We start from the raw sequence: 72,089 nt of genomic DNA, 5'->3' as shown, positions 1-72,089 counted from the left end.
TCTAAAAATGTCTGAGGTAGACAGGTCTGTCTGGGCAACTATTGGGACAGTTCGTTTTTTTTCCGATATTATTGATAATATCGTCTAACAATGTCTAAAATGTCTAAGTTAGACAGGTCTGTCTGGGCAACTATTGGGACAGTTCGTTTTTCTCCGATATTATCGATAATATCCTCTAACAATGTCTAAAAATGTCTGAGGTAGACAGGTCTGTCTGGGCAACTATTGGGACAGTTCGTTTTTCTCCGATAATATCGTCTAACAATGTCTAAAAATGTCTAAGTTAGAAAGGTTTGTTCGGGCAACTATTGGGACAGTTTGTTTTTCTCCGATATTATCGATAATAACGTCTAACAATGTCTAAAAATGTCTAAGTTAGACAGGTCTGTCTGGGCAACTATTGTGAGAGTTCGTTTTTCTCCGATATTATCGATAATATCGTCTAACAATGTCTAAAAATGTCTAAGTTAGAAAGGTTTGTCTGGGCAACTATTGGGAGAGTTTGTTTTTCTCCGATATTATCGATAATATCGTCTAACAATGTCTAAAAATGTCTGAGGTAGACAGGTCTGTCTGGGCAACTATTGGGACCGTTCGTTTTTTTCCGATATTATTGATAATATCGTCTAACAATGTCTAAAATGTCTAAGTTAGACAGGTCTGTCTGGGCAACTATTGGGACAGTTCGTTTTTCTCCGATATTATCGATAATATCCTCTAACAATGTCTAAAAATGTCTAAGTTAGACAGGTCTGTCGGGCAACTATTGGGACAGTTCGTTTTTCTCCGATAATATCCTCTAAAAATGTGTTTATAGTGGCATAAACTACAAAAAAAGGTAATTTACCCGGACAGCGATTTGTCGAGAAATAAATGTTTTATTATAATCATCCAGGGTTTTTTTTTTAGTCGGAAAATTATATTCTCCGTATTAGTACAGAATATTTAACTTAAAGCCGAAACGTTCGTCCACTGATTATAATTTAAAAAAAAATAATGCGTCCAAGCATTACGTTGAAGGTTGAAAACGTTCGAAGGGAATGACTTCATTTTACCTTTCCCACGTTCAGTTAATTTGAATATAAATTACAGAATTAATTAATTATAAACATCAACAAATACTTTATCTTTCTAAGTATAAAAAAATAATCCTTAACAACTGACAGCGTAACAAAATATATTTACTCAAGAACGATCGGATTGCGTACATAACACTGCCACGTATAGTACAAACTAAATGTTTATTTACGTACTTTAATAGATAGATAACCTGTAAAATGTGTTAATGCTACTATTGTCTCGATGAAAACAGAACAAAGAAGTTTAATAGTGCAATTTAGTTCACGACTTGCCGCGTAGAGTATAATTAAAAAGTGTATTTACGTACTTTAATAGATAGATAAAATGTAAAATGTGTTAATGCTACTATTGTCTCCATGAACATAGGAAACTATTTCCATGGCTATTTATTCGTAATGCGGAATGAAGTATAGTTAATTCTTACACGAGTATGTTGGGTTTTTACGTAACGGCCGTAGAGTTGTCTTCCTTCCTTTCGGCTTTAAAGCATTTCCCACCAAAAACACCGAAACACTGGAAACAAGTTAGGTGGACTATTCTAGATTTTGTTTAGAAACTGGTTGAATAGGTAATAGAACACTGTAGGGGCAATAGAAGGTAATGGAACATTCTAGAAATTTGTAGTAAGTTCGAGACTCATTATGTATGCTGATGTAATGGTCTATATATAGACAGTGTAGGTATATATAGGGGAGTTGTTCAGCACTGAGTTCAGATCGGAGATCTCGTTGAATTGTATTGGAGTTTAAGTATCTAGTTATTGGAGTAGTGGAGTTTTACCGCGTTACTGTACTTGATGTTTGCAGAGTATAATAATACCAGTACCAGTTGAAACCTCATCTGTTGGCTCCGTGTTCGTATTTTATCATCGCCGCCAGGGAAGTCTTTCTGTTACTGTTGCCATTTTGGTATTTGAACCATCACACCTGTCCTATACCAATTACGGTAATATTACGTTGCGTGTGACAATAATGAATTACTGAAATAATTTGAGTAAAACCATTCTTTTTACAAAAAATAAATTTTGACACAAGCTCCATGGTATGTAAAGATACCAATTGTGTACTGCATTATCGTTGAAGTCCATGTTAAGGAACAATGTTTTTTTTTAAATGAATGAGAAAATGTGGGTCACTTCACTTTGATAAAACATTGACGATACTTGAAATGTATAAAACATTGCTCTCTTGAAGTAACATTACAATCTTTAGATTCTCAGTTCAAATATAATAAGTTCAGATATTATATAAACCAGTGTACAGTAAGTAGGTCAGAATACACTTTAGCGGCCAGTGTGTGACTATGCTATGGTTTGTTGTATAGCACTAAGAGACGGTGTAATCATTATGATTGTCACTGTAATAATATACTATATCACTAACACGCTCTCAGTAATATGATTCGTTATTTGAAACATGCATAATGCATTTTGAGTGTAATTTAGAATACACATTGCCTCTTTATTAGTTATTGTATTGTAAGGTACAACGTTATGAGTACCTCAGAGCATGTGTAATGTATTAGTATTTCGGTTATGGAGTGAACTAAATACATTTACTCTTTATATATGTTTCCTTTTAGCTACGATGATATTGTTTTGATATAGTTTCCATCCAGGATTACAATTAAAAACGTACTCATCATCAAAAAATGGCATGTCATATATATTTTAACACTAGCCGACCACAACCAATAATAGGCAAGTTTCTTAGGTATAAACAGAGGAATGAAGTTCTACGTGCTGCTGTGAAATTAAAAGGGACAGAATTCCGTATTCGCTAGGACTTCACTCCTAAAATCAGAGATCTACGCCGAAAATTAAGTAAATTTGTGGTGGATGCAAAAGCAGAAGGTAAAACAGTTAAAGTTTTGTACGATAAAATTAAAATCGATGACACTGTGTATATTTATGACGAGGTAATGAAGAACATTAAACCACTGCGTAGCCTGAATTATTCGTCGCCATTGCTACCATAGGAAGGAGCTCAAAGCCCGAGTTTTGACAATGCAGTTGCTAGGTGTGAAACCACAGATTTCAAATTTTTATTTTGGAATATCAATGGTTTATACGGAAAACTATTAGACACTGATTTTTTGAACTATGTTAAGTCTTTTGATTTTGTGTGTCTTCTCGAAACATGGGTTGATTCACAATTTGATTTTCAAATTGAAGGGTTTAAAACCATACATAACGCTGGTGTAAAGAAAAAAAAATTCGGGAGGGCCTCGGGGGGAATATCCATTCTATTTAATCAAAATAATATTGCTCAATTTGATATTGAATATATATATAAGGATAGTTATTCAGTATGGTCTCTAATTAAACATAAGGAAAGCCCAGTGTTAATAGTGACAAGTGTGTATAGGCTCCTGAAGGTTCTAACTTCATAAACCCATATTTCTTTGATCAGTTAGAAAATAATTTGGTTACTTTTCCACTAAATATGATTGTAAGGTAATAATTGGGGGAGATTTTAATGGTCGTACGGGTAATAAAAGTGATAGTTCTGATTGTAATGTGAACCACTTACCTATGGGTGATGTGTTTACTACTATTAATGATATTCCACAAATGGAATCTATAGATAATGAGTGTAATATATATGGTTTAGAGTTATTGGAATTTTGTAAAAGTACCAACTTTAAAATTGTGAATGGAAGACTCTTTAAACAAACAAACAGGGAGTGGAAATTTTACTTATGTTTCAGGTATAGGCACTAGTGTAGTTGATTATATTTTAACAAGCCCAAATAATCTCTCAAATTTTACGGGTTTTTCCATTGGTAATATAATTGCATCAGACCATCTATCACATGAACTTACCATGATGCTGTCTTCCAAGCATGAAAATAGTACTATTGATACTGTCCATCATAATACTGAGAATCTGAACAAACTAAAATGGGACACTAAAAAAGCAAATGTTTATAGAAATAATTTTAATTTAGAGGGCATTAGAAATCTAAGGCATGAGTTTTACGAGAATGTGATAGAAGGAAATATAGATGACACAGCTACTAATTTAACTAATATTATTTATATTTGTGGAAAAGATATGGTGTGCAAGTCAAAACAGTTAAATGAGTGTTTTCGAAATTTTTGGTTTGATAAAGAATGTTTAGTCACCAAACGTGCAGTCAGTAAAGCACTTAATCATTATAGACATACAAAAAGTCAGAACAGTCTTGAATATTACCTTCTATCTAAACAATTTTATCAAAAACTCATTAAAGAGAAAAAAGCAGAATTTCAAAAGCTCAGAAGGAAAGAACTAATTAACCGGTCTAAACAGAAAAACTCTCATAAATTTTGGAAGAAACTTAAGCAACATAAAATTAATGTTTCAGAAAATATTACTATGGAGGAATGGTCACATTATTTCACTAATTTGTTTACCCCGGTTCTTGTGGAAAATGAAAATTACAATGATTTTTATGCTTCAATCGAAGATTATATGACTGATTTAGATATAGAGAATATTGGTATACCTGATGTAGATTTGGAATTAGTAGAATTTAACCAACCAATTAGTATGACAGAGGTGAAGAAAAATTTGGATAAACTGAAGGCTAATAAATCACCTGGCCCAGATGGAATTCCTTCTGAGTTTTGGAAATCTGCACCTTTAGACATCTGTGATCTGTTGTACAGTCTATATAACAAAGTTTTTGATCAAGGGGCGTTTCCTATAGAATGGAGCAGGGGATTAATTTCCCCAGTGTACAAAAAGGGTTGCAGGGATGACCCAGCAAACTATCGAAGTATAATGCTTTTGAATACTATAAGTAAAGTATACACAAGTATTCGCAGTGATAGGTTAAGTAATTGGTTGAATCGATATAATAAAATAATTGAGGAACAAAGTGGATTTCAAAAAGGTAAATCAACTTTGAATAATATTTTTGTACTCTATACCCTTGTAGAAAAATATGTTTATACTCTTGGGGTTAGATTCTATTGTGCCTTTATTGATTATGAAAAGGCATTTGATAGAGTACACCATTGTTTTACTGTTTTGCTTTTACATAAATGACAATAAGAGTGCCCTCCAACAAGTACGGGAATCAGTTGTGTATATAAATACTTTAAAACTTTTTTATTTGTTATATGCGGATGATTTGGTGTTGTTCAGCAGCACACCTGTTGGATTACAAGGATTACTTAATAACTTAGCGGATTATTGTCTAAAATGGAGACTGAATATTAATCTAAAAAAAAGCAAAAATAATTGTTTTCCGAAAAGGGGGTCGTCTGAAAAAATATGAAAAATGGTTTCTGAGGGGTAAAGAAATTGAAATTGTAGCAAAATATAATTATTTAGGCATAGTTTTTTCGAGTTCGGGAAAATTGTTTCAAACACAGAAAGATATCTCGGAGCGAGCTAGAAAAGCAGAAAAGCACTATTTTGTTTGGAAAAACCCATTATTGGGTTGGGGGGACTGCAGCCTGATCTTGCATGCAAAGTATTTGACTGTAAAATATTGCCAATGTTGTTATACGGTAGTTGTGTGTGGGGAATGCGGGGTGTAATAGGTGACATAGAAAAAGTACAAAATAAGTTTTGTAAATTTCTATTGAGAGTTAGTTTCAACGCTTCCAATACTGCAGTAAGGGGTGAATTAGGAAGACACTCAGTTAGAGTTTATGTTAATATTGAAATGGTCAGTTTTTGGCTGAAACCGATTCAAGAGGGCGGCTCAACGATTTTAAAGGAATGTTATAATTATCTATACCATAGAGCAGAAGGGGGGTCTAGGTGTTGGGCTTTAGAGGTAAAAATTATGTTATGTACATCTGGTTATGGACATGTATGGTATGAACAAAGAATTAATAATAGCGAGATGTTCTTCAGTGAATTTAAAAGAAGATGTTTTGATATATCTAGACAGAATTGGTGTGCAAAAATTAATAAAAATGTAAAGCTTCAAACATATTGCATGTTTAAACAAGATTTAATATATGAAAGATATCTTGCTGCTATTTCGTTGGCTACTCCTATATATTCTTGTGATATAAAAACTAGACTTAGAATTTCCTGTCATCCCCTAGAAATTGAAAATGTTAGAACATTGGGTATTCCACGTGACCAAAGATTATGTCCATTTGGTTGCAGAGTCACAGAGGACGAATATCATTTTACTATGGTTTGTCCAAAATATGAAGCACTTAGACAAAAAGTCTTACCAAAATATTATTTTTCACCACCAACCAAGATGAAATTCATTGCATTGCTACAGAGTACTAACTCGTTTATTTTACTAAGTTTGGGTAAATATTTGTTTAAGAGTTTTCATTACAGAGAAACTGAAATGGAAGTATGATTTGAAGTATATGTATCTTGTAATTGTACAGCGACCGTGTGTAATTTAAGTTTTGAAATGTAATAGTACTTTAGGCCGGTGGCCATATAGTGCGGAATAAAGAAATAATAATATTTTAACACTATTATTATGCAGGGAAAGGCATAATCTGGTTAATCTAAAATTTCGGTTATTAGTACTGGATTCGAATTATCCTACGCTATAACATGTCTGAGTGAGTAGGCACAATTCTCCACAAAATTGTCAAATTAATTATATGGTTGAAATGTATTATCTCGGTGCTAAAGTGGATCGGTGGCCATATAGGATTGAAATATTCACAAATGTGGGCGCCATTGCAATACGATATTTCTGTCATACATGTATTGACGTATGTGTTACTAATGTTGCCATCTTAGATATTCAGAAAGAAAAAAATCATCTAAAATGCTTAACATTTTTTTGTTTTCATTCATAGAACTACTTGATCCAATTATCGTGTTTGATTTACGTATCAAATGCGCAAACAAACAATCCGTTCAGTAATACTGACTGTTTAATTTATTGTTATGGTTAGCCTTATGTTGGTATTAACCTAAAAAATGGTCCTCACAGAAACGATTTAATTACATTTTTTAAAGATGAAATTTAATTGTAATTAGGATATAATCACAATAACATGCTATCATTTAGTTTGCAAGCGATGGTTTCTATAGTACCAATGACCTCGAACAGCTTACATACATAATAATTCATATTACGTTATTAAGACAAATCATATAATTATATAAAATAACTTGCTTCTAAAAAAACACAATTTGTGTGAAAATAGTAAAACAATGTGGAAATACTTATATACACGGTGGAAGTACTCAAGACAATTTCAACTTCAATACTAACAAAAAACATTGATAGCAAATGGGAATTTATCATTTGTAACTATATAGTAATAAATATATCATCATAATTATATGTATTGACAAATGAATAATAAAGACAAATTATATAAAATTATATAATTACATAAATATATTGGAATTGATAAATGTCAATAACTTGTATATCAAAATTGGTTCACGTTGCAAACAATTTTCCAGACTGAAGTATGCTAGTGACATTTAACGTTGCGATAGACTTGATTTTCTTGTGTAAATTTCAAAGTTTAAATATCAACAATTATCCAATAAAGTAAGTAATGTATGAATATTCTTGCAATCGAAATTATTTTGGCACATAAGTTATCAGCTATATATAACATATGCTGTATAATTATGACAGCAGGGCATCTTTGAATATGTGAACTCTAAATACCAAAAGACAGAAAATTGTATGATTTTGTGCCATCTTCATCGTCATATACCATACTTTGAAGAAAATAATTATTTTTTTACTTGTATTCGTGAATATAGTGTATTCAACCGTGCATAGCCGAATATATTGTTGCACATCTGAAAACACATGTGAATTTTCTGAAATAACATGCTACTCCTTAGTTTAACGGAAAGGGATTTGTAGAACAATAATCACGTATACACAATTCTATCAAGTAATCTCACTCGAATCGGTTATTCCAGGTTCGATTATTTATACTTCAACGCAAATGCCATGGAGTCACAAAATAGGGAGGCTTAATAATTAAGCTACACCTTCAACACCCAACAAATCACAAGTAGGTTGCGTTTACATTTTGATGACATGTTTTCATATTAAATTCTCATTGGGTCATACTATTCAACAACTAATTATCTAAGCAATGACACAACATTCAATACAGACTATCTTCCACACACCACAAAAAATGCATCCATCATTGAAAAAAACAAGAATGCATCAAATATCAGCCTACATACTGAAATAAAAGATAGCATATTACATTCAGACATTGCAAACATCATCCATGTTTCCCATTACACCCTGCAGCATTATTGGTTCCTGTACTCATTTGAATATATGTACAACATCCTTAACAAATTGATACACGCGACTCGACCGTCAATCTTTTGATCAACCACCCATTTTATTTATTGTTGCGCAATTTACTAATGACAGATAACTTTTCGAGAAAATCAATATTACAGGAAGCGAATACCAAGTTATACCTTGGATTAATGAAACTAAAAAATAACTCTCATGTGCTGAATGTTTTTGGAGGTATAAAGTACAATTAAGAATACTGTATCTACTATATTAAAAGCATATCTTATATACACATTAAAAGCAATGTATTTATTAAATGCAAAATTGTTAAAATATGTCTTATTTTGACCGTATACTTGTCAATGTATTTTATTTTCACAGTAAGCACACATGCTTCCAGTACAACAAATGACAAGGATAGTTTCAAATAGCGTCGGTTTAATAATTATTAATATTCAATGAAATAACGACCAAAGGTGATGACTTAATATTTTGGTCATATAACTTGTCCTACAATAAAGTTAAAACACTTTCTGGATGTCTCTACATGCAACAGTACTTAGTACATTTACAGTTATTCATAGTAAGAAACACACATAAACTATTAACAACTAAATTATCGAGAAGGATTTGATGATATTTTTGAGTTCAGCATTTCCTATATGTTGTCTCTTTCTGAACCGTAATTTAGCGTAACTTTCAAAAGCTTCAATTTAGACGGACAAATTTGCACATACTGGACAGTCGTTATCTACATAACGACCACGTTACCACAAAAATGACGAACCTTGTTAAACTGACTGAATCCGCGATTGCGAGATCACACTGCTGAACTTCTGATGAAATTGTCTTAAGGCATTGGCGTAATCAAGTCTATTGAAATGTCTCCGAAAATGAGAATACCTTTTCTTTCAGTTTCTATGGAGACTTGCTTTTTGTTCGCTAATTATTTCTTACTTGGGACAATACATAATAAATAAAACACTGTAGACTTGCTGTATTATCAAAAACGTACATTATAAATGGCCAAACTTATTAACCACTGATATCACAGTACTGATTGTGTCCGATAACGAATAATTTCAAGCGTGAGCGTTCAAATTGACGAAAACATTTCCCGTACTGCTAGAGCTTTCGGAAAGCTGGCTTCTAGAGTTATGTAAACTCACACTGAGGAATAATCCACTAACAAACATTACTGACACATTGTACACGCTGACTGTTTGCAAACAAGCTAATCCCTCATGTGTCACTGATAAGAGATCTTATATAACTTCATCAATGCCAGATGATGGGTAAGTATCGCTCAGTTACGATTTTCTCTTGGATAGCAGCACAATTACCAAGTTCGTTATGTAACATTAGTATGAAAATACCGTATTTCAATTTAACCTGCACTTTTTGCGACTGTGGTATAACAATGTTACATTTTTTCTTGGTTATTAGCAAGTATAATTTGTTATGACTACGTCCATTACTTTGAACTCCAACCAAAGTGTGAAACAGATCAAACTGTATCTAGGCAACTTTGTTTTTATTAATATTATTTTGTGAGAGAAGAACTAAATATAGTTCACAGAATGTAATCACCGAATATTTACGCCGATATCAAATCAACTACTTCGTATATATTGTGCCTACAGCTGTATCCACGCTATTAAAAGTGAAGACGCTAGTGATTTTAATTTATATTTGCTGCTGCTCGAGATATATGTGAAATTGCATGAAAACAATCTTTAAAATTAAAGGATACTTGTATTCAAGGTTAATGAACTCATGGCATTTTTGACCCAATAAATAAAAACAATGATTGTAAATGGGAATTTATCATTTGTGATTGTTTAACAATAGTTTCAGCCGCAGTTACATTGAAATTGCTGAATTTCATTAATTTATAAATCAAAAAATGTGCATATCCAAAATGCTTAGCGTTAAATGGAGCTCAAACTAACAATTGTTAACATGTGAACTTATTAAGTTATAAATATAATGTTATATAACAAGGAGGGAATCAACCGAGTAGAATAATCTACTTTCTGGTGAGATTTAAAAAGCCTCCATATTGTTGCTGGTTGTAGTTGCTTAGATATATACACTGTAAATCGAGGTGTTTCATAATATGACACATGTTTGTCCCGAATTCAAAATTACTTTAAGTGTTTCATAATTAAACACATTAAGTGTTTTTCAAAATTTTGCAAATGAGTTATTTTACTACATTATTTGTCAAAATAAAACATTTAAATTGTTTTTAAGCTTGTCCCCGCTTTAAAAACACGCGTTTATAATCTGCATAATTGCGAGATGTGTATATTGTGATAACACTTGCTGTTAGTGTTTTTATTGCAACATTTCAGGGAATTTCCAGCAGTAACATGTATAAAAAAATGCTTATTACCACAACACTTTTACTAGACATACATTTTGAAAATTGTTTTTACCAGGATATTTTACATGTATATAAAGTGCTAAATGTCACAACACTTTTGAAACTGGTCACACATGTGTTTATGATCACGACAGGTAGAAAAGGGCTCACGCAAAACACAAACTGAATATTGACAAGTGCTTGTGACAGAGACACATTTTAAAATGTATTTTCACTGGTAACATGTTAGGAAATCATTAACATTATTTTTGGAAAACAAAATTAATCAAATACGGCGTTTTATGAATAAGCACTTTGCCATATTGTACAGTAATTATAACATACGATGAACAAATCACATATTTAAGTATATATTTTTTCCTCAAGATAATCATTAATAAGGAAAGTTCGACTAAAATATTTAAAAAGACAAACATATATAGTTGTTGTAAAAACAAATGAATAACGAATTGAAACAATAACATCTTTATAGGGTATATAACATAAATGAAAGTGTGGCATTTTTGTCCTAAATGACTTCTCTCCGGGCACATCAAATTACTTCGAAAAATATTATGAACAAATACAAAAATATTAATGCTCGAATCTGTATGTCTGCACTAAATTCTTTCGTATTTCACTTTTGTATTCATCAAATGATTTGATTGCTTATTTTCACCACTTTTAAAATCGTCATCTAAAACGTGGAGTATGAGTACTCCTGACGTAGATGACGCGGGCACTGAACAAACAATAACCGATTAAAAAAAAATAGTGAGTGATGTTTGAAAAATTGTCATTATTGTTTCAAACAATGAGATATTCGAATCAGACATATGAGATGTAAAATATTTTTATAATATCGTTATAAACTAACGCACATGTAATGTGAAAACGAAAATATGACAATACATTATTTACACGAATGGAACTGATTTTTTCTGGTATGAATTCTGAAATATTTCTATGATTTTATTTGCTAACTCAGATCATGTCTCAGGGAGATGTCTGCAATAACACCTTCAGATTTAGGATAACTTCTGTTTTACTTCTTTCCTCGGAAAAATCCCAAAAATAGCATCTATTAGTTCTTGTTGCTTCTTTTACGTCTATGCCAACTGACCATACGCTTTCGATAGTATAAATCAATCATTGAATGAGCGTGCGTACAACACAAGTTACCAGTTACTTGAGCACGCAACACATAATAAACACCGTCATTTAAGAAAAGACTCTCAAATTGTTAGCAAAGAAGTAAAAATCTAAATTATAGTTTAATAATTGTTTTTATATTGTATTTATTGTATTAATAACATTTCTAAATAACAATTAATTGGTTATGTATTATTAGAGACTTGGAGGAGCTCGTTTAAAATTGACTCAAATTTCCACAGGTGTGTGGTAATCACTCTATTGGAATTCAAGACCGAGGCTCCGCCAAAAGAATAATGCCTATGAGTATAATGATTCGATCACATAGAACTAATAACCGTCTACCCCTGGGTCATTCAGCTTACTAACTCAAACATTGATAACAACAATGTGCAGATTTAATTGCATCGCTTATTCAACTTGTGCCAGATTGGATTTGTTATGTTGGAAGCGCCAAATGGTCTAGGGAATGATTCTGGATCGACACTTCCTCATGAATTCAAAAATCAATTTCTAATGAGGATATAGGTAGACCTAGGACTAGAAAATTGAGTTTGAAGTTGGGTACCGAAAAAAGAATTGTCAAAAAATGTCAAACTTTTATATTTATGAGCTCTGTCGTCGTGTGTATTAGTAATTTAATAACATATTTCATTGAATTTCATTATCAGCATGTGTTTAGTTGTTTATACTCATGGATTTAGATTTTGAAAATCCAAGCAGGCCGCAATTTTGTACTGATGGGTTGCCAATTTTGTGTCGGTTATCAATACAATTCACTAATAAAACATTCTGAGAAATTGTGAATAGAAATGTTATCTGGTCTGAGGGTTTATTCTATATGGCAATTACCTCAATTAAAAAAATCTTTAGGGAGCATAAAAGCAAGCGTTAGGCAAGGAAATTTAGTGTGAATATCTGTGCTGTTATCGACCGTTGAAATCTGAAATCATCGTATTGTTGCAAGGAGATGTCTCACGATATCTAATAATTATCTATTGACATATTTCAATTGATTCCATTATAGTGACATGATCAGTGATTCATATCTTGAAAATCCAAAGTGATAACGCATTGACTAATGTATGTTTGTTATAAAATCTTGCGATAGCGTTATAAAATGTATATACTGACAAGTTTTCATATGCAAACTTTGACAATATTTTAGCTGAGGATGGCATTATAAAATGTATTTACTGACATATTTTCACATGCAAACTTTATTTGAAAAAGGTTTAGCTGACATATTAATTTTAGACGCATGTTACAATATTGCATACTTTAATTAGCATTAATATTTAAAGTTGCTGTTAAGAAAATTTCACATATTTCGTGCCAAAATTCCTGTGCTCAACCTTCGGACAACTTAGACTTAAGCTAAGGTTTCCGTTCATGGAGCACCATTGGATCAACATCACACTAGTATTTCAGAATATATTGTATATCAACCTTTATTAAGGTATATTAGATTTACTAAATGGTAATAATTTACAAATGCAAATGCAATGTACTGAATATTATATTTCTCTTTTCAGGAAGATAACTCATTGTGGTGAGGTATCATTATGTTAGAGAGCAAAATTTCAGAACGAACTGTCAGTACATGTGTTTCAGATTTGGACAGAAACAAATCTTCTGAAAAAATAAAATTGAAGGATGAATCTAGCTGGTGGAAAGTTAAATTGTGTGATGCACACGGAAAAAAAAGCATTGTGGGACATCAAAATATTTGTCCCTGAAACTACCGGAGATGACTGATGATACAATTGGCTACCACACCACTTGCTACAAAAACTACACAGCCCTTATCGTGAACAAGAAAATGATACTGACATTAAAAATATACATTGAGATCGGTCATAGAGGGTACACATCCAAGGCCATCTTGTATCTTTCCATCAGTATGTCTCTTTTGTGGTATAGCTAAAAAGACTAAATGCCGCTATAGCAAGCATATGTTTGGAAACTGTGGAACTACAGGTTCAGCTAAGGCCATATACGATGCGTGAGGGATGCTGAGACAGTGAAGGGTAAAAAAGATACTGCACTCTCATGCTGAATGATGATAAAATGTTAGCCCGAATCAGTGGTGTTGCAAACGCTCGTACCTACATAAGGTAGAAGGTGTTTGTTCTAAATCTGGGAAGATGGATGTTGATCCATCACATCATGAACATGCATTGAACAACCTGACAAATCACATTAGAAACAAAGAAACACTTGTTGATGTCCAGTCTGCTGAATTTCTAACATCGGAGAAATCGGAGAAGAGTCTAGTTATTCTGCAGTCACTCAGAGACAAAATCATCAAGACATTCCCCAAGCTCAAACAGTGTAAATAGAGCTACAAGACTGGCATCATCTTATATAATGCAAATCTTACTCATGAATCAGCCATATAGAGAGCCAATTTTGACCAAAGCTGATTCTACTTGAGAACTTGTTAAAAACATTGAGAGAAACCTGGACGAATTACCTGAAAGCTTATCTGTTGAGGCCCTTGCTAAATTGCTAAAAGTCAATCAGAACCGCCAGATGAGTTGGTGAAGTTCTTCCATGAATTGTACACTGGCTGCTCAGGTATCGTAGATTAAAGATGTGTGATATATGTTGTTTGATGTCATGTTTAAAGCACGTTGTTTTGTCAATTTTCTATTTAAAACTACATTACTGTGAATTCTGTATACTTACTGAGAAATTACAGATCCAGTATATGCGATAAATTCATACTTAAATATTTCTGAATGTGCTCTATTTTGCAGATGAGGAAACCAGTGCGAAAGTAACACATTTGACCAACTCCCACTGCTGTGATGTTCTATTTGCTGCCATTCGAGGAGTAATCAAACCTAGAAAACATTTGACGATGGGTCTTGGCATGAAAAGCATCACGGGCTCCCGCAAGGTTAGTGATGTCTTAAATCACATTGGGCACAGTACCAGTTACCAGATAACAGAAGAGATGGACACACGACTTGCTACAGATATTAGTGAGCAAAGATTGCAACGTCTAATGGTTTGCTACGACTGTCTAGTCTGGCAACGGCTTTGGCTTGGGATAACATTGATCAGAACACAGAAACTGTTTTTGGCAAAAGAACAGTTCATGACACGGTTGGCATTTGCTACCAGAATATACCTACAAGCACCATCACTGAAATAAACAATGCGAAAATCTTCAGTGCTCCTCAAAACAAAACAGAATCAAGAGTATTTGCTGGTCTCAAAAATATTTATAACCTTATCACAGAAGCCACAAATGTCCAAATTTGATATTGAGGAATCCAGCACTATATAGATCTGATGGTCAAATATGAAGCATATTGTGATGAGACCTTGAGTGGGCAAACGCTTCACTGCTACCGATGGCGAAGTCAGCAGAGTTACTGTTCCAGCACTAAGGTCCTTCCACGAAGAATCTGACATCAGAACGGTGTTTCACCTTGACTTCATAGCTCAAGTGCAAGATGCAGTCAACATATAAATTAGGAGTAATAATACAGATGTATTGATCATACCGCTAAACTACATTGACAATACTGACACTGCCATCAATGTATTAGATGCAGGACTCAATACTAACAACACCAGATAAATCATCAGTGTCAACAATCGTGTGGATAATCTTTCAAAGAAAGTTACACGTGCCTTGCCTGATTACATGCACTGACAGGTGTGATTATATAACATCCTTTCTAGATTCCATCAAAGGTGTTAATCCAAGTTATATACCTCTATGTTTTCAAGTCCTGCTGAAGCAGTTGGTGAGGGCAAACTATGTTTCATTAATGTAGAAAAAGGCTGTGATCATTCACCTGATGGGCATTGTTGGCGCCTGGTTGATGGTGTGTATCAAATCCAATGATATGATAGAGATCAGATGCCAACTGATATCTAAAGAGCTCTCAATCTGTCAAATGAAACATCAATCGCAGATGAACAGAAAGATGAAGATGTCACTTATGGTGATAACTTGTATGGAGCTGATGATATGGACATGGATGAAGATGTTGTTTAGCATGAATTGTCTAACATTCTTGCTATAAATGGTTCAACTTGACAAACAGTGAACTGTATTCAGTTTTAGATTTTTGTTGAATCATGTGATAACAATTTATTCATACTGATCTATATAAAGTATGGTATGGACTCAATGCCTTAACTGTTGATGTAATTTATAGACATGCAGAATAATGACAGAAATTATTTTGTATGTTATGGTAACGAATCTGAATGGAAATTAAATTATTTAGTTTGCCACACATAATGTGATTATAATTTCTTATCTTGTTTTATGGCCAATAATAGCATAGTTATTGAAGAACAAATCATATCAACTACTAGTTGTGTCACTAAGCTAATTTCACCCGAATTTACAATGTTTATAAAGAATATTTTGATTGCATATATGATATGTAAATGTCAGTCAATGTGGCATCCATTTTGGATTGTAAACATCTGAACGAGAGACATTGAACATACATGTATCTTCATAATGAAATTAAATTAAATAATAAGATTTAATGATCTATACAAACTATGATATAACTGATTTTGGTATATGATTGGTGATGACACCCAACTTCAAGTTATGTTTTCAAGACATAGGTCTACCTATATGCTTCTCAGAGATAAATTTCGGAATTGCTGTGTAAATTACCAAATAGAATAAGCACTCAGACCTTTGGACAGATCTATTCATCAATTATATTCATAACCGACACAAAATAGGCAACCCATTAGTAAAAAAATGGACGCCATCTTGGATTTTGAGGGCAACCCGTTAGTAAAAATGGAGGTCATCTTGGATTTTCAAAATCTCTATGCATCAATACAACTAACACATGCTGATAATGAAATTCAATGAAATATGTTATTAAATTACTAATACATTCAACGACAAAGCTCTTAATGACAATAAAGACAATATAACAATCTTACGTTTTTTTGTCATTTTTATAAATGGTTCCCAACAAGTTCAATTTTCTAATATACTTATATCCTCATCAGAAATTGATTTTTGAATTCCTGTGGAAATTTCGGTCTCATTCCTCAGACCGTTTTTCGCTTCCAAAAAAAATAAATGTTATCTGGCTCTTAGACTAACAGGTTCATTGCAGATACACTTTCAAAATATGTGAATGTATAATATATTGTTTATTACTGAAAATACTAAAATCAATAAATTCATCTTAGCATGCACAGTATGTCTGCCGACAATGGTGAAGTGTGTGGGCATTGTTTTGATAAATATGCTGCATACAGTCGACAATATGTATTGTGTCTACCATAGATGCATACCATAGAAGGCATACAAAGTGTCCTGTATATGAACACATATATAATCAAATGTTTTAGGTTGAATTTGTTTTAGAGGTGCTTCAAATTGAAACGGTTTGGAAGGAAAGTGTTGTCGTTACTCTTATGAACTTTTGTACGTGTCATATACATAAACACTTATAAAACATGCATAGTAGGGTGTGGTACCGTAATGCATTATGTGCGTGTTAGTTTTTTGATGTACTTCAAAATACATCAGTTTGGAAGAGATGTGTTTTAGTTGTTCTTATGAACTTGTGTACATGTCATACACATAAACACTTATAAAACATGCATAGTCGGATATTTTATCTTGAAACATTGAATGTGTGTTTGTTTTAGGAAGTGTTCAAAATAAAGCAATTTAGAAGAAAAGTGTTGCACTCATGAACACTTTGCAAAACATTTATAGCCTGGTTTTGGATTGTTGATCGTTGGTGATTTTGCTTTCTGAACTGTTTCAAACAGATTTCGAGGAAAATGTTTAAATCACATATGAAAGTGCTCAGATGTGATTTGAAATACACTAGCCTTTATATCACATACTTAATTTACCGCGAGTCTCGATTTATAGTTGTACTCAGGTTAGTAAAATCATTTAAGCGTACATACAATTAATTCTTCCACAACCTGGTGCTCGACATAAAATTCTTTTCTGAAGGTAATGACTCATCTTAGTATGCGTTGAATTACGTCACCTTCGATGAATGTTTATTTGGCATATATACCACAATGTTTACTTACGAGTCTCCAGACTTTTCACTAAGTTTTTTTAATACTGCTTGCATAAATTTGGACGCACTAGTTCATAAATGTTCTATCAATAAACACTTCAATGACACATTTATGTCCCTGTGTTTTATTTGGAGTGTACATTTGGGTGTTTACAATGTGCTTAATTTCCATCAAAGAGTATTTTAATAACTCCCCAAAAGACCTTTCTAAAAACACTAAAACATTATTTTTGATATAAAATACAGATGTTTTATTATATTTTAATTGCAACAGTGAACTTTCAAGTAGTCGGTAGAGTGGTCCCAAGTCAACCCATTTTGCACATTGCCAACAGAGAGAAATTGTAGGGAGCGAACATGTTCGATGCATAAAAGTATTCAGTTGCACCAGTTTGCATCAGAAAGCATGAAATCTCTGAACCCATCTGAATACACTGTACGCTGATTTTGTGCCAAATGTCGGACAGTGTGCGTGATGGGCTTAACGGACGCGCATTCAGTATGTTTATTGGGTGATACAACATAGTTTACTCGTGTGCGCGTGCGAATACGGGTTTATGCACTTTTATGTCGTGCAGTGTGTGGGGAGGGGGGCTTAATGGATACACATTTAGTACGTTTATTGGGTGATACAACATTATGGCTAATTTGTATATGTATGTTCACAATTTAACTACCAAAAAATAGACATTGTCACCAAACCTTGACACACATGTTCCGATTTTGACCCAATTAATTGCATTTGAAGTTTAAACGTCAAGATATTTAGGTTTATAAAGCAAACATTTGTGTTGATATGAATACTGACAAAATTTAACGAAAGTTGGAAACTCCTCAACTCCTAGTTGTGAGTCTTATTTATTTTCCTTTGGAAAAACACTAGAATTGCCGACAACTGATATGTAAATAATATAAGATTTTAATTTTAAAATTGTTTGGGAATTTTTTGCCAACTAATAAAGTATATAGTGGCACGAAATAAATTCTGTTGAAATGAAATTTAAAAAAAAATAAGACATTCTAAGTTACATTGTACCACAAATAAGGATATCCCAAACGCCATTAAATTACTATGCAAATTAGTCACGTGTTCATTTAGTAATTATATGATCTAGGATGTACATTACGCCATATGTCATATTGGATTAATTCTGGACTGTACCTGTATGTGGTTGTATTTTACATATAGCTTGGAAAACACATTTATGATAAATATTGTAAGACTTGAACTGAAAAAAAGTGGCTTTAGTGACATGATTGAGATTCAAGTATGACATCGGCATCTGCATCATGTTTTATAAAGACTTTTAATATTTAGTAATCTATAAAATAATTATAGAAGCATAATGTAGTTATCACCAATCTTAAACTAAACAATGTAAACATATATGTTTACATATGAACGACTTATTCAATTTTACATTTTATATAACAAGGAATGCTTATTCCGTTCAATTCTGTCAAGTAAACTCACTCCAATCGGTGACTACATCTATTCTTACTCATTCTGCAATTCAAATTCTATTTTTGCTTAGTAATAGATTGATTAAGGCCATTTTAACTCATTCAACTTTCAAACGTGATGTAGTTTTGATTTTGGCAATGGGTATTTTATAAAATTTTTGCAGTTATTATTTGTTTTTTTACAAATTATGCATATTATATTTACAGGAATGATGAATATCAGTTGTTACACGTATCACGTACACGTATGTCACATATTGTGTTACTATTGAATGTTACTATGGTATCGCTGACCTATCAGCTTTCACTTGATTCTAATAAGCTATTTCTGGTACACATTTTTGTAAATTCAAATTTATGTTGAATGTGTATGTGTTTAAATGAATCATAGCATGTGTGAATATTTTTCTTTTCATATTTGGAATCTACTTTAGAAGCTTATTATTAACCGACATTCTGTTTCTATTTGTGCTCAGTTTAACACTTTATATACATATGTATGATATAAACGAATGAATCATATTTAGTTTCGCAAGCAGACATGAGTAATGTAATTATAAAATATATTGTAATTCCAATAGTATTTGTTAAAGAAAACATAAAAAAAGGAACATTGAATATTATTATAGATAATACCATGTTAATAATATTTTAACTTTCACAAATTGTGTATATTGCTAACATTTTCAAATCTAATAAAGTTGTCATGGCAATGATGCTTTTATGAACTTGAAATAATTCATTTAGCAATAGCATGAGTAGTTTTAATTAAATAATAATTACTTTCAATTGATAACACAAGCTGTTACCATATTTCGTTACAATAAACAACACAAGGGACATCAAAAACACCATACTATAATGTACTTTTGTTTTCATGAATTTCAAATAAGATCTTGAGATATAATAACAAATATCTCAGGATGTCATACCAATCTGGTAATTTAACTGAACCAAAATATAAGCATATATTTATACCGTGAATATATAATTTGTCCTTTATCGTGTTGTAATTGATTTATATTCAGTATATTGACTTTTTCACGTTGTTGGACAGACGTGTAATTGTTTACTCAATATGTAAATAACCAAACTTGTAAATGTTGTAACCCATTTTCTCTGAACTGCACTTATCCATCGGGAAGTACAGATGGTACTCCTAAATGTGATTCCAACTCATTGCTCCATAGAACATTTGTAAAATTCCCACTACGCCTTGCTTGGATAGATTTGTTTTGCTTGGTAATTTTAGAATCAATACTGCAAACAGACCCTTAATATAGCGTGATATACATTTTTAAACATGCATTGCATGCTTTAATGATGGAAGTATACACTATATTACTCTTCATTTTGAGTCAAATGAACGGAGTTGTATTGAATGCATGTCTAGTTAAATAACTGACCAATAAGACATTGCGATAATGCGACAGAAAGAAAAGAATGCACCAAACCACATCATTTTACACCTCTGATTTCTTTCATTTATTGTATATACCCCATGTGAGTAGCAACCTTTTCTTTTCATTGATTAAAAAGATAGAAACCAAATATATTGTGTTATTGTGTACAGTACTTAGCATCTGACAATGGCAGAGCTCAACTGAAAACTTTTAAAATACGCATGTAAGAAGAGAAGATTTTAATTAGTTTTGTACTGAATCTAGTCGCACAGCTCTCATATACAGAAGGACAACACATGCCTCTGGTATATTCAAATAGACGTTAGTATCCATAACGAAATAAATTTAGCGTGTTATTATGTACCAGCGATGTGTTCCATCCATGTATGAAAGCTCATAGAGGTCTATAGTACTATGGAAACACTCGATGCTTACAAAATCTATGACAATCAGTTTTTAGTTTTGATACAATAAACATAAATATACGGTTCAGTATCCAAAGACTGTTTTGATATTTTCATCACATTGATAATTAATAAAAATTAATATTTATCATTTCATTAACCACATTTTTTTTCTATTTTAAATAATATTATAACAAATGAAAAAGTAGAATAATAATACAAAACAAAATACGACAATCACTAAAATAATCTCGAAATTCTGTGTTTCCTTATCCTTTAAATTGAAGAATAACAATTACTAGAAAATATATTCAGAATATGAGTAGTGTGATGTACACATGTAAATTTTAAAAAAGTAAACATTGTAAGTTGAACTGAGCAGTAACCCTTTATTATAAAAACTGAATGGTACCCATAGTGCAGGCCGCTACCAGGAGTTAATAATGAATAAATTAAATCATTTGAGTAAAATCTTTCTTTCTAAAAAAAAATAAATAATGATACAATCTCCTTGACATGTAAAGTTTTGTGTACGGCTTTATCGTTGGAGTTCAAAATTATAATTACTGTACCACATTAAGGAACAATGTTTCTTAAATAAATGAGGAAATGTGGATCAGTGTAAATCACTGCTGTTCTTGGAGTAACATTGTAAAATCTTTAGATAATAAGTTCAGATATATAAAGTTCAGATATCATATAATCCAGTGTACAGTAAGTAGGTCAGAATACAAGTGTGGGGTGATGCTATGGTTTGTTGTATAGCATTAAAAGACGTTGTACACATTGTGAGTTTCAATGTAATATTATACTATATCACTTAACAAACTCTCAGTATTATGATTCATTATTTGAAATATGCAGAATGCATTTTCAGTGTAATTTAGAATACACGTTATCCCTTCATTAGTTGTATTGCATTATAATTATTAATAAATCTGCAATATGCTGTAATTGTCAATTTCATTCATCATATTTTTTTTTCAGTTATCCACAATAACCATTTGTATTTATAGTTGTTGAAAATTATCTCTGTCGTAAACAGCTGTTTAAATTACACTGTGCCTCAATGATTTATAATTTTCATTCACACAAGTTCATGCACAGGCAATGTAATGTACTCAAGCATGTAAATTGATCGAGGTCAGTGGTACTATAGAAACGGACGATGCCAACACAAAATTTGAACATTACAGTCGCATTTAATTCTCATATATAAACACATGTTCTATCATTTATATCACTTCGTCATATATTTAATGAAATACAGAATATTATAAGTGCTGTATGATTAATGCATGACATAGAATGTTGTCCCGGCTTATGAATTATTAAAATTCATCAAAATACAACTTAGTACTTTGAAAACATAAGTATTTATTAAGGTACAACCTTAGAGGTAATTCAGAGCATGTGAAACGTATTAGTATTTCTGCTGGGATAGTCAGAGCCGAGTTAACTGTGACCAAATATTGTTTGAAGACACCAAATAATTTAGTATATTAACTCACCACGTGTGACGACTGTCCTGTACCCACCATATGACCAAGACCTGGTAAAAAAAAACATAGCATTTCAATGTTTTAGTCATTAAACATGTTACATGAAGTGATTCAGTCTGTAATTTAATTTCTTCTTGGTTAGAGTGAGACTCAGCATCGAAGATTGTGATCTCATTTAGCTTTTGGCAACTCATACAACATTGGAGACTTTTTCAAGGCTTCCTAATAAGATCATTATGTGACCAATAAGATGAGTCTGACCATTGCCAGCTAAACCATATCGCGTACTTTTTAATATAGGATTACGTGTTGAAATGGGAATATCGTATTATTTAGAATGAATGGCATCTTCTGTGGTCAGTTGTATGTAACGGAAACCAGTGTTCATTCTGAATGGCTAAATTGTACAAACTCGGCCAGGATTCAAACTGCTTAGGATTTTAAAAAAAATATATAATAACTGTGTTAAATTAAAAAAAACAACTAAGTGAACTACATACATTTACTCTGTATATACGTTTCCTTTTAGCTACGATGATAGGGAAAATCTAACGCTGTGGCCATATAGGATTGAAATATTCACAAATGTGGGCGCCTTTGTAATATGACATTACTACGATACATGTAATAACATATGTGCAACCAATGTTACATAGAACAACTTGATTCAACGATCATGTTTGATTTTTGTATCAAATTTACAAACAAATCATCCATTCAGGAATACAGACTGTTTAATTTATTATTATAGTTAGCATTGTGTGTGTTGGTTTTAACCTGAAATAGAAAACATTCTTCATAGGAACGATTTAATTACATTTTTATTAAAGTTGAAGGTGAATTGTAAATTATTATGTTATCCTTTACTAGAATATAATAACAATAAAATGGTCTCATTTTGTTTGCCAATGATGGTGTCAATTGTACCATGTACTCTATAAGGTAATCTCACTCGAATAGGTGATTCCAGGTTCGATTATTTATACTTAAATACAAATGACGAAGAGTCACTAAATATGGAGGCCTAATAATAAAGCTGAACCTCCTACACCCCAAAAAATGGCGAATCGTGTCTACTCTATCCTGGCTGTGGCAAGTTTATATTATTTCTATAAAATCATTATTTTTACAAAGTAAGTTTACGATAGGGTCAACTATTTGATTGTGTAAATTGTAATCTTTTACAAAGTTTAAATTAGCAGTACAGGATATGTGGATATTCTTCTCATATTTGACACATATAACCATCATTATAGTGTACGTACTATTCTAGACTGATATCAATATTCACCAATTCGAAATGAAAGTATAGTTTTGTAATTGCACATTCCTAATTCATAACTTATAACGAGATAATAGTACATATTAGAAAAGAAATGAAAACAAATGCAGGGAAAAATAATATACATAATATCATTTTCAAAAAATATATAATGTATCAGACAAAATAATCAAAAAAATATTAATTAGTCAACTTGGTATAATACCCACATTTTACAAACTTTTATTGTGTAGAAATTTTATTAAATTGTCATGGTTACGATGACCTTAATGCTATCCTAAGTTTCAATAATCCACTTAGCATATGCAAGTTTATTTCCATCGATAAAATAATATGCTATTACAGTACTATACCACAACAACACAGCACACTCTATCCCTATTGGATAGAAAATACAGAGATTTGCATATAATCTATTATATATCTGTGTTGCAATTTATTTACGTTCAATGAATCCCTCAGAAGCGATCATGAATACAATTTAGAGTTGCATTACAATGAATTTACTGTTTAACATAGATATGGAGTTTATGCAATCCCATTCCGGTAAGTGTTCTAAAAATAGTAGTAAGTAATGAAAAACCTACATTATGTATTCGAGTTATATATTATCGTAGACGTGTTGAATGTGTACAGGCACTAAATATACTGTTTTATGCAAATAACGTTGATTATATTTTGTTTTGTCTGAGCCACATTCATATATCCCAAAGTAAACAAGGTATGTTCTCCAAAATGTGACGTATATAATTCATCATATATTGCTGTGATTGATTTATGATAGTGTATTATTCTGAAGCCATCATGAATATCCAAGCTGTGCAAGTATTCAAGTTGTTCACGAAGATACAGTGTACATTCAATCATAATCTGTTTAATGATATATCGTGTATTGGTCTTGTATACTATAACCAATGTAAATTATGTCTGGTTTAACTAATATTATTTCAACAGCATCTATGTCCAAATATTCACATCATCTATATTTGTCATACAAGAAGGGTGCTATGCTAGATGCTACATATCTTTTTTATCGTTGACAGACGTGTATTTTTTTCATCAAGATGTAGATAACCAAACTGGTTTGTAATGTAATTCACGTTCTCTGAACTCACTTATCCATTGCGAAACAAATATAGTATATTTGCTTTGTTGACCATTTGTAGAAATTTCCACTATGTCATGCGTAGGTAGATTTCCTTTATGTGGTACGAGTCATTTATAATGTCATTTTAATATTGATATACATAATTATGTTGCATCTGTATCTTGTAGTATTTTACAACACTGCCTGGTAATATTCGTATGATTCCCTAGTTTTGTTACGGGCGTTGCAGCTGTATGGTGGCTTTTATAGCTATGTCTGTTCTATTAATGCAGAAGAACCTTCCTAAAATAAAAGAAATTTTAATATTTGAAAAAATAACAGTTAGTCACTGAACCATGTACATTCTCATTCAAGCAAGAGAAGAGACATATGTGACATGTTTGTGATCTAGCTTTGCACTCCCAGTGTTTTATTGTTTTCACCAGTTGTCACAAATAAAAAATGAAAAATGAAAAAAAGAAAAACTGCAGACCTCACATCATTTATGCCAAGTCTTACACATACAACATTACAGATGTAATTAAGTCATAAATTCACCAATGTGCATATTGGCATTAAGTAAGGTGTAGTAGACCAGTAACAGTAGTAGAAAAACATTGTTTCAATACACTTGCATAAACTCTGGTTCTGAAAATTGAAAATGAACAAAGTACCGCAAAATACATTACAATGCACCATCTCAAAAAGCTCTCGCTATTAAATTAAATGTCCTACCCCAAGTAATATCGTGAGTGTCAATAATACTTGACTGTTGCCATATACTAATTAATTTGGCAATATTTCATCTTCTGATTCTACAATCCAATTTTCATATTTGAATCTGTTTCAAAACATTTTGTTTATTTTAGAAGCACAACAACACGTCGACTAGATTTGCCAATTCATATTGAAACATTGCCAGCAATAATTAATAAATCTTGTTCAGTATATCCTTTATATCCCGACAACATATTCGATTGCTAGTTCTCATGATCTACAACAGAAAATATTTTAATGCCAAGTTTTCATATTAAATTTTGATTGGAACCATACCACTAAAGCTACAGATTGTCTAAACAATTACACAACATCCAATCAAGATATTTTCCACCCACCACAAGATTGTATTCAAAATTGAACAACAACGAAAGCAACAAATACCAGGCTGCATCCTGAAAAAAACAAACAAGATAGCATATTACATTCAGACATTGCAAACACCTACACCCCTCTCAATAAACTGTACAGCATTAATGGTTCCTGTGCTCATTTGAATGTATGTACAATATGATTAGCAATTATATACACACGACTCATCAAGCTTTTGACCAACCAATTATATTATAAATTGTTGAGTGAGGGCGCCATTCACTATTGAAAGGGTCTTTTTGAAGAAATTAAACTTATTTAATATACAGGAAGTGCATATCAGTAAGTATTGTTGCTTAGTAATATAGATTGCCGATCTAACAAATCTGGCCTGTATTGTGAGGGGGCTTACAATGATGACAAGTCTGTTGTGATTTCGCGGTAGCACGACTTTCGCGTTCACCGCTCGTTTACGCAATTTATATTTATTTTTCAAGATTTTTTCAGACTGCATGCAAGTCTATACTGGTCTTGGCTATTCAATTTAATGATATTTTGCAGTTATATTCTCTTTACAAAGTATTCAAATTGTGTTTCCTGCAATGATCTATATCATGACTATGTGTTACGCGTATCATGTCACATATTTTGTTACTATCGAATGTTTCCTGGTATCGCTGAACTCTATCAGCTTTCACATAAATCTAATACGCTATTACTGGTACACATTTTTGTAAATTCAAAATTATGTTAGATGTTTATGAGTTCAAGGGAATCATAGCATGTGTGAATATTTTCTTTCCATACTAGGAATCAATTTTAAACACTTATTATCTAGTAGGAACTGTACTTGACATGTATAATAACTACAATGACAGGCATACCATATTTGCCCAAGACAATTGTTGTAATATGGTGATTGAAAAGCAGGTAACGAAACATTATTACAAATGCATGACATAACCGTCATTTTGTTCCTATTTGTGCTCAGTGTAGCAATTTATATATCATAGGTGTTATATATACGAAATAATGACATTTAGTTTTGTAAGTTGGCATGAGTAATTTAATTAAAACAGATATTGTAATCCCAATAGTGTTTGTTAGAAATTGTATATTGCTAACATTTTGAAATCTAATACAATTGCTATGACAATGATGATATTCTAAACTTGAAATCATTTATTTAGCATTATATATGTGTAATTTTAATTAAAATAATAATTGTTTTAAATTGATAACTCAAGATGTTACTATATTGCTTTACAATAAACAACACGATAGAAATCTAAAACATCATGATATAATATACTGCACAGCGTTCATGCTGATATTGCCATTATTTATGTGGGCTTCAACACTTTTATTCAAGAATGTCATGTCAAAAAGTAATGAAACTGAAAAAAAGATGAACATATATGTTATACTCTAGCCTGAATGAATAGAGAATATAGGGATTTGCATATAATCCATTGTATATCTGCGTTATAATTGATGTATGTTCAGTGTATTTTTTAGAAGTAACAATGAATATTATTTAGAGTACAGTTCACGAATCATCTGATATGTTCAGTTTATGATTTTGAATACCTTATTTACATTACACCATACCTGAACACGTTTTAGGTTTCATTTGTTAAGTGCATCGATAATTCATGTTAAGAACCTGAATAATGATGTATATGAACAATATGATTTAAATCTGGACTGTAACTGAATATGGTTGTATTTTCCAGCTTTATTGAAAAGTATTTCAATTGAAAAATAGTTTACATTGTGAGGTTAAGTGTCATATTGTCACGTGCTACATATAGCTTAATAGCTTGGAACACACACTTATAATAATAATGTAATCACAGAAAAATATTATTTAGACATATATTATTTTATATGTTATTGAGGTGTATACTGAATTATTTTTATCGTTTTTAAAATTTACATGTGAAATCTGCTATTTGATTACGCTTTTAGTCAAGAAACAAGGACAGATTTGAACTGCAAAATATTGGCATTTGTGACATAATGAATATTTTAGAATTCTATCGGCGTTTTTTTAGGAGCCAATATATTTCCTCGTGTTTTCAAATGTATTCATTTAAAAATTTTGTTGCTATTATGTAATCTGTAAAACAAATATACAAGCATAATGTAGTAATCCCCAGTCTTCAAATAAACAATGTAAACATATATTTTTACATATTAACGATTTATTCAATTTTACAATTTATATTAACAAGCGAAAATTCACCTAGATTCTCGTGGTTCTAATAGATAAAACGTACACACATTCATATTATGGTTAGGCTTAAATTATTTGTGTGTGTTAGATTATCACCAATGTAGACTATGTTCAGTCTGGTTTAACTAATATTTTTTAACAGCATCCATGTATATATAAACTGCGTCTATGTATTGTTTGTCATACAAGCACTTTGTACAAATTTATGCAAATGATTCATATTATTTTTTAAAAGTACACCTGAGTAATTTAAATATAAAAAAAACCGTAATATTATTGTATCGAACAAAATAATATAATAATCAAGTTCTTTAGTCATTAACGTATCTATCAACATTTCTGCATATTAACATTCAACATTGATAACTAATTTGGTATTGATCACTTTCTAAACATGAACTATTTTCCATTTAGCATTTACATGGATAGTTTTAAATAAAATAATAATTGCTTTCAATTGATAACACGAGTTGTTATCATACAAACAACAAGCAACTGTGAAAATTTATTCTTGTAATTGTAATACAAAAATGTAATCTTGTTCTTGATAACTCAAAATAGAGAAAAATTCGAAACTGCGTGTTATTAATATATTAAATAGCTTACATGTTGTTGTCGAAGTCATACTAGAAGTTTTTTTATGAATTTCAAATAAGAATTATGTTGCTATTTTGTTCATCCAAAATAAATTTATTGTACAATATCATGCTAATAATGTGAACGAAATATTTTGTCTATAGTCTAAAGCGAGGCATGATGGCTTATATTGGTTGATATCAACTGAGACGAGATGTTACTTTGTGATTGAGATTGCATAACAGAAGGCACGGGTTTGATGTGTTATGACATTCAAACTCGCACTTATCGTTCAAAAGGTAATAACAGTGCGAACAATGTCTGGTTTTTTTAAGAGGATGCTTTGTCTCCAAATAATAATATGTTGAAGTTGTCAAGCATGAAATAATTAGGGGACAAAAACAAAGCTACGTAACAATTAGAAAAATATATCTTTGATTGCTGGGGACACATATCAATGCTCTTATTTCATTATGGACAGTTCATGGCGTAAATTGCAGCCGGAAATTCCACAGTGTGCTATCGCAATTGCGGATTTAGTCATTTTTACAAGGTTCGCCATGTTTGTTGTCACGTGGTACTTATGCAAATAATGACTGTCCAGTTTGAACAAACTTGTCCCTCTGTACTTAGGCTTTTGGATCATATACGGTAAATTACGGTTCTGAATGAAACAATAGAAAGAGAATGCTTTATTCAATCAAGTCATCAAACCCTTTTCGCTACCTTAAGAGAATCAAAGCATGTGTGAATATTTTCTTTCCATAATCGGAATCTACTTTAAAAACTTATTATTAACCTTCATTCTGTTCCTATTGGTGCTCAGTTTAATCATATTTAGTTTTGCAAATAGACATGAGTAATTCAATTATAAATGATATTGTATAATAGTATTTGTTAAAGAAAAACGAAATAATGAACAGTGAATATTAATAGAGATAATACCATGTTAATAATTAGGTTCATTATCCAATTTTTTTTCTTTAACAAATTGTGCATATTGTTAACATTTGGAAATATAATACAATTGTCATGGCAATGATGATTTTATTAACTTGAAATAATTGATTTAGCATGTGCATGAGTAGTTTTAATTAAAATAATAATTAATTTCAATTGATAACACAAGATGTTACCATGATTCGTTACACTAAATAACACGAGGGAAATCGGAAACACAGAGATATAATATGCTTTTGTTTACATTAATTTCAAATAAGATCTTGATGCAATTTTGTTTATTCAAAACAAATATTCGAGAATGTCATACCAATCAGGTAATTCAACTAAACCAAAATGTGAGCATATATTTTTATCGTGAATCTATAATTTGTTAATATCGTGTTGTGATTGATTTATATTCAGTGTATTATATACCTTTTTCCTATATTTCACATTCAACTCGTCAGAAATCAGTGAAAAAAATCCATACAAAATACTCAAAAACACTTTTCAGCAAAAATTAATTCCAGCTAAAATAATGTATTTCACAGTACATCAACGTTCATTGTCGATCCTGTTGTAATGTGTTGGCAGTAACTTAAAAATTGCATTATCTAAACACATGTTTTCTGTGATAATGTCTGCCGGGATCTTGCTCTGCCGGAGTCCAGTAAATCTCAAATTCAGGTTAACCTCAAAACATATTTCGTGCTCGTAGGATTATCGAAGGTGCGGGTTAAACCTATACCTTATCCATGGAAGGTCCAATCCCAATTCACAAAATGTCAATAGTCGCTAAAGTGTTAATTCCATAGACAAACATACACTATTTTCAGAGGGCGCACAACCATAGCGTAAGCCATGATAAGGAGCCTTTTTGCTTCGCATGAATTGTAAAGTTCAACTGGATTTGAGATCGGCGAGGGCGCAATAACAGTATTATTATTATTAGTCACTACGGACGTCTCGGTCTTTGGTTCTCTTCTGTAAAATAAACGATCTTCAATATTTGAAATTCGCACCTATCTTTATATGTGTAGGTATCAGTTACTAGTGTTTCAAACAATAAGTATGATTTTTGGCCATTGAGAAAATGGTATATGCTTGTATTTTGTGCATGTATTTATGACCAATTTCAAGAATAAGAGTCATAACTTTCGTAGGTACAAGTATCATACATTTCACTTACGTTCATTACACTTGAATGAAGTCGCCGCTTGATAAGACTGCTATTTACGAAGTTTAAAATAGCCAAGCCTTCCGGATTCGAGCCTCTTGGTTGATTCGACAACGGTAGCTATCATTTATTCTAAAAAGTTGAAGATCGGTGAACATAAAACTAATCTAAAATATGTCCTGCTTTTCACGTGCGACATGTTTATTAAAAAACAGAGTTAAGCGAATTTATTTAGAAATTAATGCGTGAAATCTGGAGGTCATTGTCCATTGCCGCACTTAAGGTAGAGATGCAGTTTATTTGATAATTTCAATCAAAAATAGATTTTTTTTCGTTTTTATATAGATTTTTATCAAAGGAACATTCTGTGAAAATTTGACCAATGAATTCTTTTTTGAACACCGTTAAAATTGCTGTTTATTTTCTGGTTAAAAATAAAAAAACACTCACACGTGGCAATGTTTATGTCCAATTGCCTAATTTGCATGAGTAATCAAATAACAGGACCTTTGATTGACAATATGCAAATCGAGATTGTACGGGTCATAGTTCATTCAATTCACGCGCATGTGCAATTATTCTCAAATCAGTTATCGCTCGCTAGCAAACCAAACATTATATTTCCTCAGTGTTTTTTCCTAATTTTTATCAGTACATTATGCGTGGTGTGAAAAGAAAGAGAGGTAGAAAGAAGATTCAGATGATCTCTGTGTCGGAAGAGGCAAAAGCTACACTGAAGGCATCAGCCCACCAAACGAAAAACAAAATCGATGTGAGCGTTCAAACGTGACTTTCCCCGAAGGCGTGAATCCGAGTTTCTGATTGACTGAGAGATTTTATTTTTAAATCAATGTTCTCAAAAAATAAACTGAGCATGTGAAGAATAATTTAACATTGTTTACAGTGATAACTGCTCATTGTCGAAACGAAGCTTACCCATTCACGCTAGTCACAATAAACATGATCATACTCTTGAATAGGCGTCAATGACTACGGTAAAACTTACTCTATTTTAGGCATCAGGAATGATTTAAATGTCCGACGAAATGACGCCAAAATACACCTTAAAAGTCCCATTTTATTTTTTTCTAAATCCCATCTCGAATTTACGGCAGAATCTGGTCCCTCAAATAAGGAACACATGAGCTTTAATTCTGCACTGGGTCGGGGAGATACAAACTTTCGTGTATCTTTTGTCCAATGGATACCTGTACTTCGATCATTCGCAAGTTTTGCTATGTGGTGCGAGACAGCTTTGTTTGCAACCGGACGAACTCCGTTTAATTCAATGAAGCAAACAACTGACAATGCTAAAATAAATTGCAGAGGTACGCTAAAATTAATTGAAAACAAGCAAATAATTTCAATGAAAAATAAATCACAGAGAGAGGTAACTTGATACATTAACAACTCTTTTGACGCGCTGACCGCTTCTCCGCGTCTGGTGTTTTGTTTTCCTTGTCATAATACTTACTGATTGATAATTTTGTTTTGATTTTTGAGTTTTTTAGCCTGCAACTCGGTCACGACCTTTGCTTTTTCCGTGAAAAATTGGGAAGTTTACGTCAATTTGATGGACATTCAATTTTTTTAAACTAACGAAGCACACTGTTTAGCACTCCTATTTTTTTCATTTGCCGATTTCTATTCAGAAAAATTCGCCTGCTCGAAAATGCACCTTAACTTTGCACTCTTAAAACATGTCAGATTTACAACACAAATTATTTAAAACCGGTCGAAATTTTAAAACACGTTGTAATAGAGTTCATATTCATATTCACTCCATTTCAAATAAACTAATTCACCATTGGAACATCGCCCAACAAAGATGTCGCTGATCACTCAGTTGTCGCAAGGTGTGTTGTACCATGATACACCCTGTTTCGACTTTTGTAAAATGCGATAGTAAAAATATACGTTTCACTTGGTATCACCATGGAGGTAAAAAAAGATTTTTACCAACATGGTATCAAATTAGGCTAAAGCTTTGGCGTGGGGCGCTAAACGGCGGGATATTCGATACCCTTGAACATGCAATAGAAATTACGTGTATACAGTACATTCTAATTATTCTTCGCAAATAAAACAACAATACAAATAAGAACTTTTCGTTATCTAATTTACATAATACTGAATATAATAATGACCGCGAAGACTGGTTGTTACAGCTGTTTACAGAAATATTTAATACTTAGTCTATTACATCATATAAGTGATCAGTTGTTCACAGAAATATTTAATACGTAGTCTATTACGTGATATCGGTGATCAGTTGTTCACAGAAATGATGTCGTCATTCAGTTTACAAAAATATTAAAACATACTAGTAGTCTATTTCGTTATTTCGGCGTACATGTTTAGTTGTTTACATGTTTAGTGTTTAGTACATGTTTAGTGTATAACGACTTTTTTGAAAAGTTATTTTCCAAACTAAAAAACGCCAACGTCCTTTAAAATAGTATGATACAGGTAAAAATATGAAGGGCGCTGGTCGTTGCGCAGGGCGTTTTCGTACTTCGTGTAATGAAGCAATGTTTACACGTGTTGTATACGTCACTATGAGTCCCCTATCCAACAGGACGCGATGACACCGCTCTTTGAACAAAAGATTTTTTTATTTTATATGCTGACCAAAAAATATCAGAATAACAATGTTTTAAACGTTTGTAAAACCATAGACCTTAGAAAGACAAAATAAAAACACTTGTTGTTTGCATTATCGTATTTTCACTTAAATCATACTATTTTCAATGATACTCGCGTATTTTAGTTTCGCTAGTCTATATTTTAAAATCGTAATTCTGAAATTTCCGAACTGTCTGAAAGGCCGTCTGGACAGACAGGACTCGTCCAGATTGTTTTTAGATCACTGTATTTTCGCCCAATTTCTCAAAAATAAAAAGTATATTGTTCCAATTTTTTGCGGTTTTTACCTGAGTCCTGCCATTTTCGAAGTAATTAGGGTATTTTATTTTGATAACTTGCTATACAAAACTTCGAAATTTCGATTTTTCTAAACTGTTTGAAACCGTGAAAGTCAGCAGCTTACACCGGAAATGGCTGACCCGGTTTGTTTTAGATCGCTGTATTTTCACCCGACTTGTCAAAAATAAAACATCTGTTGTTCAAATCGTTGCATTTTTTTACTTGAGTCGACCAATTTTCGAAGTAATTAGGGTGTTTTAATTTGATGACTTTCGTTACAAAAGTCGAAATTCTGAATTTCCCAAACTGCTTGTAAACGTGTGACATTCATCTGACAACGAAAATGGCTGACCCGATCTTTTTTTGATTGTTTATTTTCGCCCGATTTCTCAAAAATAAAACATCTATTGTTCAAATTGTTGCATTTTTTACTTGAGTCATGCCATTTTCGAAGTAATTGGCGTTTTTATTTCGATAACTTGCTATACAAACGTCGAAATTACGAATTTTCCAAACTGTTTGAAATCGTGAAAGTCATCAGCTTACACCGGAATTGGCTGAGTCAGACCCGGTCTGTTTTAGATCGCTGTATTTTCGCCCGATTTCTCAAAATAAAAACATCTGTTGTTCAAATTGTTGCGTTTACTAAATAATTTGGATATTTTAATTTGATTACTGGCTTTCAAAAAGTCAAAAATCTGAATTTTCTAAACTATTTGGAAACGTGTGACACTGAGTGGAAAACTCATTAACATACAATTAGCATATTCATGACCTTCTCTTCAGTAGTCACGCAGGAAAACTCACGCGTTTTGCGCGATTTCACGAGTGCTGCCGACAGTAAAAATAAACAGATGGTTGTTTATTCGTTAATAAGATTGTGGGATTATTTGCAGGATTATAACCCAGGTTAAAACAAAAGAAACACTGTAGTTGCCTGTCCCTCTCATTCTAAGGTCTATGATATTACATGAACACATTCTGCACGCTCTAAATCAGGGAGCTGTTTAATTCAGTGATTTTCTGAGAAGAGTATCAGAATCTGACTACACTAACATGATTTTGTATATTTCTAAGATATAAATCAACGGTTCTTCAAAATTTTAGGCATCAATATAAACAAAAAAACACTTCGAACAGTCGTTTTCTTCGAACGATACTCGACGACCATCTTGGTTCGTGGGCGGATACAAGTATCTACGGGGGCAAAACTAACGGTAAAATAATCGACTGAAATGAACCCTTTAATACTGCTTCTACACAAAATAATCTATATTGGGGAACAATTAAAATATTGAACAAAAATATGACGACTGTGATCGTTTTAGATATTGGGACGCATTTTCACAGGGTGGAAACTTTTTGTACAGCGTCACCATAACAAGTCACCCTGCAATGAATAGTGTTGGCTGTTATAGTCTGAAATTCTTGATTTTTTTTATCTCAATTAAATGAACATATCTTTTAAATCACACGTGCCTTATCAGGAAGTTTTTACGAACACAAATTACACACGCAACTCGGAATAATAAGCTGTATAAAATGACAAAGATTCAAAGGCGCAGAGCGGAAGACAGTGTAAATCTAGGAAGATCCAAAGATGCTATGACGTCACCGGTTTCACTCCACAAGCATAACGCACACTATCACTGTTAACATCTTAGAACAAAGGCGTTTCCCAACCGGGTGTTGAGGGACTGTGGTAGAAATAAGTACAGTCTCTTTAGAGTGTGAGTGAGTGTGTAGAGAGAAAAAGGAGTGCATTTTTTAAATAATTTCACTCGAGCGACGTCACAACTTTCGGTCAGTTTTTATCGCTCATTGTCGCAGTTGTAGGGGTTGTTTTAGAGTTCCGGTCTGTTTATAAATATTCATGAAGCAATCGCAGCTGTTCTGGGTTAGGGTTAGGACAGTCAGTTAACATTATATCTTGGAACTTTGCAAAACACATGAGTCTTTTCCAATCTAGTCTTGATGGCGCCGTTGTGTTGGCACGCCCACAATTGCGTCTGTGCAATGAACTTGATTACGGGAAATGCATGGAGCAAATTTCAAGCGGAAATCCCGCTGTGTGTTCTGGCAATCGCGGATTTAGTCATGTTTACAAGGTTCGCCATTTTGTTTGTCACGTGATAATTGTGTGAACAATGACTGTCCGGTTAGTGCGAACTTGTCCCTCTTTATTTAGGCATTTGAATCATAAATTCTAGAGTATGGTTCTGAATGAAACAACAGGCAGAGAACATATTATTCAAAAACGTCGTCAAACCCTTCTCACTACCTTAACGTGACCATGAAAGGTACTCCTTCCATGTCGTGACAATAGCATCACCCCAGACTATAATATTACGAGTCTGATGCATAACGGTCCAGTGGCCGACATCCTGTGTATATTGCAAACAAATAGCATAGCGCCGGTCGGCATTTTTTTATTCTTGTCGGAAATTCTGAATGGCGGATTCTAGCAGCGAGCGTGGGCAGATTTTTGAAAAAATAACGAACGAAGAAATCGACAGGTGAAAAAGTGTTTGAGTAATATTCTCAAACATAAAACGCAACTAGATGAGTTTTCAGTAGACCAATACACTCACGTGACACTACTTTCCCGAATTAGGTTCGTGCAGGGAGCTGGTTCGTGTAAAGTACTTCCTTGAGGAATCCCATTGTTGCGGGCGCTACCCTTAATTCTTTACTCAGAATGATAATAGCTGTAATTTCGTAGTCTTCACGAACTTTATTTTTGCTGTCTATACCATCCAGGTAAACTACAGTACAAAAGTACATATAAAACTTGAGCAACGTCGTAATGAACATGCACATTTTGAATCATCAAATACAAATCCATAAAATACAAAGAATCAAACACAATTGTAATGTCAACACCAATAGATATTAATCATTTCTATCGCTACTAGAAAAATTAAGTATTCACCTAGATTTCGGGGCAAACTGATGGAGCCCGGTCTTTAAATGGCTGCTATATTTACGTTGACGGCATTTCTACTCCAGTGCATAACAAACAAACAATTGTAATAGAGGGCGCTGTAGAGGAATTCCTAGATTTACCGTACGACGGTAGCAACACTCCTCTCTGCAAATGGGTAATTTATCGTACATTTGCACTCATGCCAAACTTTATAATATCTATATCAAACTATGTCTATAATAATAATTGCTCTTGAAATTCAAGTAAGAGTTCACAAAAAATAACATCAACAAAAAAGGTAACAATTTAACTGTACTCAATGTTATTCATAGTCCCAATTAGTCTTCATCAACAGCAAGGAGCAGTACAAGCTTGTGGATTGGTCTGTCCACTATGGAACTGGCAGTAGTAAGCTGTACTTTGCGTACCAAACCATCTTTCCCAGGATACACTGCTGTCACTCTGCCAAGACGCCAAAAGTTACGTGGTACACTATCTTCCTTGATAATGACTATGTCACCCAATTTCAGATTGTACTGTGATGTGGTCCACTTTGGCCTTTGCTGTAGCGTATGCAGAAATTCTTTTCTCCATCGGTTCCAAAATTCATTGGTTAAGTGCTGTACTCTTCTCCATCTACGTGTTGAGTACATATCAGCCTTCTAGAAGTTGCCTGGTGGGGGAAGAAGTATTCTGGTCTTCATCGTTAACAAATGGTTTGGTGTCAGAGGTTCTGGAGAATCGGATTCACTCAGCTGATTGAGAGTAATTGGTCTTGAATTTACGATGTTCTGCACTTCCGCCATAAATGTGCGAAAGGACTCATCATCCAGCTGTGGACCTGCCTGATAGATGAGGGGTTCCAGAACACTTCGAACAGTCCTTATTTGTCTCTCCCAAATTCCTCCCATGTCACTACTGCTGGGAACATTGAATTTAAATTCAATCCAATCACACCTCTGACCTAGCAAGAAATCAGCCATTTTCTTTTGATCAATCTCTTTCAGGCCCTTAATCATTTCATTGTGTGTTCCAACGATGTTAGTGCCACAATCTGCTCTCAGCTGCCTAATAGGTCCACGGATGCTAACAAATCTTCTCACCGCATTGATGAAAGAATTGGTATCTAGAGTGTTGACAGTCTCCAGATGAATTGCCTTGGATGCCATGCACACAAAAACTACACCATATCTATTCAACTGGCTCCTCCTCTCCTTGATTAAGAATGGTCCAAACAGATCTACACCTGAATATGTGAATGGTGGGGCTTCCTTTATGCGATCACTTGGAAGGTCTCCCATTTTCTGAGTTTGGGGTGCTCTTCTGAACTTCCTACATGTGACACACTGATTGATCAATTTAGACACTGTATATGAGCCACTGATGATCCAATATCCATGCTGTCGGATGTAGTTGTGGTTACAGCCTCTTCCCATATGATTGATTTGTTCATGGAAGTGTCGCACTATTAGTGTTGTTATGTGAATATTCTTGGGTAAGATGACTGGATGTTTAATTTCAAAGGGCTGGCAGGATTTCTGTATTCTACCTCCAACTCTCAGCAAACCCTGGTCATCTATGAATGGATTCAGTTTATATATAGTGCTGGATTTTCTGAACTGTATATTTCGTGCCTTTAGTTGGTTTCTAGATTGTGGGTTACCCACTAGCTTTAATTCCTTCAGTATCTGTATTTCTTTCTGAAAGGCTCTACTTTGGACCTCTCATATTATGGCTTTTTCACCTTCTGCGAGATCCTGTACAGTTAAGGGTGTATTAGTTTCTGACATGACATCTGTGAGATCTAACTTTCTATTTATGGTTTTGGTGGCTCTCAACATTTTTGCCTTAAGACGTAGACAATTAGCGGCTGCTCGTTTAGATGCGTCCCATGATGAGTACTGATCAAAGCGGTTGATCAATTGACCATCTGAACAGGCTGTGAGTGAATTAGTCTTCAATACCGTGGAAGTTCTCTTCATTTCTCTCCTCATCTCTTCTTCTGTGTCACTGGTACACTCATATCGAAATTCTGTTGCAGATAGGGACTTATCATTCCATAGAAAATCTGGTCCAGTTAACCAGTTAGAATCTTCGATAAGTTGCCTGGCAGTTATCCCTCTGCTAGTGTCATCACTTGGGTTTGAGGCAGTGTTAACATACTTCCATGCATCTGGAGAAGTCAACTCTCGTATCTGCTGGACCCTGTTGGCGACATAGGTGTGAAAACGTTTGGATTCATTATTTATGTATCCAAGAACAACTTTACTATCTATCCAAAAATACTCTTTCACATCTTTATACTGTAGTGCTGTGGTGATGTAGTGACTCATTCTTGCAGATAAAACTGCTGCTGTCAGCTCAAGGCGAGGGATGGTGATTTGTTTGTTGAGTGGTGTGACTCTGGCCTTTCCTATGACGAAAGAACAGTATACTTCGTCATCCTGGTTGATTTGTCTCAAATATGTGCTCTGTCCATAACCTGTTTTACTGGTATCAGAGAAGTAATGAAGCTCTATTCTCTTGACTTCACCAAAGTTGTTAGGTTTATAGCAACGGTTTACCTTCAAACTCTGTAACTCAAGAATGTCAGTTCTCCACTGTATCCATTTCATTCTGAGGTCTTCAGTGATGGGATCATCCCAATCAACATTATTTCTACATAATTCTTGCAAGATGATCTTTCTAGTTAGGATTACTGGGGCTGCAAAACCTAAATGATCATACACTGAGCAGATGGTAGCAAGAATACCTCTGCGAGTAAGTGGTATGTCGCGCAATAATATTCTAAATTGGAAAAAGTCACCCTCCACGACCCATGTCACTCCTAATGCTCTTTCTACAGGTAAGAGGTCTGTTTGAAGGTTTACTTCCATCAAACTCGACGCTCGAGCTTCAGGAGGTATTGCATCCAGCACTTCTCTCTTGTTTGAGATCCACTTGTGCAGTTTCAACCCAGCTTTAGCACAAATATCAATACTATTGTTAACAAGGGTGATGGCTTTGCTTACATCTGAAACTGACATTAACCCATCGTCTACATAAAAGTCATCTCTGATAAAACTAGCTGCTTCTTCACCAAATTACTCCTCTCCATCATCTGCTGCTCTCTTCAGACCAAAGTTGACACATCCTGGTGAACTTGCTGCACCAAATAAGTGTACAGTCATTCTGTACTGAGACAATTCCTTGTCCAAGTCACCATCTTTCCACCATAAGAAGCGTAACAGATCCCTATCATTTGGAGTGACATGAAACTGGTGGAACATACCCTGGATGTCCGCCATCACTGCCACCTCTTCTTTTCTGAAGCGACTTAAGACCCCAACTAGACCATTGGTAAGATCAGGTCCTTGGAGGAGACAGTCATTAAGAGATATGCCCTCATATCTTGCAGAGCAATCAAAAACCACAGGGATCTTATCAGGTTTTTTGGGGTGATACACACCTGTATGTGGTACATAATTCACCCTGCCATCTACATTCTGTTGATCTTGTGGAACTTCTTCAGCACAGTTGGTTAGGATATCTTCCATAAATGTGAAGTAATCTTTCTTGTATTTCTGATTTCTTTGCAATCGTCTTTTTAGTTGTAATGTTCTTTTTACAGCTAATGGTTTGTTGTTTGGAAGTCGAAGATTATTGTACTTCAGTGGAAGGGGCATCTCATAGTGACCATCCTCTCTCTTGATGATATTGTCAGAGAGGCACCTGATGAACTTATGATCATTAACTGACAGAGATTCTTGTTTGTGTTTATGTTCAATAAAGTCCCGTTCAAACATCTGTTGAACCTGTTGTGTACTCACTATTTCCTTTGAGGTTGACTGAACTACCAATCTGTTAACTAATTTCGGCTTATTTGCAGGCATGGCTGTAAGCTGACTCGCTGCATTTGTTTCTGTGGTCACAATGCGGTTTGACACAACATTGTTTTCTGAATTTGAACAAATTGTTCCAACTATTCCCCATCCTAGTAGAGACCTTTGGCCATATGGATGATCTGCATCGCCAGCTATGATATCTCTAGGTCTTACAGCCGATGGAACATTGTTACCTATTAATATTCCAACCTTAACTTGAGGCATGATTGGAGGTATCTTATCAGCAATTCTTTGTAGATGGTTCCACTTCATTGCCACCTCTGAACTTGGGATTTGGTGTCTCTCTGTTGGAACATGGTCTCTGGTGTAGGATGTTGGCACTGGTATTACAACTTTTCTGTCATAACTAAGAATCTATAAATCCCTTATCCTCTTAGCTGAAACAACTGCACCGTTCATTTGCATTGTTGACAGTGTCAGTTCAGTATCATGCCCTATGATTCTAAGTTGTTTCTGAAGTTCTTTTGATGTGAAACAGGTATTGCTCTGCGGATCTAGAACACAATATTGTAAGATTTCTCTGTTGGGATTAACTTTGCTTCGTACCCATACAGGTACAATCATGGAGTTGTCAGTTGTCTGTCCTTCTCTGTTACATACAGAAATGCAATGACTTACACTGGTAGTACGGTTTTCATCATAGTGGAGAGCTGTCAAATGTTTTTTTGAACATTTCTTACAATCAACTCTGGATGTACATGCTCTCCCATTGTGTTCTTTAGTCATCCCACAAGCATAGCACAGACCTTCTGTTTTGAAGAATTGCTTCCGTTCTCTTCTGTGAAGATTCATCAGTTTGTCACAGTCATCAATATGGTGCTGTTCTTTGCAAAAAGGGCACTTCAGATCTTCATTACCACTGATTACATTTGTGGTAAATGTTCTAGCTTTCACTTGGTTCCCTCCCCTGCTGGTGTTTTGCTTTCTCTATTGAAAACAGAAGATTCCTTCCAGTCTTTCACTTCAGGTTCAAAAGCAGGTATGTTTGCTTCTTTTGCCTTTTCTTTCACAAATAATGCAAACCGCTCAAAGGTTGGAAAACATCCACTGCTAACACTGGCATGTGTAATACGTCTCCATTGGTTTTCTATATAAGTTGGAATTTTAGCTACCAGCTTTGCATTTTCTTGTGGGTAATCCAAGACACCAAGATCATGTATTGTTCGCTTTGCTGCAACAACTTCATTTAACATATCAGAAAATCTTCGGAGTCCAATGGAGTCACGTGGTTGGATCCTTGGTGATGATGCAAGCTTATCTATGAATGCCTTGGCAATCACTGTATTGTTACCATACCTGTCCTTCAACTCAGCTTTGGCTTGTACAAATGCCTCTTCAGTTTGGAGCAAGAGGTAGCTATTAACCATTGCTTTGGGCTCACGAGACAGATGTTGGCTCAACAAATTTAATCTTTCAACCACTGAGGGGGCCTTTGACTCAATCAGAGACTTGAAAGAGGACTCCCATGAGGGAAACTGGAGTGGGTTTCCACTGAAAATTTCTAATTTGACTTGAGGAAGCCTAAATGAGTCCACCAACTGTTTCATAGCATCAGTGACTTCATTCGCAAGTGGGTTTGGAACACTGCTCACCTTGGCCCTAGCATCCTTGTTTTCAACTTTCTTGTTTACCTTTGCTTCCATTTTTGGTGACAAAATTAATGCACAGTTCTGATCGTGTACTGAAGGAACATGGCTGTAATCAACACTGCTGGCTGTACAACTAGTAGTTTGCATAGCCCTTTGTGCTTCTGTATTATTTGATTGTGAGTGTTGTTCATCCATCTCTGGTTGTGAATTTAAAAATCTGTACATATCTTCATCCTTATTGGCTGGCAGTATGCCACTCAAATTCTGACTTCCTTCATCAGATCTGTCTACTTCATATATCACTTCTTGCTGTGCCTGATTTTCAGTAAGTTTCTTATGTAACTTTAATTCTTCAATCCTCCTTCTATGTTCTAGCTCCTCTCTTTCTAGCTGTTTTTCCTTTTGTGCAAACGCTAGCTGTACTCTCAATGCAGCTTCCTGTTTCTTAAGTTCCAGTTTCATTGACCTGACACTGGAAGTTGTACAGTTGCTATGGCTACTAATTTTGGTTTTCTGTGAACTTGATTTGACTGATTCAGGGTTTAGCATTTCCATATCAATACGATGTTGAATTTCTACTTTTATGTCATCGTCAAATTTATGCCATTCCAAAAAGTCTTGTTGTTTCTGTTTTGTGAATGCAGAATTTCTTCCCGCTTTTCCAACAATTCAGCAAGTTCATCATAAAGTTCACTTATGTCTTGCCATGCTATCTGTGCAACTAACAGCTTTAGTGTAAGTGCTCGGGTATCTTCAAATCCTTTTTGCATAATGGCATTTCTTTTGGCTTTACTAAGTTCAGATTTCTTTGCTTTCAAATCTCTTCTAAGAATGTTGAATCTGAGCTCCTTACCTTTCAGTGTTAAAGTCCGCGTTCGCGTCCCATTGACACTTGCTGCTTGATCTCTGTCTTCATCGACTGGAGATTGACCTTCAAGCTGAAGTTCTGTGTCCTCGGACATTTCTAGTTTACTGTTGCGGGCGCTACCCTTAATTCTTTACTCAGAATGATAATAGCTGTAATTTCGTAGTCTTCACGAACTTTATTTTTGCTGTCTATACCATCCAGGTAAACTACAGAACAAAAGTACATATAAAACTTGAGCAACGTCGTAATGAACATGCACATTTTGAATCATCAAATACAAATCCATAAAATACAAAGAATCAAACACAATTGTAATGTCAACACCAATAGATATTAATCATTTCTATCGCTACTAGAAAATACATTTAAATTAAATATTCACCTAGATTTCGGGGCAAACTGATGGAGCCCGGTCTTTAAATGGCTGCCATATTTATGTTGACGGCATTTCTACTCCAGTGCATAACAAACAAACAATTGTAATAGAGGGCGCTGTAGAGGAATTCCTAGATTTACCGTACGACGGTAGCAACACCCATTTCGTTTTCGCACCTCAGGCCACGACACCAGATCTATTCACACTACCTGCCTAGACTTCGTACTTGATATGGTCGCACATTTGTCGTTATTTTGCGCAAAGTAATGACAAAGGAAACAGCGTTAATTTTTGACATAGAACAAATGGAGATAGAACAGTGGTGGACGGAATCAATCGGAATCAATCCTCGGGTACTGGCATTTTGTGGTTCTTTGCTAAGACCGATATAAAAAATAAATGTAGTAGTCCAGATAATCGCGGTGTCGTAATTATCCAATATATACGTTAAGACAAAACATCCTTTCCCATTTATACTTGACATATATATATATATAATTATATAATATTGTGCGTGGACGTTTTTTGGACGAGGTGAAACTTTACATTCTCATGATTGAATAGTGTAACGAAAGAGACGCTGGAAGCAATGTCAGAGTTGCTTCGTCGAAATGAGTTTGAAGTTTGAGAACCTACAAACCGTTTGGGTCCGCTTCGTCTAATCGTTTAACAGGGGAGAGAATTTACAAAAAAAAGAATAGCAGACTGCATATAAACTTGAAAAAAAAAGATTTTTTTCTCGATGTCAAACCGGGTGCTATGTTGTAATTGTATGGAACAATGTATTCTGGTTGTCCAACTACTGAATGCGGTAAACTTAACGCTTGCTATTGTACACTATTGTCCGAGACTCATTCTCGCCGCCAGAGTTTATTTCCTCTTGGAGACTCGACGGAATAAATCTATGTAGGCTTGGCGTAAAAGAGGCCGGGCCATGGCGTACGACGATGCGGCGACTTGGATTCAGTAATACTCTACTCTTTGGCTCAAGCAAGCCTGTAAGGCTGTATGTTAAACCATTGACTTCCGTGTTTAAACGTACGATGTATAAAACGCGTCGACGTGTTCACAATACTAACTATTATCAGCTCATTACCGACTGTCACCAAACCAATTCTGTCGTCGTATTGCTTATTTGGAATAAAAGACGTGTTTTAAGAGCAGGTCAAAACTTCCACCAGTATTCGACTGAAGTGTGGCTATTGCTTAACTGAAGAATAACACCTATTGGTGTGTGAATTGAGTCTTATCCATTTAACATCAACAAACCACCAACTATTAATTGCAGCGGATTTCTTAATTTGTAATACTACAATAAATGCGGAGCAAAAATGATATTATTTTTGGGAGGGTGCTCAGCACTGCCAATTCACATCATCCTTTTGACGAAATGGTCTCTCGACAAAATATGCATCGGGATAAAGCATTCTGTATGTAGTTTCTACCAACGAACATTTTAATTACAATTTTTCTATTCGTTTTTATCTTCAGACGGAAGTGGAATAGTCTCTCTCTTTCGGTTATAATTTGTGTATTGTATACTATTCTAGGCCAATCAGATCTTGGTTAGACCACACATATTTCATAGCAACAGACGTAGTTGGCACTTGAATGTAGATCCACATCCTCTAATGGACCATTATAGTTTTTATCAATGTATCGGATGATTTTGAGCAGGCACATTACATTGACATTACAACAAATACACATTTTAAATTTCCATAATGTCTCTCACACGGGCATAGCTGTGCCAAGGCAAGTATACAAACCAGTGCCGCTACACATTCATTGTGCATTTAATCAAAATCCCTCTCCACTAGAGTAGTGCACTAGATATGAACTTCGAAAATAATTTATTCCAGGGACGTAGCGACCAACGTATTTTATTTACGAATTGTACAGCTACCAGTCTACAGCCGTTTCAACATCAGCATCCGTTACGTGCACATTGTGGGATCTCGGCACGTGCCGACATTTTAAGCCTTCATGTTTGGGGAGAATTACAGCACTGGGTTTACGTTTGTCCGGACCCACATCGGGACCCACTCGGTTCGTGCAGAAATCACGCTGCCATTCGTCGATCTGTTAGTTGACCCAAACATGGAAAGCGATACACATATGATGAAGACAATAATTGACATATTGAAATTAATTCCTTTTGTTATTATAGTATTTATTAGGAGTTATCGTGCAATGAACGGCTTAGAAGATTCGATTTTTTTGTTTACTAGTACGTCATGTAGCATTGCAAGAAAATACCGGTTGCAGCACATGAATATTTGTCGCCGACGACAGTTTGCATTCATTTCATACATTACTACTGTATCCGATCATATATATAGCTATGTGTTCTCTGAAAAAGCACTACTGATTTCGGTTCGTGCCGAGCGTTCAAGTAGATCTCTAATGTGAGCGCCACTAATGTGTACTCGAAAGTGACTTGGCTGAGAAATGATTACGTACTACAATATACTAACACTGACACTCTTTTTCTAACTTTTTAAAGTAATGGTTTTAATAAACATTCATTGTGTTTTTTAATCATAGGTTAATCATCAGTATGTTTATAAGTTCAGTTACATCATACAAAACAAATGTCACTTTATGCCACAGTGGTAACACCTCTTTTGTTGTAGAAGTAACACACGTGATTATAAACAATGTATTTACAAACAAGTGTGAGCTGTCTTGGCTGAGTTCAAGTGCAGCCCCTTACACGTTTTTTTTTCCAAAACTTAAAATATGACGGAACTTCGTTCTATCATAGCCCAACTATACTTTTCTTTAGATTTTTGAAATGTCATAAAATTGAACTAATAAAGACGTACAAGAAGCGTGATGTATTGGAGCTAAGCACGTCTGGGGGTACATCAATCTTCAAGCCACGACTGTGTTTGTCGTTGATGGCGGGATCATGACGCGGGAGTAATTGTACTTAACGAGCAATTTAAAAACAAGCTGTACGAGGGCGCTATATACAAATATGGAATAATTTTATTTTATTAGCTAATGCACATTTAAATTGTAAACGGTTATACACACCATGTAAGGATAAATATTATAAAGTAGTTCCCGGAAAACGTCAAAATAAATGTAATTTACAATGGGCGTACTCTGCGTACATGACGTGGAAGAACACAAGAATACGCCGGAAACCGTTAACGTAATGATCGGTTACCCAGCTGTATATTTTGTTTCAGTTTCAATGTAAATTGGCGTGTATTTTTGCATTTACGTTTCTTCAGTCCAACTTAATCAGCGGTTATTTAAAAGTATACGTTATAAACGTTGAACGGAAATCTGCGTTTTTTTTCAGAAATTACCGTTGATTTACGTTGGACTGAATGGACGGCAAACGTAGCATTTCCGGCTGACGGTTACGCGACGGATATGCCACCCCCATAGTCCGACGGTTACGCGACGGTTACGCGGCGGTTTTACTGAATAACCGCCATGTAACCGTTGTGTAACCGTAACGGAAACACGCGATTTCATGCCGTGTATTGATCACTTTCTGAACATGAACTATTTTCCATTTAGCATTTACATGGATAGTTTTAAATAAAATAATAATTGCTTTCAATTGATAACACGAGTTGTTATCATACTTCATACAAACAACAAGCAACTGTGAAAATTTATTCTTGTAATTGTAATACAAAAATGTAATCTTGTTTTTGATAACTCAAAATTGAGAACAATTCGAAACTGTATGTTATTAATATATTAAATAGCTTACATGTTGTTGTCAAAGTCATACTAAAAGTTTTTTTATGAATTTCAAATAAGAATTATGATGCTATTTTGTTCATCCAAAAAAATGTATTGTACAATATCATGCTAATAATGTGAACGAAATATTTTGTCTATAGTCTAAAGTCGAGGCATGATGGCTTATATTGGTTGATATCAACTGAGACGCGATGTTACTTTGTGATTGAGGTTGCATAACAGAAGGCACGGGTTTGATGTGTTATGACATTCAAACTCGCACTTATCGTTCAAAAGGTAATTACAGTGCGAACAATGTCTAGGTTTTTTAAGAGGATGCTTTGTCTCCAAATAATAGTCTGTTGAAGGTGTCAAGCATGAAATAATTAGGGGACAAAAACAAAGCTATGTAACAATCAGAAAAATAGATCTTGGATTGCTGGGGCACATGTCAATGCTCTTATTTCATTATGGACAGTTCATGACGTAAATTTCAGCCGGAAATTCCACAGTGTGCTATCGCAATTGCGGATTTAGTCATTTTGTGGTAACGTGGTCGTTATGTAGATAATGACTGTCCAGTATGTGCAAATGTGTCCGTCTAAATTGAAGCTTTTGAAAGTTACGCTAAATTACGGTTCAGAAAGAGACAACATATAGGAAATGCTGAACTCAAAAATATCATCAAATCCTTCTCGATAATTTAGTTGTTAATAGTTTATGTGTGTTTCTTACTATGAATAACTGTAAATGTACTAAGTACTGTTGCATGTAGAGACATCCAGAAAGTGTTTTAACTTTATTGTAGGACAAGTTATATGACCAAAATATTAAGTCATCACCTTGGGTCGTTATTTCATTGAATATTAATAATTATTAAACCGACGCTATTTGAAACTATCCTTGTCATTTGTTGTACTGGAAGCATGTGTGCTTACTGTGAAAATAAAATACACTGACAAGTATACGGTCAAAATAAGACATATTTTAACAATTTTGCATTTAATAAATACATTGCTTTTTATGTGTATTTAAGATATGTTTTTAATATAGTAGATACAGTATTCTTAGTTGTACTTTATACCTCCAAAAACATTCAGCACACGAGAGTTATTTTTTAGTTTCATTAATCCAAGGTATAACTTGGTATTCGCTTCATGTAATATTGATTTCCTCGAAAAGTTTTCTGTCATTAGTAAATTGCGCAACAATAAATAAAACGGGTAGTTGATCAAAAGATTGACGGTCAAGTCGCGTGTATCTATTTGTTAAGGATGTTGTACATATATTCAAATGAGTACCGGAACCAATAATGCTGCAGGGTGTAATGGGAGAGATGGATGATGTTTGCAATGTCTGAATGTAATATGCTATCTTTTATTTCAGGATGTAGGCTGATATTTGATGCATTCTTGTTTTTTTCAGTGATGGATGCAATTTGTGTGGTGTGTGGAAGATAGTCTTTATTGAATGTTGTGTCATTGTTTAGATAATTAGTTGTTGAATAGTATGACCCAATGAGAATTTAATATGAAAACATGTCATCAAAATGTTTTCTGTTTATTTATTAGTGTTGTAGATCCTGAGAACTAGCCAATGAGTATGTTGTCGGGAATAAATGGTACACTGAACAAGATTTATTAATTATTTCTAACAATATTTTAATTTGAATTTGAAACAAACAGTGACACTCTATCTAGTAGTTGTTTTGTTTTGCACCAACAACATTTTTAGAATATCTTGAAACAGATTTAAATATAAAATATGGATTGTAAAATGAGAAAATGAATTATTGTCCAACAAATTAATTTGTATATGTCAAGTCAAATCAGTCAAGTTAGTCAAATACTATTGACACTCACGATATCACTTGGGGTAGAGCAGTTTTTTCTTTTTTTTCTTTTTTTATTTGTGAGAACGGCAAATAAAAAGACACTGAGAATGGAAGGCTAGATCACAAACATCTCACAAATGTATCTTCTCATGCTAAGTGTGATAGTATATGGTTCAGTGACTAACTATTATTTTTTTCAAATATTATATCTTTTTTTTATTTGGAAAGGTTCTTCTGCATTAATAGAATATATACTTACCTATATAAGCCACCATATACATGCAACGGCCGTAACAAAATAGCGATACGTATGAATAATGCAATGCAGTTCTGCAAAATACTAAAAGATACAGTTACTATTCATGATGTAGTCAGGTTGTGCATGTTGATTCTATGAAATTAACGACTATTGCCAAATAGATGAAATCTATCTAAGCAAGGCGGAGTGGAAATTTCTACACAGAAAATACTTGAATCACATTTACGATGACTATATGTACTTCCCAAGTACGTGAGTTCAGGGAAAGTAAATTACATTACAAATCAGTTTAATTATCTACCTCTTGATGAACAAATTGCACGTCTGTTCTACAACGATGTAAAATATATGTAGCATCTACCATAGCACAGTTCTTGTTCGACAAAAAAATACATGAATGCAGTTAATATACAGACATGGCTGCTGTTGTAATTAAACCGGACTTGTCATAGTTTGCATTAGTTATAGTATACAAGACCAATACACAATATATCATTAAACATTACCAGAAAATGATTGAATGTACACTGTATCTTTGTGAACAACTTGGATACTTGCACAGCTGGGATTTGCATGGTGGCTTCAGAATATTAGCAATCACAGAAATGTATGATGAATTATATTCAAACGCAAGTACTTCACATTTGGGAGAACGTGCCGTGGCTACCTGGAGATATATGAATGTTATTGTATAAAATCAACATTATTTGCATATTGAAGACAATATGAATCAAATTGCATAAAACTGTAGTATCTGTACACATTGAACACATCAACGATAATATTTATAATTCGAATATATAATGTAGATTTGTTATTGCTACTAACTTACTATTGTTTCTAGAACACTTACCGGAATGGAATTGCATACATTCCATATCTATGTTAAACAGTATTCACGGTCGCTTCTGAAGGATACACTAAACGTAAACAAATTGCAACACATATATATAATGGATTATATGCAAATCCCTATATTTTCTATCCAATTGGGATACAGTGTGCAGTGTTGTTATGGTATTGTACTATAATAGCATATTATTTTACCGATGGAAATTAACAAGTACATGCTAAGTGGATTATTTCATCTTTAGAATAGCATATTGCATTAAGGTCATCGTTACCATGGCAGTTTTACAAAATTTCTGCACAATAAAAGTATGTAAAATTTGTGTTTGATACAAGGTTGACTAAATAATTAATTGATTGTTATTTTGCCTGATACATTATATATTTATGAAAATGATATTATGAATAGTATTATTCGCTGCATTTTGCCGTTTCTTTTCTAAGATGTACTATTCTGATTATTCCGTTATGAATTAAAATGTGTAATTACAAACTATGCTGTTATTTCGATTTTGTAAATATTGATAGCTGCCTTGAATAGTACGTACAATATAATAAGGTTTTATTGTTGATGCAAAATATAGGAAGAATATCCACACATCCTATATTACTAATTTAAACTTCATACAAGTTTATAGTTGGCCCTACCGTAAACGTCTTTTTAAAAATAAGAATTATGAAAATAATATAAACTTGCTATAACTAATATAGAGTAAACGCAACCTACTTGTGATTTTTTGGGTGTTGAAGGTGTAGCTTAATTATTAAGCCTCTCTATTTTGTGACTCCATGGCATTTGCGTTGAAGTATAAATAATCAAACCTGGAATAACCGATTCGAGTGAGATTACTTGATAGAGTTATGTATACGTGATTATTGTTCTACAAATCCCTTTCCGTTAAACTAAGGAGTAGCATGTTATTTCAGAAAATTCACATGTGTTTTTAGATGTGCAACAATATATTCGGCTATGCACGGTTGAATACACTATATTCACGAATACAAGTAAAAAAAATAATTATTTTCTTCAAAGTATATGACGATGAAGATGGCACAAAATCATACAATTTTCAGTCTTTCGGTATTTAGAGTTCACATATTCAAAGATGCCCTGCTTCATAATTATACAGTATATGTTATATATAGCTGATAACTTAAGTGCCAAAATAATTTCGATTGCAAGAATATTCATAATTTACTTACCTTATTGGATAATTGTTGATATTTAAACTTTGAAATTTACACAAGAATATCAAGTCTATCGCAACGTTAAATGTCACTAGCATACTTCAGTCTGGAAAATTGTTTGCAACGTGAACCAATTTTGATATACAAGTTATTGACATTTATCAATTCCAATATATTTATGTAAATGTAATTGTATTTGTTATTCTCCATAAGTGTCTTTATTATTCATTTGTCAATACATACAATTACGATGATATATTTATTACTATATAGTTACAAATGATAAATTCCCATTTGCTATCATTGTTTTTTTGTTAGTATTGAAGTTGAAATTGTCTTGAGTACTTTCACCGTGTATATAAGTATTTCCACATTGTTTTACTATTATCACACAAATTATGTTTTTTTAGAAGCAAGTTATTTTATATAACTATATGATTTGTCTTAATAACGTAATATGAATTATTATGTATGTAAGCTGTTCGAGGTCATTGGTACTATAGAAACCATCGCTTGCAAACTAAATGATAGCATGTTATTGTGATTATATCCTAATTACAATTCACTTTCATCTTTAAAAAATGTAATTAAATCGTTTCTGTGAGGACCATTTTTAGGTTAATACCAATATAAGGCTAACCATAATAATAAATTAAACAGTCAGTATTACTGAACGGATTGTTTGTTTGCGCATTTGATACGTAAATCAAACAAGATAATTGGATCAAGTAGTTCTATGAAAGAACAGAAAACAACTTGTTGAGCATTTTAGATGATTTTTTTCTTTCTGAATATCTAAGATGGCAACATTAGTAGCACATACGTCAATACATGTTTGACAGAAATATCGTATTGCAATGGCGCCCACATTTGTGAATATTTCAATCCTATATGGCCACCGATCCACTTTAGCCTCAAGATAATACATTTCAACTATATAATTAATTTGACAATTTTGTGGAGAATTGTGCCTACTCACTCAGACATTTTATAGCGTAGGATAATTCGAATCCAGGACTAATATCCGAAATTTTAGATTAACCAGATTATGCATTTCCCTGCAAAATAATAGTGTTAAAAGATATATGATATGCTATTTTTTGATGATGAGTACGTTTTTATTTGTATTCCTGGATGGAAACTATAACAAAACAATATCATCGTAGCTAAAAGGAAACATATATAAAGAGTAAATGTATTTAGTTCACTCCATAACCGAAATACTAATACATTACACATGCTCTGAGGTACTCATAACGTTGTACCTTAATAAATACTGTTGCATTCAAAGTTGTATTTTGATGCATAATCCCTGTGTCGTAAACATAGTAATAATGTCTCATATTTTTAGTGATTCACCAACCGGGACAACATCCTCTGTCATGCATTAATCAGACAGCATTTATAATATTCTGTATTTCATTAAATATATGTCGAAGGGAAATGATAGTTATAGGAATAATGTAGACAATTGTGTTTATATATGAGAATTAAATGCGACTGTAATATTTACATTTTGAGTTGGCATCGTCCGTTTCTATAGTACCACTGACCTCGATCAATTTACATGCTTCAGTACATTACATTGCTTGTGCATGGTTTTGTGAGAATGACAATTATAAATCACTGAGACAGCAGTGTTATTTAAACAACTGTTTATGACAGAGATAATTTTCAACAAATATAAATACAAATGGCTATTGTGAATAAACTGGAAAAACATATTTATTGTGAATGAAATTGACAATGAAAGTATGTTCATATCTATCAATTATTCTAATACAATACAATAACTAATAAAGAGGCAATGTGTATTCTAAATTACACTCAAAATGCATTATGGATGTTTCAAATAACGAATCATATTACTGAGAGCGTATTAGTGATATAGTATATTATTACAGTGATAATCATAATGATTACACCGTCTCTTCGTGCTATACAACAAAGTATAGCATAGTCACACACTGGCCGCTAAAGTGTATTCTGACCTACTTACTGTACACTGGTTTATATAATATCTGAACTTATTATATCTGAACTGAGAATCTAAACATTGTACCTCTCACAATGCTACTCTTGGAACAACAATGCTTTTCCCTCTTCAAGCCTTAATGTTTTAACAACGCGAACTGACCCACATTTCCCCATTCATTTAAGAAACATTGTCCCTTACCGTAGTACATCATCCCTATTTTTGAACTCCAACGATAATGCAGTACATACACCGGTCTCTTTACATGCCATGGAGCTTGTCTCAATATTTATTTTTGATAAAAAGAATGTTTTTCCTCAAATGATTTTATTTATTCATTATCAACTGCTGGTTTTTAAAAAATAAAGGCTTCCGCTCAGTTCAACTTACAATGTTTACTTCTTAGGAATTTACATGTGTACATCACACTACTCACGTTCGGAATAATTTTTCTACATATTGTTATTCTTCAATTTAAAGTAGAGATGGATGTTCGTGGGCACTTGGGAGTGATTTTTTTTTGTTTGCTTTTTATTATTCAAACAGTCATGGCTATAAAATTAAAATAATAACAAAATTTTAAAATTCACACGATAAGCTTTTCGAAAGTATATAGTTTTGTGGACAAATGAGGTCATCTTGGTTTCCTAATTAACTAATTAAAATACCTGTCTGGTAAACTGCATCTCTACCTTAAATTATATTGAAACACTAAATTTATTATTTTGTTTTGTATTATTATTCTACTTTTTCATCTTGTTATAATATTATTTAAAATAGCAAAACATTTGGTTAATGAAAGGATAAATATTATTTTTTTATTAAGTATCAATATTATTGATATTTTAAAATATCAAAACAGTCTTTGGGTACTGAACCGTTAATTTATCTTCATTGTATCAAACTAAAAATTGATCGTCATCGTTTTGTAAGCTGACCTCTGAGAGCATTCATACATAGATAGAACACACTGGTGGTACATAATTTTGTATATGCTAAATTTATTTTGTTATGGACACGAACGTCTCCTTCTTAATACGGGAAGCATGTGGTGTCCCAGTGTATATGAGAGCTGTGAGATTAGAGTCAGTACAAAACTAATAACAATCTTTTCTGATTGCATGCAAATTTTAAAAGTTTTCAGTTGAGCTCTGCTATTGTCAGAGGCTAAGACAGTTTAGTGAAATTATATCTTGACAATAACACATAAAATGTTTATATCTTTTTAATCAATGAAAAGAAAATTGTGCTACCATATAGGAAAGAATTCAAAATTATAAAAAAGATTTTGATTGCTGCTTTCCCTTCTTTCTGTAGCATTATCACAATGTCTCAGTGGTAGGTTATTTAACCAGAAATGCATTTAACACAACTCTGTTTCTGTGACTCGAAATAAAGATAAATATAGTATATTCTTCCACCATTAAAGCAGGCAGTACATGTTTAAAAAATATGTCACGCAATATTAAGGATCTGTTTGCAGTACAAACTCTTTTGATTTGATTTGATTAGTACCATACAGTGCTGCAAAATACTCTCAGATATAGTTATTTTTGCAGCATATTGATTCTAAAATGACAACATAAACGAAAAAAGAAAAACAAATCTATGGGAATTTCTGCAAATGGTCCTTAGATCAAATACTTGGAATAACATTTAGGATTACAATCTGTACTTCCAATGGATAAGTGCGGTTTGGAGAAAATGGGTTACAACATATACCAGTTTAGTTATTTTCATATTGAGGAACAAAATACACGTCTGTCCAATATCATCTCGTATAGCACTGTGCTGGTACGACAAAAATACATAAACGCATGCTGTTGACGTAATATTAATTAAACCAGACTTGACTCTAACACACAAGAACTATTTTAACCTTATCAGAATATGAACGGATGTACACTTCATTTATGTGAACTACCTGAATACTTGCACAACTGGGATATTCATGGTGGCTTCCGAATAATACGCTGAATATAAATCAATCACAACACGATATATGACAAATTATAGATTTACGATATAAATATATGCTCACATTTTGGTTCAGTTAAATAACCTGATTGGTATGACATTCTCGAATATTTGTTTTGAATAAACAAAATTGCATCAAGTTCTTATTTGGAATTAATGAAATGTCGTGTTAGAATGGCTGAACACGAGTCAATACTAAACAGATAACTGGACGAACAATATTTATTATAAGTCAGACGCCAAATTAAAAGTATCAGAACTGAGCATGCTCAAAGCAATGCCTTATGTGACAACTATAGGGCTTACACCACAGAAAACAAAAGCACATTGTAGCACGGTGTTTCCGATTTCCCTCGTGTTATTTAGTGTTAACATCTTGTGTTATCAATTAAAAGTAATTATTATTTAAATTAAAACTACTCATGCATATGCTAAATCAATTGTTTCAAGTTAATAAATTCATCATTGCCATGACAATTTCATTAGATTTCCAAATGTTAACAATATCCACAATTTGTGAAGGATAATATTTTGGATAATGAATCTAATTATTAACATGATATTATCTCTATTAATATTCACTGTTCATTATTTCGTTTTTCTTTAACAAATACTATTAAAATTACAATATCATTTATAATAAAATTACTCTTGTCTATTTGCGAAACTAAATATAATTGCAAAACTAAATATGATTAAACTGAGATCCAATAGGAACAGAATGACGGTAATAATCAGTAGATTCCGATTATGGAAAGAAAACGTTTACACATGCTCTGATTTCTTAAGGTAGCGAAAAGGGTTTGATGACGTGTTTGAATAAAGCATTCTCTTTCTGTTGTTTCATTTAGAACCGTAATTTAGCGTATATGATCCAAAAGCCTAAGTACAGAGGGATAAGTTTGTTCACACTGGACAGTCATTATTTGCATAAGTACCACATGACAACAACAATGGCGAACCTTGAAAAAATGGCTAAATCCGCGATTGCGATAGCACACTGTGGAATTTCATCTGAAATTGACGTCATGTACTCTCCCTAATGAATTAAGTCCATTGATATGTGTCCTCGGCAATCAAAGATCATTTTTTTTCTGATTTCTACGTGGCTTTGTTTTTGTCCCCTAATTATTTCATGTTTGAAATCTTCAACACACTATTATTTGGAGACAAAGCATCCTCTTAAAAAAACTGTCATTACCTTTTGAACGTTAAGTGCGAGTTTGAATGTCATAGCACATCAAACCCGTACCAAACATCAATACAGCCATCCATACCTTCTGTTATGCAACCTCAATCACAAAGTAACATCGCGTCCCATTTGATATCAACCAATATAAGCTATCATGGCTCGCCCTTGAGTTCACAATCAAACCGATATTTGGATGCCCCATCTCCTGTGGAATATTTAATGTACACGTACATTACAAAATTGCCAACAACGATAGGTCGACAATTTCACCAAAAAGACGTCAGATACGTTTGACCCCATTAACCATGGACGTCATGGAGTTAGGGGGAAACCTCCGATAAATACTTATAGTTCCTAAAGATTTTTAGCGTATTTACTAGTTTTTACTGCTTTCGTTTTTTGCTTTACGTGTTTAAGTTAAAAAAAATGAAAGTTGTTAATTTGTATTCTAACTAGTTTGGCGTTTGGACTTCTCTTAAAAGTTCTTTTTGATCGCTTGAATTTTTGTCTTATTAATGACTCTCCGCTTTTACTTGTTCGACCGAATCAATGCGCCAAGTGTTTGCGTTGTCGATGTCGGCTGCCGGCGACTGTGGAAATATTTGGGTTTGAATTACAACAAAATTACGCTAAAGGCTTAGAACATATGAAAATAATTACACTCGTTATTACACGGTCACTCATTAGATATCCTCTATGTATGTGAACAACTTTGTTACTTGCACTACAACTAGGTTATTCATAGTGGCGCCAGAATAATGCATTTAATATAAATCATTATCATATACCTCGTATTGCTCGGCATCGTAACGCTATGGGAATCCCGATGCGCGAGCCGTGCACTAATTTCCATATCACGCCCGGGCCCTGTTTACCATTTTTGGTAAACGCGTCTATTTCCTGGAACTACTTTCTGTTTACAAACAACGCGCGTAATTTGAGTCTGCGCTTCGATAATGGCTGACGTTATTATTCTGTGGATGGGAAATATACCGAAAAACCCGTTGAACTCATTATTACCCTGACGAAAGCCGGCATTCCACCACAACCAATCAATATATATAACTGGTCACAAAAACGTGTCAAGTTTACAGCACTACGATACTCACATTCAGCTAGCATCGGTGATGTTGGATACACCCAGCGTCACCGATGCCAGCTGACTGTGACTATACTTTCTCTTAACGGAAGAACATCAGCGCATTTAAGATATTTTTAGTTGAGCTACGCCAGAATCTGGAACGGTAAACCAAACTGCTTCTTGTCCAGTTTCTAGTTCACCGACTACGGTTTTTAACAGCTGTGAAATCAACGTGTCTCTACCTATGGCTACAACATCAGCTGCAAGAAAACTTCCGTTGTATGACGGTCAGTAAATGACCAACTTAGCTGGACTGTAGTGTCCATTCTTAAGAAAGAAAGTTTATAATGTGTTCGTATATGTTACCGTTAAAATATTGTTATAAATTTACGTTCATTTGCTGTTTCATTAAAACGTAATTTGTGGATATATTTGATGATTTTCGTTTGTCTATTGTGTGAGAGCTGTTGACGCGTTTACGTAGTTTAGAATCCTCCGTATAAATCCGCGCCAGTAAAAAGGCCGGTATCGAAACCCGGATGAAATCGAATATAGGTTTTCTATTAGGCCACACGAGCGAAAAATAACACAACTAAAGACCTTTTTTTATATAAGGTATATGATACAACCTTTATGGACTGGATACTGCTTTTGCTGCCCTCGATCGTACGGCTTACGCGCCCTTGCATGTTTGTTTATATGCAAATTCCTTATTTTCTATAGACAAAATATTTCGTTCACATTATTAGCATGAATTTATTCATACTGATATAATTTACATTTTGTTATTCACCACTTTTATTAGTTTTGTATTACTTTATTTTCACAGTCATGTATGTGGGCTTCAAAACTGTTATTCAAGTATATCATGTCAATCAAGTAATTAAACTGAACAAAAAGGTGAACATATATGTTATACTGTTGCCTGAATGACTAGCAAATATAGATATTTGTATATAATCCATTGTATATCTGTATTGTAATTGATTCATGTTCAGTGTATTTTTTAGAAGTAATAATGAATCAGTGAATATCATTTAGAGTGCAGTTCCACGAACAGTAGTGTTTTAGTATTTTTAGAAAAGTGCTTTAGAGAGTTATTAAAGCACTTTTTAATGAAAATTAAGCACATTGTAAACACACAAAAATACGCTTTTCGGAAATAAAACACTAGGTGTTTTACGGTGACATAAATATGCAATTAATGTGTTTATTTGTAGAACATTTAATGACTAATGCATCCACCATTATACAAAATTGAGTGAAAAGTCTCGGGACTCGTGTGTAAACATTATGGTATATATGCAAACTAGACAATAACCGAAAGTGACGTAATTCAACGCATAATGAGATAGGTCATGCCATTACCTCCAGAAAATAATGTTATGTCACACACCAACCTATTATATGGGCTTACCAAAGTACACCTAGAAATCGAGACACATGGTGAATCAAGGTAGAGATGCAGGTCTGTGGGCACTTGGGAGTGAATTTTTTTTTGCTTTTTGTTATCCAAATAGTCTTGGCTATGGACTGTCAAAATGTTGTAGAATTGTGAATAGTGGAACATACTCAAAAAACGATTTTAAAATATAGATAACAGGTGCAAACATTCTCTCTTTTGAATGCTTAGCAAGATTTAGCAAGGCAGTACACAAATAATAAAAAAGAAACATGCTGAAAAAAAGAAATTACGGGATCTCCATTATATGCACCATATTTAACTTTTAACAAAACGATAATACATTTAAATTTAGAACAGTTACAGCCATTTTAATTATGAGCATTAGCAAACTTCTTACTGAGTGAATTGTTATGCAAATTAGCAATTATTTCAGCTTCTTTTTAGTGCACATCCCAGGACTTTTAAAAAAATAGCTCCTAGATGCTTTGTTTCAAAATTTTCACAAATGATTGACAATGTGTATCTTCAAAACTCCATCGGGGCATTGCTTTGGGTTGAACAGTGTTACAACAATCGTACAGACGACTAGCCTGGGTGTTAATTTATGCATAAACTTAAAGCAGTAAAATTTGAGCTGCCGCCCTCCAAAATTGACAACTGATAGACAGTTTTCAAGACGGCACTTTCTTCATAGTAAACAGATGTACCCATAAACCAATTTTGACAGGAAACAGAAGCATGGTTTAGAAGCTATTTTTTTTAAAATCACTTTTGACCAAAAAAGCACATTTTTGTGCATATTTCAAACTACAGTGTCCATAAAATAAATACTAACAAAATTTTAAAATTCATACAATAAGCTTTCAGAAAATATATAGTTTTGTGGACAAGGGAGGTCATCTTGGTTTCCTAATTAACTAATTAAAATACCTGTCGGGTAAACTGCATCTCTACCTTAAGTACCTCGTGGCCTAACAGATTTTATTAATCCGCATTTGGTGAACGGTAGTTGTAGTTCCAATCACATCTGAGCATTCTCACATGTGATTTTTCTCGAAAAATGCTCAACCAACGATGTTTCAAACCGAAACACCAAACTCTAAATGTTCTGCACAGTGTTAATGTATAATACACATTTGTGTTCATTAGAGTAAAACACTAAAACACTTTTCATCCAAATTGTTAAACTGTTTTATCATGTAGCACTCTCTAAAACAAACACACATGTAATGTTTCAAGGTAAAACACTCGACTATGCAAGTTTCATAAGTGTTTATGTACACGACATGTACACAATATTATCTGTGTAACTAAAACACTTTTCTTACAAATTGTTTTGTCTTGACGCATTTTCTAAAACAAACACACATGTAATGTTTCAGGTAAAACACTCGACTATGCATGTTTCATAAGTGTTTATGCACAAGACATGTGCACAATTTTATCAGTGTAACTAACACTGTTTTCTTACAAATTGTTTTGTCTTGAAGCATTTTCTAAAAAAAAAACACATGTAATGTTTCAAGGTAAAACACCTGACTATGCAAGTTTCACTTCAGCAAACAAACACACATGCAATGTTTCAACATAAAAAAAACAATTATATACAGGACACTTTTGTATGCCGTCAACGGTATGCATCTATGATAGACACAATACTTATTATCGACTGTATGCAGCATATTTATTGGAAAAAAATGCTCACACACGTCAAATTTGTCAGCAAGTCATACTGTGCATGTAGCGACAAATTTACCGATTTTAGTATTTAGCGAGCGTGCATACCATGTACCTGTCACAAGTGTAATAACCGATGGAATGAAATATGCATGGTGTTGTTATCAATGTTCGAGTTAGTAAGCTGGACGACGCCGCGCTAAACAGGATCAATTCTCTGTGATCTAATCATTAGATTCAATTTCTTTACAGCTCTTATTTTATTGGCGGAGCCTCGGTGTTGAATTCCAATATGGTGATTACCACGCACCTGTGCAAATTTGCGCCTAATTTAAACGAGCTCCTCTAAGCCTCTAATGATACATAAACATTCAATTGTTATTTAGAAATTTAATTAATACAATAAATACAATATGAAAACAAATATTGAACAATAAATTATATTAAATATTTTGAGATACATTTCGTTAACGACTGTCACGGATGACATTAGTATATGTTGTGTGTTCAAGTAACGGGTAACTTGTGTCGTGCGCACGCTCATTCATTATTTAATTATACTATCGGGAGTGCGTAGACAGGTGGCATATTCGTTGAAGTAGCAATAAAACTTGAACCGAATGAAGTCTTTTTTTATTTTCTGAGGAAAGAAGGGAACCGGAAGTTATCCTAAACAAACCTGAAGGTATGATGATATTGTTACTCCGTTACAAATCGTGTGGAAAGTGTAATTGATAAAGCGTCGGCGGTTGTGTACTACATTGATATTTGTAGCGGCCTCCATTCATTTCTTTATGTGCGGGATAAGTGATTGAACTCAAGTTCATGAATTTACAGGACCAGAGAATTCAGTACCACATTACGTTCATGCCGACATCCCCCAGATCAAGATCTGAGTTACCAAATAAACTCATAGAATTCAACAGGAAATTGCAGTTCAATTCGTTTGTAGTTATTTTTTTCGTCTTCTCATTACATGCGCGTTAGTTTATAACAAAAATAATATTTCACCGTATATCTGATTCAAATATCGCATTGTTTGAAACAATAACGATAATTATTTGAACATTACTGCATTTTGATAATATTAAACTTTTCAGATTTTAAGAGAAACGACCGGAGCGAACAAGATGAAATTGCTAATGTTGGGAATTAATTGTGTCCTGTTAATATGGGTTACTACTGAAAGGGTTCAAATATGTTATTGTTCGTTTCAGTTAATTACTCATCTGTTTTGAAATGTCAATTTTAGCAAATATTGAGTATTGTATCTACAGTTTCACGAAATGTTTGAATTTCAGTACTAGTAAACACATTTACTCACGCGTAATATTTTTTACAACAACTATTCATGTCTGTTTTTTTAAATGTTACACTCGAACTTACCTTATTAATGTTTATATTTAGGAATACATTCTTACTTGATTATGTGATTTGTTTATCGTTTGTTGATATATTTTGTGTTGTGATGATAAGCACTTTTATACATGTTCCTGGTAGAAACATTTTACAAAATGTGTGTCTGGTAAAAACACTTTAAAATAGTGTTGTGATAATGAATACGTTTTATACATGTTCTTGGTGGAAACAATTTAAAATTGTGTGACCATTAAAAGCACTTTTAAAAGTGTTGTGATAATAAGCATTTTATATACATGTTTCTGGGGGAACACTTTTAAAAACGTGTTTCTAATGTGTTATGGGCAAAAACATCCCTTAAATATTCCACTAAAAGTGTTTTCATAATATACATTTCTAGCAAATATGCTGATTATAAACACTTTAAGTGTTTTCAAAGTGGTGACAAGCTTATAAACACTTTAAATGTTTTATCACAAAACAGTAAATATGTGTTATTTTAAAACAGTAGTGTTGTAAAATAACTCATTTGCGATTTTAAGAAAAACACTTAATGTGTTTAAATTATAAATCACTTAAAGTGATTTTAAAGTGAGGACAAAAATGTGTCATATTTTAATACACCTAGATTTACAGTGTAGATACTCTGGAAAAAGAGCTGACATGTTTTAGTTGAAATACATGAATTTTAATAACCTAATCTGCATACTAATAACCAATTTTAAGCATTTACATATTTTTCTAATGTAATATTAAAAAGATTTTAATGACACTTTTTACATATTACATAGACCAAATTTGTTTTTGACAGAAAATCTAAGCATGTTACTTACATAAATTGCGTATAAATTTAACAGGATTTAACTTTTCGACCAATACATGCACATGTAGATGATTAGAGATAAATTACGTGTTTGAGTTTACTAATTACGTAATTTGCAAAAATTACCCTATTTATAGGTGCTCCATGGATTTCCACTGATCCAGTACCACTGATCAAATTTTGATAACACAGCGTACATATGTGCTTTCCGGTAATCAACAGTTCTGATGGGGAATTTTTATTTTCTTCTTGTTTTTTTTTTAAACTCGATAAAACGATGAATTTAGACCTTGACTCATCATCATGTTTTTCAAAAGACCGAAATTTCCATGAGACGCTGTTCAAATGTTGTGTTTGAAATGCTAACACAAATAACTACGGCTACCTTTTCTTGGATATTTGCATAATGTGTATCTTTGGGATGCTTTACATTATGTTTTTTATTAATCTATATCACAGGTGATATTTTCCCATTCGCAACAATGCGTATTCTTCTAACGTCCATGGCCAGCATTATCATCACTCAAGACTTCGTGGGAGAGACACGGTCGTAACCTTATTGTAATTGGCTTTTATTTCGTGGTATATGCTATTCATTATTCGAGTTTGATAACACCATTTTAATAACGCAATGGTGTAAAAAATAAAAAAATAATGTACGACCAACCGCCCGAAGGCTCGAAATGATGTTGTGGTATAATGCATTAACTTGCATTTACGCCACCATAACTGCAAAAACGAGATAATGTGTAATTTAGTTTCAAACGATAGCACTAATCTTCACATCAATTTTTTTGCGTGGATTCAGGCGTAGGCAAAATCAATACGAAGTAGTTGATTTGACATCGATGTAAATATTTGTTAATTGCATTCTGTGAACTATATTTAGGTTTTCTCTTACAAAACAATATTAATAAAACGAAGTTGATGGCATGTTTGACCTGTATCACGCATTGACTGGAGTTCAAAATAATGAACAAATCATAACAAATTATACTTGAAATGAACAAGAAAAAAGGAACACTGATATGCCATAGTAGTAAACAGTAAATGTTAGTTTGAAAGGTGGTAAATTTCATACTATTGTTACGTAACGAACTAGGAAATTGTGCAGCTATCCAAAGAAAACCGTAACTGAGCGATACTTATCCATCAACTTGTAATGATATAGATTTATAATATGTCTTATCAGTGACACAAGATAGATTAGCTTGTTTGCAAACAGGCAGCGTGTACAATGAGTAAGTAATGCTTGTTAGTGGGTTACTCATCGTTGTGCACAACTCTAGAAGCCAGCATTCAGAATGCTCTAGCAGTACGGGACTCAAAATGACAGTTGTTTTCTTCAATTTTCACGCTCACAATTAAATAATTCTATGATATCATTGGTTAATTACCTTGGCCATTCTTATTGTACGTTTATAATAATACAGCAAGACTACAGTGTTTTCATTATTATTTATTGTGCCTAGTCGGAAATAACTAGGGGACAAAAAACAAAACAAACTGCAAGAAAAGGGCTTTTCATTATCGGAGACATTTCGATGGACTCGATTACAGCAATGCCTTAGGTAAATTTCATCCTAGAAATGCAATCGCGGATTCAGTTAATTTAACAAGGTTCGCCATTTTTTGGTAAAGTGGTAATTATGTAAACAATAATTTAATTGTTATTAGTTTATGTGTGTATCTTACAACGAATAACTGTAGTGTACTGAGTACTGTTGCTAGTAGGAATGCATCCAGTGGTTTAACTTTGTTGTCGGACATAACATTTGGTCATTATTTCATTGAATAATTATAATTGATAAAACACAACTATTTTAAATAACCCTAGTCATTTGCTGTACTGGAAAGCATGTGTGCTTACTGTGACAATAAAGGACGCAGACAAGTATATGGTCAACATATTTTAATAATTTTGCATTGAATAAATACAATGCTTTTTATGTGTAATGAAGATGTGCTTCAGATACAGTAAATACAGTATTCTTAATTGTACTTCATACCCTCAAAAACAATCAGAACACAGTAGTGTATTTTAAGTTTCATTAATCTAAGGTATTCACTTCCTGTAATATAAAATATGTTTAATTTCTTTAAAAAGGTCCATTCCATTAGTAAATGGCGCCCTCACTCATCAATATGTAAAATGAGTGTCTCTTCTCAAACTTGAGTTTTAAATTACATGGTTCATTTACTAACTATTATTTTTTTTCAAATATTAAAACTTCTTTTATTTTGGTAAGGTTCTTTTGCATTAATAGAACAGATATATACCTATATAAGCCACCGTGCAGCTGCAACTTCCGTAACAAAACTAGCTAAATATACGAATACTGCCATGATACAGTTACAGTTCATGATGCAATCAAGTTGTGCATATTGATTCTAAAATGACATCATCAATGACTCTTACCAAATAAAGGAAATCTATCTAGGCATGGCGTAGTGGACATTTCTACAAATGGTCAACACAACAAATGAATTGAATCACATTCAGTAGTACTATATGTACTTCCCAATATATAGGTGAGTTAAGGGAAAGTGAATTACATTACAAACAAGTTTGGTTATCTATATCTTGATGAAAACAATACACGTCTGTTCAACAATTATAAATAGACATGTAGCACCTAGCATATTACAATTATTGTACGAAAAATAAATTATAGATGCAGTTAATATATAGATATGGATGCTGTTAAAATAATATTAGGTAAATCAGACATAGTTTACAATGGTTACATTATACAAGACCAACACACGATATATTATTAAACATTAGCAGAATATGATTGAATGTACACTGTATCTTTGTGAACAACTTGAAAATGTGCACAGCTGGGATATTCATGGTGGCTTCAGAATAATACACTGAACATAAATTAATCACATAAATATATGATGAATTATATTCAAGCGCAAATACGTCACATTTGGGAGAACATGCCTTGTTTACCTAGGGATATTTGAATGTGGCTCAGACAAAACGATATATAATCAACATTATTTGCATAAAACAGATATGTAGTGTCTGTACACATTGAACACGTCTATGATAATGTATAATTCGAATACTTAATGTAGGTTTCGCATTACAACTAACTTACTACTGTTTCTAGAACACTTACCGAAATAGGATTGCATGAACTCCATATATATGTTAAACTGTAAATTCGTTGAAATGCAACTCTAAATGGTATTCATGGTCGCTTCTGAAAGATACACTGAACGTAATTAAATTGCAACACATATATATATAATGGATTATATGCAAATCCCTGTATTTTCTATCCAATGGGGATACAGTGTGCAGTGTTGTTATGGTATTGTACTGTAATAGCATATTATTTTACCGATGGAAATAAATATTTATATGCTAAGTGAATTATTTCAATGTTTGAATAGCATTAAGGTCATCGTAACCAAGACAATTTTATAAAATGTCTACACAATAAAAGTTTGTAAAATTTGTGTTTGATACAAAGTTGACTAAACAATTATTTTTTTTAGTATTTTGCCTGGTACATTATATATTTTTCAAAATGATTTGTTTGTTTTATTATTCCCTGCATTTGCTTTTGTTTTCGTTATCAATTAGGAATGCGCAATTACAAAACCGCTATTTCGAATTGGTGAATATTGATACCTGTCTAGAACAGTACGAACAATAAAATGAAGTTTTATAGTTAATATCAAATATGAGAAGAATATCCACACAACCTGTATTGATAATTTAAACTTTATACCAGATTACAGTTTACACAATCAAATATTTGGCCCTACCATAAACTTACTATGTAAAAATAATGATTTTATAAAAATAATATAGAATTGCCATAGCCAGGACAGAGTAGACACGATCAGCCATTTTTTGGATGTTGAGGTGCAGCTTTATTATTAGGCCTCCATATTTAGTGACTCTTCGGCATTTGTATTGAAGTATAAATAATCCAGTAATATGATTTATTATGTAAGTAAGCTGTTCGAGGTCAACGGTACAATGGAAACCATCGTTGGCAAAAAAATGAGGGTATATTATTGTGATTATATTCTAGTAAAGGATAACATAATAAATTGCAATTCACCTTCATCTTTAATAAAAATGTAATTAAATCTTTCATGTGAACATTTCCTATTTCAGGTTAAAATTAACACAATGCTAACTATAATAATAAATTAAACTGTCTGTATTCCTGGCCGGATGATTTGTTTGTACATTTGACACGAAAATAAAACATGATCGTTGAATCAAGTGGTTCTATAAAAATGAAATGCTGATTAAGCATTTTAGATGATTTTTTTTCTGAATATATAAGATGGCAACATTGGTAACGCATATTCCACCAATCCACTTTAGCACCAAGATCATATACATCAACCATATAATAAATTGAATATTTTGAGGAGAAATGTGACTACTCACCCTTACATTTTACAATATATGGTAATCCAAATTTGATATGAACGACATTATGCCTTCCTCTGCAAAATAATAGTGTTAAATATGATAGACATAATATTCTTTTCGAGAGAGCAAGATCCGTGATACACCTATAATGATGAGTACCTTTTCAATCGTATTCCCGGATGGCCACTATATCACAATAATATACGTTAGATTTTTACTTTGTCCCTATCGTCGTAGCTAAAAAGAAACTTATATAAAGAGTAAATGTATGTAGTTCACTACATTTTTTTTTCTTTTTAACACAGTTGTTATCCTTTTTTATAAATCCTGACCAGTTTGGATCCCTGTCGAGTTTGTACAAATCATCTAGGAATATTCATGTGTTTGTCTACTGACTTGATTAAATTATTACCAACAAGTATTGGTGACTTTCAATACAGTTACATGCAACTGACCCCAGAAATAAATAATACGGTATTCCTATTGCAACACGTAATCATATAATAACAAGTAAGCGAAATGGTTTATCTGGCAGTGGTCAGATTCACCTTATTGGTCACATATTGATCTTATTAGGAAGCCTTGAAAAAGTCATCAATGTTGCATGAATTTCCAAAAGCTCAATGAGATCACAAGCTTTTATGCTGAGCCTCATTCTAACCAAGAAGAGATTCGATTATAGTCTGAATCACTTCATGACACAGCTTTAATGACTAAACCAATAAAATGTTTGTTTCACCAGTTAGCCATATGGTGGGGAAAGGACAATTGTCACACATGTGGTGGAAAATTATACACTATTATATGGTGTCTTCGAATAATATTTGACCGTACCCCTACTTATAATATTTAACTCTGATCCTAAATTTTGCCGACCGCATACAGTTAACACTAGTGCTATAACCCATATCACAGTTAACTAGGATCTGACTAGAGCAACCGAAATAATATTACGTTGCACATGCTCTGAATTACACCTAACGTTGTACCTTAAAAATACTTATGTATTCAAAGTTGTATTTTGATGAATGATCTCTGTCTCGTAAACAGAGAAATATCGTCTCACGTTTTTAATGATTTATAAACTGGGACAACATTCTATGTCATCATTAATAAGACAGCATTTATAATATTCTGTATTTCATTGAATATATGTCGAAGGGAAATGATAGTTATAGGAATAATGTAGACAACTGTGTTTGTATATGAGAATTAAATGCGACTATAATATTTACATTTTGAGTTGGCATCGTCCGTTTCTATAGTCCCACTGACCTCGATCAATTTACATTGCTTGTGCGTGGATTTGTGTGAATGAAAATTGTAAGTCATTTAGACAGCAGTTTAATTTAAACAGCTGTTTACAACAGGGATAATTTTCAACAAATATAAACACAAATGGTTATTGTGAAAACACTGAAAATGACACATTTATTGTGACTAAAATGAACAATGTCAGTATATTGCAGATCTATCAATTATTCTAATAAAACACAATACAAAATCTAATGAAGAGGCAATGTGTATTGTAAATTACACGGAAAATGCATTTTGCATGTTTTAAACAATGAATCATAATACTGAGAGCGTGTTGAGTGATATAGTATATTATTACATTGAAACTCATAATATTTACATCATCACTTGGTGCTATCGAAAAAACCTTGGCATCACCACACACTTGCCGCTAAAGTGTCTTCTGACCTACTTACTGTACAATGGATTATATCATATCTGAACTTATTATATCTGAACTGAGAATCTAAAAATTTGCAATGTTACTCCAAGAACAGCAATATTGTATACACTTCAAGTATCGCCAATGTTTTAGCAATGTGAACTGACTCACATTTTCTCATTCATTTAAGAAACATTGTTCCTTTACGTGGACTTCAACGATAATGCAGTACACAATTGGTAACTTTACATGCCATGGAGCTTGTGTCAACATTTATTTTTTGTAAAAATAATGGTTTTATTCAAATGATTTCATGTATTCATTATCAACTGCTGGTATCGGTCTGCACTATTGGAACCATTACATTTTTAAAATGAGGGCTACTGCTCAGTTCAACTTACAATGTTTAATTTTTGGGAAATTGTGTATTTCACAAAACTAACATTCAAAAATATTTGTTATAGTTGTTATTCTTCAATTTATATGATATTAAAACACTAAATTTCTAGATTATTTTTGTGATTTTCCTTATTTTGCTTTGTATTATTATTCTACTTTTTTATCTTGTTATAATATTACTTAAAATACAAAAAAAAAGTGGTTAAAGGAATGATCAATATTAATTTGTATTAATTATCAATGTGATGATTGATCAATTTTTGTCTTTGGGTACTAAAAACTACAAATTTATCGTCATATATTTTGTAAGCATCGAATGTTTCCATGGTACTACTGACCTCTATGAGCTTTCAGACATGGATAAGACACACCGCTGGTACATAATTTTGTATATGCTAAATTTATTTCGGTATGAACACGAACTTTTATTTGTTAATACGGGAGGCATGTGTTGTCCTTCTGTATATGAGAACTATGGGATTAGAGTCAGTAAAAAACAAATAACAATCATCTCTGGTTGCATGCTGATTTTAAATTTTTCAGTGGAACTCTGGCATTGTCAGGTGCAAAGTCTGTTTAGTGAAAATATATCATTACAATAACACGATATATAAGGTTTCTATCTGTTTAATCAATAAAAAGAAAAAGGTTACTAATCACATGGGGTATATACACAAAATGAAATAAATCAGAATAGTAAAATTATGTGGATTGCTGCTTTCCTACTTTTCTGTCGTATTTTCGCAATGTCTCATCGGTCATGGTCAGTTATTAAACTAGACATGCATTTAACACAACTTCGTTCCTTTGACTCGAAATAAAGAGAAATATAGTATATACTTCCACCGTTATAGCAGGCAGTACATGTTTACAAATGTATGACAAACCATATTAAGGGTCTGTGTGCAGTACAAAGTCTTTTCAGATTTTAATAGCACCATTCAGTGCTGCAAAATACTGTTAGATATAGTTACATTTGCAGTAAATTGATTCTAAAATGACATCATAAACATCTATTAACAAGCAAAACAAAACTATACAAGCAAGTGGGGATTTCTACAAATGGTCTACAGAGCATATACTATGAATCACATTTAGGAGTACCATCTGTACTTCCCAGTGGATAGGTGCGGTTCAGAGAAAATGAATTACAGCATATACCAGTTTGGTTAATTACATATTAAGGAAAAAATTACACGTCTGTCCAACAACGTGAAAAAGGTTGTGTTGCATTTAGCATAGTACAGTGCTTTAACGACAAAAATACACAAACGCATACTGTTGACGTAATATTAATTAAACAAGACTTAACATAGTCTACATTGGTTAGTATCTAACACACAAGTACTATTTTAACCTTACCAGAATACGTGAACCACATGAATATTGCACAACTGGGATACTCATGGTGGCTTCCGAATAATACACCGAATATAAATCAATCACAACACGATATATGACAAATTATAAATTCACGATATAAATATCACGGCATGAAATCGCGTGTTTCCGGCACGGATACACACTGGTTACATGGCGGTTATGCAGTAAATCCTCCGCGTAACCGTCGCGTAACCGCCGGACTATGGGGGTGGCATATCCGTCGCGTAACCGTCAGCCGGAAATGCTACGTTTGTCGTCCATTCAGTCCAACGTAAATCAACGGTAATTTCTGAAAAACTGCAGATTTCCGTTCAACGTTTATAACGTATACTTTTAAATAACCGCTGATTAAGTTGGACGGAAGAAACGTAAATGCAAAAATATACGCCAATTTACGTTGAAACTGAAACAATATATACAGCTGGGTAACCGATCATTACGTGAACGGTTTCCGGCGTATTCTTGTGTTTTTCCACGTCATGTACGCAAAGTACGCCCATTGTAAATTACATTTATTTTGACGTGTTCCGGGAACTGCCTTATAATATTTATCTTTACATGGTTTGTATAACCGTTTACAATTTAAATGTGCTTTAGCAAATATAATGAAATTATTCCATATTCGTATATAGCGCCCTTGTACAGCTTGTTTTTAAATTGCTCGTTAAGTACAATTACTCCCGCGTCATGATCCCGCCATCAACGACAAACACAGTCGTGGCTTGATGATTGATGTACCCCCAGATGTGCTTAGCTCCAATACATCACGCTTCTTGTACGACTTTATTAGTTCAATTTTATGACATTTCAAAAATCTAAAGAAAAGTATAGTTGGGCTATGATATAACGAAGTTCCGTCATATTTTAACCGTTTACAATTTAAATGTGCTTTAGCAAATATAATGAAATTATTCCATATTCGTATATAGCGCCCTCGTACGGCTTGTTTTTATATTGCTTGTTAAGTACAATTACTCCCACGTGATGATCCCGCCATCAACGACAAACACAGTCGTGGCTTGAGGATTGATGCACCCCTGACGTGCTTAGCTCCAATAATACATCACGCTTCTTGTACGTTTAATTTCATGACATTTCAAAAATCTAAAAAAAAGTCTAGTATGATAAAACGAAGTTCCGTCATATTTTACGTTTTGGAAAAAAAAACGTGGAAGGGGCTGCACTTGAACTCAGCCAAGACAGCTCACACTTGTTTGTTAATACATTGTTTATAATCACGTGTGTTACTTCTACAACAAAAGAGGTGTTACCACTATGGCA

The 72,089-nt window shown here is 33.2% G+C and overlaps 1 protein-coding gene and 1 long non-coding RNA gene across 2 annotated transcripts; both read right to left on the bottom strand.

The window, feature by feature from the left end:
* Positions 1 to 36,675: 36,675 nt before the first annotated feature.
* On the bottom strand, positions 36,676 to 36,958 carry LOC146747376 (uncharacterized). The gene is made up of 2 exons (XR_014929221.1): positions 36,894 to 36,958; positions 36,676 to 36,726 (listed from the first exon to the last, which is right to left on the bottom strand). It is a non-coding gene; the product is annotated as an uncharacterized LOC146747376 (long non-coding RNA).
* A 591-nt stretch (positions 36,959 to 37,549) lies between these two features.
* On the bottom strand, positions 37,550 to 39,913 carry LOC146747375 (uncharacterized). Its single transcript, XM_085498406.1, has 2 exons — positions 38,632 to 39,913; positions 37,550 to 38,463 (listed from the first exon to the last, which is right to left on the bottom strand). Exons 1-2 carry the CDS (start codon positions 39,911 to 39,913, stop codon positions 37,550 to 37,552), a joined length of 2,196 nt encoding a protein of 731 aa, XP_085354532.1.
* Positions 39,914 to 72,089: the final 32,176 nt, after the last annotated feature.

This window comes from Saccoglossus kowalevskii, chromosome 4 (assembly GCF_978046115.1).
Source record: "Saccoglossus kowalevskii chromosome 4, keSacKowa6.1, whole genome shotgun sequence".
NCBI classification, from domain to species: domain Eukaryota; kingdom Metazoa; phylum Hemichordata; class Enteropneusta; family Harrimaniidae; genus Saccoglossus; species Saccoglossus kowalevskii.
This window is presented reverse-complemented; position numbering and strand designations above follow the sequence as displayed.

Bases quoted from the DNA above. Each gene is read 5' to 3' on its own strand.
- LOC146747375 (XM_085498406.1), bottom strand. From the start codon at position 39,913: ATGTCAGTTTCAGATGTAAGCAAAGCCATCACCCTTGTTAACAATAGT. The intron at 38,464-38,631 runs GTGAAAAAGCCA...ATCCATTCATAG, and splicing joins TGTACAGGATCTCGCAGAAG to ATGACCAGGGTTTGCTGAGA.